This window comes from Panicum virgatum, chromosome 4K (genome assembly GCF_016808335.1).
Source record: "Panicum virgatum strain AP13 chromosome 4K, P.virgatum_v5, whole genome shotgun sequence".
NCBI classification, from domain to species: domain Eukaryota; kingdom Viridiplantae; phylum Streptophyta; class Magnoliopsida; order Poales; family Poaceae; genus Panicum; species Panicum virgatum.
In genome coordinates, this window is record NC_053139.1 from 19,718,399 (window position 1) to 19,790,294 (window position 71,896).

Sequence of the window (71,896 nt, forward strand, 5' to 3'; positions counted from 1 at the left end):
CTTTGCCACCTACCTTTACAGCTAGGGGCTGCGGGTGGACCCGCGGCGATGGCGGGCGGCAGGGCGAGCCCCCCTTCTACCTCGACAGCAAAGCCAACTACGGGTGGAGCAATAGGACGCGGCGCGGGGGCCCCTTCTACCTCCTGCGCCTCCTGTGCGAGCTCGGCTGCGGCACCATGGCGGGAGAGGGCAGGGCAGGGGTGAGATGGCAGGGGGAAGGGGGGAGAGGATGGGGGTTGCAACTCACATTGAATCCGCAGCGGAGCAAGCGACCCCGATCCACTGCCGCCGCTCCTCGATGGAGCCACTGCCGCTGGTCCTCTGCCGCCGCTCCTCGCCGGCCGGTCCTCTGCTGCCGCTCCTCGCCGGCGACCAGGACTTGCACGGCTGCTCTCGCCCCCCCCCCCCCCCCCCCCCCGTCGCAGGAGGCAGCCGTTGGGGGTGTGCAGGTGGAGGCGGCGTTTGGGGGATGGGAGGTGAAAGCGGCGTGGGACGGTCAAAATAGGCCGAAAAAGGGAGCCTGGGCTCTCGTCGGCCTGCTGGGCTGCGAGGGTCGCGCGTTGGGTTGCTGGCGCGACCCGTCGCCGGATAGACTTTGCGATTAGACATCACTTAGGTGATAGGTCCATCAACCATCATCTGAATGAGATGTTTTAATTCCCTGTTGTTGTGTATTTAGTTTTGGGCTGTAAATTAGGCCCATTATCACATATGTTGCCAACAAAGTAGAACAGATTTGTGCATACATACCACTACTACAATAATTATTTTTTGAGGCAATCAAAAACTATTTTCCGAGGCGGTCAAGACCAACCGCCTTGGTCATAGGGTCGCAGTTAATAGATGATTTACCGAGGCGGTTTTTGCTGCCCGCCTTGGTTAATTGAAAAAAAGAAAAAAGAAAAGAAAAAGCCTGCCGGTCTGCCGAGCCCATTGGCCGCCGCCGCCGCTCGCACGTTGTCGCGTCCCGCCGTACTGCCGCTCCAGCGCCACCCCGCCGTGCTGCCGCTCCAGGTTGCCCTACCGCTCCGAGCCACGGCGCCGAATCCACCGTCCGTGGGGAAGAAGAGGACGAGATCTGCTGGCGCCGCCGGATCCGCCGTCCTCGCCTCGCCTCGCCTCGCCCGCGCCGCTGCCCCAGATCTGAAGGGTGAGGAAGGCCCGACGTGGCGGTTCGGGGGGTCAGTGAGGAAGGCCTGATGCGGCGGTGAGGAGGCCTTGCAGCGTGGCAAAGCGGAAGTCGCTGGAGACGTTCATGACCTCGTGGTTGCCGAGGATGGGGAGCAGCGCGCCGCCACGGGCCTCGGCGGAGAGGGCGAGGCGGCGGAGGAGGTAGAGGAGGTGGAGCTCGTCGGTGCCGCGGTTGAGGATGTCGCCGAGCTGGACGGTGAGGATGGGCCCCGCGGTCCAGGAGGTCGAGGCGAAGGGGGATTCGGGGCCGCTGGACGCGAGCACGAAGCCGGCGAGGCGGAGCGCAGAGTGGAGTCCCCGTAGAGGTCCCCGATGGCGACGAGGCGGGACGGGGAGGTCCTCGTGCTGTGGAGAGGAGAGGGAGAGGGTGGCGGCGGCGGGAGAAGGAAGGAGGGGACAGTGTGTGTGAGAGAGTACTCGAGAAAGAGAGGGAGAGAGATTGAGAAGGAACCCTAAAAGGGGCTATATATACTCAGAGAGATTAAGTTGGGCTGAATGGGCTGTAGATTGGGTCTGATTTTTGGAGGCGGACGCTTTATACATATCCGCCTCCGTAAATGATTAACCAAGGCAGTTTTTTAACCGCCTCAGTAAATAAGAAAACCGGCTCGGTTAATATAATAAGAAATGACTGCCTCGATTAATGTGCCCGCCTCTGAGGTTAATCAGTTTTTGTAGTAGTGTACAGAAATAGACAAGAGCGTTGATGTTACCCCATACATGCAAATTTAAAACTAAAAAAGATTATAACTATTAAACTGAGCATCAAGATAAAATTTAGATAGCACCAAAATCTTTCTTATGACAAGATCTTTAAAATAAGACATATTTTCATAGTATTTTTAAAGATATATTTTTAATATTAAATAATTAATTTTGGCTTCTGAGAACAAATAATTATTTTCATAAACAAAAAAGTACACATATCGAACAAATAATAATGTGCAACGAACAAAATGTTAAATATCTCGAACATTTGTGTTAGAAGCGATGGCGAATAAACGATGAAGAACAACTAGATCAATCCCACGAGGATTTAACATGGAAAAACCCCTCCAATGTGGAAGGAAAAAAAAAACCACGGGCGCCAGCCAGCAAATCTTCATTATAGCGAATGTGTGTTTACAACACCTAACAGCAGCTTACAAGAGGAATGAAATTAATTAAGGAGCAAACCCTAAAGGGTATAGGAATCGGACCGCTTCGCTCCAGCCCATGCCTCTGGCGACGGGTCTCCGCTTCGCTCCATCGAAAGTCGGCATTTTCTTGTGCAATAAATTTGGATCACAATATAACAATTTGGTTATATATACTAAATAATAGAAAAAATATCACGAACAAATAAGTCATCATAGACGAACAATTTAATCTACCTTGCGAACAAATAAATTATATATCTATAACAATTAAATTATGAACATAGAATAAACTATTTTTTGAGGGAAACATAGAATAAACTATTACTATCTAAAAAAATAATGGGTAGATTGAACAACAAGAGTAATGAATGAAAAATATAAGGGCTCGTTTGGCACCACTTCGGCTTCACTGACTTCATCGACCAATCCAGTGGTGGCCAATGCACCACTGGGCCCGCTAAGACCGGACATCCCACTACAATAATCCATGGACCCACGGGCTGCAGCTTGCCTGCCTCGCTTGCGTGTCTCCATCTGTGTCTCCGGCTCACTGCACTCGTGGAAGCTATCAAAGAGTTTCCCGCTATAGGCTGTGCCCTCTATTTTTTTCCCGTTAACAGCTCATGCCGAGAAAACGCAGCTGTCGTTCCGTTCGTGGCAGCAGTTAACATAAATTAATTATGAAAAAAACTGCTATTAGGCCGTTCGCTTACTTGCACAAAGAACAAAGCATCGCGCCCCTTCATTCAGATCGAGATCCCCTAGAAAGAATCGAGTCACCCAAATTGTAATTAAAAAGCAAGAATAAAAGTCTTGACCATCCAAAATCAAGACCGAACCAATATTAGGCCCAGCCCCTGGCAGGAAGCCAACGGACGACTTCCACGTGTTGGGGGACACGGATGGGGATAGGAAAAGAGAACAGGCAAGTTGCAGCCCCGTGTCGTGGATCCTCGACATCACTCACCACAGCCCAGCATCTTGGCTCCATGCCCCGCCTGGTGTGCCGGCCCATCATCAACAACATCCAGCCTGTCCTCCACAGGCCTACGTCGCAGGCCACGCAAGCTACTACGACCTGCCGTACGGCGTCCACAGCGCATGCCCCCAGCGTCTTCCCCCCTGCTGCTACTGCCAGCCCACAACAGTGGACTTGGGACCCGGCCTCCCTGGCCAGCACCTCGTGCCTCCACCAACAAAAAAAAAAAATTGGATATTTTAGTGTCACGAATAAATTCGCAAACGTACGAATACCGTTGTGACTTTTACCCCAGTGTTCCAAGGATTATCGAATCCACAGGAAATGTGTGTGCACTCACTTCTATTCTAGTCGGTCCAAAAACACACCAAAATAAGTAGAAAGGTAGAGAAGATTCCTAAGATAGCACTATAGCTGAGTTAAAGGTCGATCTCTCGAGCACAATACTCGCTTCGGGCACCGGCTTACATCTGTTTTGCGAGGCGATTCCGGCCAACAGCTCTACGCTATATCCGAACGTGGAGGATTACAGAGGACCAATAGGGTTGTCACCACCTACGGTCTACCTCTAAAAAACCGTAGGATATAAGACAAACGAAGGATAACTCTTAGCCTAGACACCACAACTACGCGATTGATTTTGTGAGGCAAGGCGAGCTTCCCTTTGAGAAGCATCCCTTTTTGAAGCCAGAAGACTGGGAGAATTTTGTGGAGACAACCAAATCTTCATTGTTTGAGCATGTGAGTTAGGAGATGAAAAAGAAGAGATCAAAGCACAATAAGCCGCACAAGATGGGAAGAAAAGGTTATTATGGTAAAAGGAAAGAGTGGCTGGAGGAGGATGAAAAGCTAGCTGCAGAAGGAAAAGAGAACCCTTGGGAGCAATATTCTGGCCGTTCGAGGCCATATCTGCGGGCAAGGTCAAGGAAGACCACTAGTGGAAGTAGGGACATAACATTCAGTTCCTCTCTAGTGGCGAATGTAGCAGATAAAGTGGAAAGAATTGCTACTCAAGCTAGCGATGGTTCTTTCACTGGGGTTAGAGAGAATGGTGTTCTTATTGAGGCACTTGAGAATCCAGAGCATCGAGGTCGGGTGCGAGGTGTGTCTAGTTCACTTGGTTGGGGTAAAGGGTTTGGCGAAGAGTGTGCTAGAATGTACAGGAAGAAGAAAAAGAGGAGGTCTAATGCGGGACAAGGAAGAGATAGTTGGTGAAACAATCATTAGAGTTATGGAGTTGCTGAAAGCCTGAAAGTTGCAGGCGTGTGCCCATACTGGATGGTCTGTGTATCACCCAAATAAGACGCCAGAGTAGCTGTGAGGAAGATGCGGCCATTACCAAGGAGCAAAATGAGGGTCCATCACCTGAGCCGGACAGAATAGATCTACTGACAGAACCAACTAAGTGTAGTCTTGTGGATGGCAGCGAGTTTGACATGGAGCTCGCATTAGCCACTGTCTATCCAAATCAACAGACCTGCCATATAGTATCCGCACAGAATGGGTATGCAGTGGTGCAAGTTACTTACGTGTGGGCCAATGCGAGGCACATCAAACTGCCTAGCCCAGTAGGGGATGAGATCACAACCCTAGGTGTTCCTCTCTTGCAACCCAAATAGTGGCCAAAGCTGAGAATTGTTATACCACCTAGGTCTAGAGATCCCACCTCTACAGCCGCATCAGCTGGTTTAGTTTCAGATGGAGTTACTTTAGCTCAGCCAGCAACCTGAAAACAAATTGGTGCCACATCAGCCAGAGCAGCAGGTTAACCAAACTCTGCCCCAGCAGCAACAACTCAGCCAAACTTTGCCCCAGCAGCAACAACTCAGCCAAACTCTGCCCCAGCAGCAACAACTCAGCCAAACTCTGCCCCAGCAGCACAGCCAACCTCCGCAGCAGCAGCTCAGCCAACCTCTGCAGCAGCAGCAGCAACTACAATAGCAGCCGCAGGTCAACAAACATACACCTAAGCAGCAGTAGCAGGTCAGCCAACATCTGCCTAAAAATTCAGACGTTGGCGCTGTTTGGAGTACGGCTAATCCAACATACAAGCCTGGTGAGCCTATGTTGTCAGAAGAGGCTTTAAAGGTTGCTGGGCCAAGTTGTGAAGCCTTACATGCTTACGTCATGGAACAAAGTGCGAATGGTGCTAATGCCATTCCTGCAAAGGTGGCTGCATCCTACTTTGATAGTAACGGTGAATTAAAATTGACAGTTGGATTCAATGACTTGTATGACCTTTTCAACATGAAAAGTCTAGAAATGAGCTTGTTGAGGTGTTGGACATTGTAAGTTCCTTTAAACTAAAATAGATATTCTTTAATTTTTACCAAAAATACTCAAGCTAACAATTTGTTTATTTGTAGAAAAATGATGAAACAGACAGAGGAGATGCATTGCAATGTTGGTATTTTGGACCCACAGATATTCTCGGCCACAATTGTTCAATTCAAGACCAAAGATGTAACAGAAGCAATTAAAAAGGCTATGAAGCACGACTTCATGGTGGGTGCCTACAACATTGGTAGCCACCAGATACTAGTGATTATTGCTATAAAGTGGAATGTTGTTTGGTATTTAGATTCTTCTAAAGATTTTCCATTGCGAAAGTTCGAGGATGTAGTAACTGTTGTGAACTGGTAAGTATATTGTAGGTTTTGTTCACAAAAATTATATCTCTTAATTTTTCTAATAGATATTGCCGACTATGCAGGGCCTATTCAGGGCACATGGAGACAAAGATGAAAACAAAGTCAAAACCCAAATCTAAACTCGTGCACAAGACAGATATCCCAATAAGAGCGAGTTTTTTTGTCCCTTCATATGTATTTGGTACTGCCTTAACTTGTGTCATTTTGGTACCTTCTTCATGTAGTGCGCTCAGTAGCCGTTGGGGAGCACGTCGTGTGGATTCTATGTGGCATTGAACATGTACGACCTACTCGGTGACATAAGCGTCATGAAAAAGGCTTCTGTAAATATATACTGATCAGCCTTGTCTCTGCTCATATTTTCCATTTGATTTTAGAAACTGATTTTTATTTGTATTCTCATAATAATTGTATTATGCAAGATTACAAAGCTAACACACAGGCAGATCAAGGAGCTCTAAGGATGGTCCAGAGGATGTTGTGTGAGTTCATTCTTAAGGAGATCACCAACTCAAAGGGCAACTTTTATGATGGTCCAGCAGATGCCGCGTGAGTTCATTGTAAATGTTTTAAATCTGTGTACTTGAAACTTACAGTCATAAACTATGAGATACCTCCACCTCCCCCAAGCGTCACCGTCACCGTGCATCTTGAAGATGATCAAAGAAAATTGAAGAAAGTTCGCAATCAGAAGAGAACCATGAGGTGCCGCCTCGCAATAGAACGTCGTCATCAGGTGAGATGCTCGCATAGTTATCATCAATAGAAGGAAAGAACGTGAGGAAGCAAAAGCATACAGCCCAACCTCCAACTATCGACTACCCGACAACTGTGAGTACAACTCGCGCAAGCGTCGCCACATCATTCCTACGCCTCCACCACCGTCAAAGCAGCCAAAGAACGATGCTACATCAGCTCAAGACCGTATCTACCGCAAGTTACACGCACAATGCTTTTTACACCCCAAGTCCAAGCACTCAACTTTCCAGTGTATCAACCTGCGCAAAGCCCTGGGAGCACCTCCTCCTCCCGCTGATGAAGGTGCAGGCACACAGTGAGGATGGAAGCCATACTCCAAGCTATCATAAGTTTTTATAAACAACTAGTAGTTTTTACAATACATGATTTCTTGTACCGTATATAAGGGTCGTTTTTCGCTACCCCCATAATATTTGGATGGGTTATGAAACACCTATATCGAGTCAAGTATCTACAAGTATTTTATCGAATACAAGGGCCGTTTTTCGCTACCCCCATAATATCTGGATGGGTTATGAAACACCTGTATTGAGTCAAGTGTCACTACATATTACATAAGCTACCTTAATTCAAGATTCGATCGAGTATTTTTCCTACTTTTTCTACAATCTCTACAGGTTACTCGGTTGGGTCAAACCGACTCATGTTCAAACCCCAATTTTCCTCTATTTTTGAGAAAAATTAGGATGGTTCAAACCAAGTTGGTTCAACCTCCGATTTTCATATGATTGACAAGATAATCAGAATCTTCAAATAAACCGAGTCAGGTTCAAACCACGACTTCCATGTTCTTATGCAAACAATTCAAAGGATCATTTCAACTGAGTGGTAGCATTAAAGCAATGGGTTGTATCTTCAACCTATCGACTGGATTTGGTTTTCGCTAAACTTTTCAAAGTTTAGTCATCTAGCCAGGCAGTCTCATATTACTCGACTGGATTTGGTTTTCGCTAAACTTTTCTAAGTTTAGTGCATCTGGCCAGGCAGTCTCATATTACTTGACTGGATTTGGTTTTCGCTAAACTTTTCGAAGTTTAGTGCATCTGGCCAGGCAGTCTCATATTACTCGACTAGATTTGATTTTCGCTAAAACTTTTCGAAGTTTAGTGCATCTGGTCAGGCAGTCTCATATTACTCGACTGGATTGGATTTGGTTTTTCGCTAAACTTTTCGAAGTTTAGTGCATCTGGCCAGGCAGTCTCATATTACTCGACTGGATTTGGTTTTCGCTAAACCTTTCGAGGTTTAGTGCATCTAGCTAGGCAGTCTCACTACTAGGGAATGCACATTAGGCAACGCCCCAAAATCGTCGCAATAAGCCCGTTTTCGTTGCAGTATCAAGGAAATGGAACAAAAAATGGGGCCGTTTGGAAAAAATTCTGGGCGTTTCATATATGTGAGTGGCAATAGCCTATCGCATCGGATTGTATTCGGTTGGGATAATGCAGGCTTGTTGCAATGACATTCAGCGTTGCAATGTGTTGTTGAAGCAACAACCATGGTCGTTGCGCTAACTAGAGCGAGGGTTGCTATAGTTGTTTTTGCAACCACGTAGGTTTAGGTTAGATGCAATTAAACACTAGTGCAATGGAAGATTTCTGTTGCAACAGTATATATTGCCACAATATCTAGTTGTGGCAATAACTCATATGATGTTGCGATATCATTGTAAGATATAACGACGACTTATCACCCGTTGCTATATCCTTAGAAGATATCATAACGCCAGTAAGTCGTTGCTATATCCTTAGACGATATCACAACACAAGAAAGAGTCGTCGCTATATCCTTAGAGGATATCACAACACCTGTACGCATGACCACTATATACTTGAAGGATATCACATCGCCAGTTCAAGTCGTCACTGTATCCTTAAAGGATATCCCAACGCTAGTATGAGTCATCGCTATATCCTTAGAGGATATCACAACACACATGCGTGTCGTCGTTATACCCTTAGAGGATATCACAAACGCCTGTATCTATCGTCGTCATATGCTTATAGGGTAGCGCAAAGAAAATTTTGATCATGACCAATTGCTCATTCTTTAATGCAACAAAAAAATTTATAAAAAGAAATTAGTGCAATATTATGAAATCAATCCATCATTCACTCTCACCATTCATGATAAAAATGATGCAACACAATATTCAACATATGAAAATAAGTACTCTTGTCCATTCATCCATCACTCCCAATAATAAAATATCAAGAAAACCTATATTACTCGTAGGCATCTATAATCTTGATAACTCCAACCATTCATGATTTTCATCTTTGCTTCAGCTCAAGATCGAATGCCTTCTTGTATGCCCAAAACCATCTAGTAGTTTCTGCGTGTCAAAAGTATTGATTGAAAAAGTTGAGGAAGCAAATGTAGTTCTAAACAGGCAATATGGCACTATCTTATATATGATCATGTATCTTATCGTCATAATCGCGGCTCTATAAGTTTGGCTATAATAATCTAGTTTGAATTACAACTTACCATCCATGCAACCTTTAGATCAAATAAGCATGTGATAAGATCGAACCTTAGATCCTACCGTCGACAAGGAGCTCTTCATAGTTGAATGCCTCTGCATTGCTACAGGAGTCGATTTTTTAGTATACATGAACAAATCATGATGCAAATCAAACAACCATCTGGATACCAACAGTCTGAGCTAAAAATTCAATTATAAAAAGATGCAAATCTGCCAACAAATATTCACCATTTGTCACCAAGGTCAACTAAATATTCAAACAAATTTACAATATATTCTATTTTATATCTCTTCCTACGATGCGGCTAATATTTTACATCCCCAGAAAGTAATTTTTTATAAGAATCCAAGTCCGAGGTCAAACATATCGATGATGAAGTTCTGACGCATGGTGCGAGACTGCGAGCATCCTGCAGACAATTCGAATACATAAGTATATATCTCATATGTGATCGATTGAGATAATAATTATGGAAGATCACAAACTATTTGTTTGCACAAAGTAGTATACTCATACTCTCCTTATAAATTTACGGTGCTTAATGTACTTTTCCACGCAGACATATACTGCAGAACCAGTGAAATACCTGCGACAATATTCCTTTCAATCGTAATATTGTATGGAGTAAATAAAAGCTATTTAATAATTTATAATAAGTTACCCTTGCTCGTCATCTTGAATATATCATTTTCAGGCACGAACTTCCACTGGTATATATCTTCATTCCACCCGGGATATGAACATTCATTGCATCCATATATTTTTTGCAGAAATGCTGAAGAGTCTTTCCATATTTTCGAAATGCATTTCCTTCAAACCACTTTGGAACAGGTGATGGATCGATCACGTGTAGTTCTTTTTCCACGTGATCCAACACATATAGCATGAAGTTTTTCCTAGTGAACCATGGCTATAAAAAAGATATTGTAGTAAGATAAGAAATAACAATATTTAAAATTGAGAATTTGACAGACTTACGTATTTGCAACATAAGTGATTGTAGTTTTGAATTGACCATGCTTCAATTGCCTCACTCAGCTGGTCACTATGATAGTTTGGTCGAAATTTTGAATCTCGTGTTAAACCACACATCGTCTGCAATATAGGAAAATTAATTGGCATGATCAGTAGTCCACATGGATATTTTTTAAAAAAATATGGTTAGTTATATTATGTTTTGAGAATATACATGACTACCCACTTACACAAAATTGTAGATCCATAACTGGTTTGAGATGGCATTATTATAATATGTCAATCGTCGGTACTCACGATATGCCCGACAATGAACACCTAGATTGAACCATTCCTTGGATATGCCTTTATCTGTCCTTAATATATGTTGTCGATAGACAGGTTCACATCCAGCTCTGAAATAGAGCCTCAAAAACCATATTTCAAAGGTGTTCGTTGTCGAGCATATTGCGAGTACCAATGGTTGACATATTATAATAATGCGAACTCAAAGCATTTATGGATCTACAATTATGTGTAAATGAGTAGTCATGTATGTTCTCATAACATAATATAACTAACTTATCTTTTGAAAAAATATCCATGTGGACTACTGATCATGTCAATTAATTTTCCTATATTGCAAACTATGTGTGGTTTAACACGAGATCCAAAATTTCGACCAAACTATCGTACTGACCAGCTGAGTGAGGCAATTGGGGCATGGTCAATTCTAAACTACAATCACTTACATTGCAAATACGTAAGTCTGCCAAATCCTCAATTTTAAATATTGTTATTTCATATCTTACTACAATATCTTTTTTTGTGTTCCTCTTGTCATGGTTCACCGGGAAAAACTTCATGCTTTATGTGTTGGATCACATGCAAAAATAACTACACGTGATTGATCTATCACCTATTCCGAAGTGGTGTGAAGGAAATGCATTTAGAAAATATGGAAAGACTCTTACACATTTCTACAAAAAATATATGGCTGCAATGAACATTCATATCCCTGGGAGGAACTAAGATATATACCAGTGGAAGTTCACGCATGAAAAAGATATTGTTCAAGATGACAAGGAAGGGTAACTTACTATAAATTACTAAATATTTTTTATTTACTCTATACAATATTATGATTGAAAGGAATGCTGTCGCAAGTATTCCACAGGCTACCTGGTTCTACAATATGTCTGCGTGGAAAAGTACACTAAGCACCATAATTTATAAGATGAGTATACTACTTTATGCAAAAAAATATTTTGTGATCTTTAATAATTATCTCAATCGATCACATATGAGATGTATACTTATGTATTCGAATTTTCTACAAGATGCTCGCACCATGCGTCAGAATTTCATCATCAATATGTTGACGCCGGACTTGAAATCTTATAAAAAATTACTTCCTACTAATGTAAAATATTATCTTAGCCGCATCGTAGGAAGAGATATAAAATAGAATATAGTGTACATTTGTTTGAATATTTAGTTGGCCTTGGTGACAATGGTGAATATTTGTTGGAAGATTTGCATCTTTTTATAATTGAATTTTTAGCTCAGACTATTGGTATCCAGTTGGTTGTTCGATTTGCATCATGATTTGTTCCCGTATACTAAAAAATCGACTTCCGTAGGAACGCACGGGCATGCAACTATGTAGAGCTCCTTGTCGACGATAGGATCTAAGGTTCCATTTGAGACTTGCAAAGGAAAGGAGACACGAGGAGGATTAAACTAGAAGCATAGGCAACAACACTACTACAAGCACTAAATTTTTGTTAGCAATCTAAATGTGCCCATCCTCAGCCTATTCTTTGCAGCTTGCACTCTACCCACAAGGCCAGAAATACAATCTAGGGCGACAGTTAATAAGCACACACTATAAGAAAAAGGGGCATTACACCAGCTACCATGAAGCATTAACGACCACATTTCTAGTAATAACTACCACAATTTTCACTGGTTATCTAAATTAATTCATCTTAATTCGGAGGACTTCCAATTTTGAAGAAAAGGTCCAAAGGCTGCAGTGTTGTACCTTGCCATGGCGCTGCTTCCTGCTGTAGTATGAACGTGCCCCTGCTGCATTTTGTGATCACATTTCAGATAAACCTGCAGCATTTGAAATGCCGCCAACTCTTAATATATATATTTCTACGATTCCTACACCCCCCAAATAATCAAATATTATATTGGATTCCACAGCAACTTCCCCTCAGAGAAGCATTCGAATCAGATCAAAAGGGGTCAAATCGAGAGGGGATTTAGACAACTAAGTAGAAGGGCAGGGACCTTCAGGTTGGTGATGTTCTGGTTCTTGCAGATCTCCTTGTCCATGCTGCAGCGGAGCTGGGGATGCACCTTTCACGCACATCCTTGTTGCATCCTTCGGCTGTGCCGAAGGTGGGTGTTCTACCGCCGTGTGCCTGACGGAGAAGCATCACCTCCATCCCCTGACCCGGAAGTGGTGGCCACCGGGGATGAGGTAGGAGATTCGGCAGCAGGCTCGTGGAGGCACGGCATCGGCAGCGGCCTGGGGAAGGGGAAATGTTGAAGGCGACTTTGGGTAGGCTGGGTCGGCCGCGGCGGTGATCTGCTGGACGCAGATGAGAGCTATGGGGCGGGGCGTCTGTGGTAGGCGGCAGGGAGGGAGGCGACCTCGAGCAAATCCAGGAGACGAGATGCCGGCGGCCGGAGGCTAGCGGCTTTGGGGAGGGGCACGGATGCGGACGAGAGGAGATGGCTGGGGGTAGGAGGTTTTTTACATTTTTATCATTATAATGAAATAGGTGTATGCCCGTACATTATTATAGGTGAAACAAAATTTTGTAATAAGTATCAATATATATGAAAGCATATATTTAGCTTTCCTGTTACTTACTATGTGGCCATTCCAAACAGAACTTAGATAAATCAAATCTGTAGATGATGAGGCATATCACCGCCGGTTCCAACAGCACTATGGCCGCCAACTTTAGAACCGGTGGTTTTGAACTGGCGCTGATAGCCCATTTGCAATGGCTAGTTCTCTAATAGTAAATTATCACCAAGATCCACGGAGTATACAAGCAAATGTATAGTGAATTCTATTTAATATTCCTACCTATGATGCGGTTAAGATAATTTTTTATGTCTACAGGAAGTAGTTTTCGGTAAGAATTCAGTTCCAACACCAACATATCGATGAAGTTCTGCCGCATAGTACAGCCATCCTACGAACAATTAAGATACAAAAGTAATCACTCCATGTGTGACCGATAGTAACAATTTTTAAGGATCGCAAAATATTTTTGACACAAAGCAGTACACTCACAAATTTTCGGGCTTTGGATACTTTTTCGCGCAGAGTACCTGTGCGACGCTATGGGCAATAAAGAAACGTAGAATATAATTGTATCATACAAGTACCATGACAATTGACATCAAGAAACATTATTGCTGGGTTTAATAATGAGTGATCAGATAGAACATTACAAAATGTTTTTCCAATCATAACAGAGAAAAAATATATGTAATTCAACATATGCATTGAGAGATAAACGAAGGACCCAACTTTCAATATAAAAAAAATGTATGCTTGGGTGCTACACATATAAACATGGAATACACATCAGCTCATCAAACAGTGAAGTGGTACAAGCAATTCTTTCCCAAATAAAATCCATCTTGTTTGCGCAGGGACTGACCATATAATTCCAGTTAAAAGAGACAATTAGTTTACCATCTTCATCATATTTCCAGGAATTGCAAGGTTACATCCAATTATTCATTTGTTATGTGAAGGGTCCTGAAGGCACTTTCTAGGAAAAAAATGAGATGATTAATAGCAGGAGGCATAAAAAGTGTGTTGAGTTGGAAGTTGACAAGCACGAATAAGGCTGAATACACTCAAGACACTCCACAAACGTCACATGCCCTTTGAGGATTTGATATCATGAATTTCAAGGGCATCAAGATTCTACCTTCTGAAAAACAACCACAAAATATTGCACCAAAAAATTAGCAAAGATTGTGACTGCAAATTTTTAGATGAAAATGTGTTATGCAAAGCATATAAGGGGCATTACTAACAGGAAACCACTTTGTTGGTTCTGTCTCAAAGAGAGCACGTTCAGAACCAAAACTAACATTCTCAAGTGTTTGAGCCTTGTCCTTAAAAGCCTCTCAAGAGGAAAAAAATAATCTAAAATCATAGACATGCCACATATCCTAAAACAATTAATGCACAAGCACTCAAGCAGCACCATTGGCTTTTAGGCACATATAAGCAAACTAACAGGCAAGCATCTTATACTAACAAATCTACTTGTTTTCACATGCCAAAAATTTTATTATTACATTTCTAGTTCAGCTAATCTTTTTATTCCTAATTATACTTCAAAATCCACAATCTCTTAATGTATCATGGTAAACAGATAAAACTCAGATTAACAATGAAAAAATATTAGAAAACCATAGGGGGCCATGAATCCAGCAATTACCTCCAAGTCTCCTAGTTGAAGTACCATAGATTCTCCTGGAAATGAGCATCACAAAATCAGCAGCAATGAAAAATGAAATGCCTCACATAATGCTTCAAAATGGAGGGGGCTATTTAACCAGTAGTCGACTTGGTGGATATAGAGGAGAGAGGTAGTATTAGCAACCATACAAATAGCCAAACACCAAAGGTATCAACTCCACTAAGTTGCAGTAGCAGCAGACATTTACTCGATGAACACATATGTCTTTTAAGGTATGCCAGCTGCAAAATTAGCAGGCAAACTTTAGCAACTCTATGGTGGATACAGAAACACTGGTAAGGGATTCGTCCATCTATTCCCAAAATGCATGGACAGAGAAAATTAATACAGAAATTAGTTGAATGCTCCCCATGACCCCATCATAATTTTGCAAGTATATATAGACAAACCTCCTCTTCCCCAAAAGAATATCTTCGTCTTGGTCTAGGATGTGGAGAAAATCTAGAAGTTGGGGTCACCTTAGTAGAAATCATTATAAGTTTAGTTAAATGCTGAATCCTTGCTAGCAAAGCAACTTTAGCTTCCTCCTCTTGTTCCGGCCGAGACTGCAGCTTGATGTTACAATCTTCTAGCTTTTCATATGTTGGAAAAACAAGTGTTATGAGGATTCAAGGGCACGCTGATAAAGCACACATGTGGAATTATATGATTCTTAGGCCCTGTTTGGGGGAGCTTTCTACGGCTTCTAGAACTCCAACCAGCTGGAAAAGCTAGAAGCTCCCCCAAACAAACCCGCTTTTCCCAATAGCTAGCAGATCCAAAAGCTCAGTTTTGCCTGGAAACGAAAAGCTCCGCGAGGGGAGCTTCCCGAGCTTGTACCCTTCAGTGTTACAGACCTCCCCACGAAACTTCAATGAAATTACCCGCTTTTGCCACTAGTATATAACAAAAATTTTCCCCTCTCCCCGTCTCTGCTGCGCCCCTCCACCCCCTCCCCCTCCCGAGCGACCGAGAGGGTTGCGCCGCTCCCTCCCAAGCGACGGACCAGGGCGCCAAGCTTAGGTCGCTGCTCAGGGCGGCCGGCGCAAGGCTGCTCCCCCGACCCGGACTCCAGATCGAGGAAGAGAAGGCCCCGCCGCGGCTCCTGGTCCCCGTCGCAGCGCCCCAGGCCTGCTGGACCTGCTCGCGCCCCCCCCCCTGCGGAGCGACGGAGCTTCCTATTCCGGCAGCTCGCAGCTCCGCCCGGCGGCCATTCACCCGCGACCTTCTCTCCGGCCGGCGGCCCAGCTGTGTCAATCTTGGAGGTCGCATCCAAGGTAAGCACACATTTCTTCCCACCCCACACTAGTTTTAGGGATTTATGCCTAGGGTTTGGATTTGATTAGTTCATTTAAACTACATTGGTCTTCCATGCCTAAGGTAGCAGGTGTTCTTTTAGCCACCAACTACATTTAACCTTGCGGATGTATCCCTAAATCGATTCCCCTGAATTATCGATTAAGACCTCAGTTACCAAATTAAATAGGATACAGAAGAAAAAAAGGAGGTGGACAGAACAGATCGATGGGTTGGTAAAAAAAGTGGATAGATGCAGGCCCTGATTCAATGGATTGCTAATTCGATTCCAGGAGCTATGTGGTTATTTTTTTCTGCTAATGAAATTAGAACATTTCTCGATGAAAATGGAATTAGAACATAATCTGGTGTGCTGCACATAGCCAAACAGTCAAGCATTACCAAAGCATTATCGTAAGTTATGCATGAATTGAATCTTACCAGAGAAACAATGAAAATGAAAATGGCCATGTGAATAACAGTATTAGACCATTTTTAAAAAGAAATATGGGTCCGAGTACTTGTATGTTGCTTATTGTTGGAGTAATTTTGTTAGTATAGATGGAGAAAGGGAAGGTGAAGACACCAAAAGCAGTATGGGATGCATATGCAACCAAAATATTTTGTCAGATATGTAAGGAAGAAACTCTAGCTGGGAATAGGCCAGGGACTACCTTGAGTTCGATTGGGTACAAGAACCTTGAGGAAAAATTTTTTGCTATCACCAAACGACACTACCCACATGGAAAATTGAAGAACAAATGGGATACTTTGAAGCCACAGTACAACTTGTGGTTGGATTTGAAGAGGGCTGCAACCGGTCTTGGTTTCGATGTTACAAAGGGGATAATTACAGCAAGTGATGAATGGTGGGAGGACAAGATAGCGGTAAGTAAAACTGAAAGTTGTTTATTTTTTTATCTTTGAAAACAAAGTTCTGATAACTAACACATATGACTTCTTTTTCAGCAAAACAAGAAATATGCAGCCTTTCGTGAAGCACCTATGGACAACTTAGATGAGCTGGAAGTTATGTTTCAAAACATCAATGTCACAGGTTTATCTTCGGTCATTCCGGGAGTTCAAAAAACTACAGCTCCCATTGATGTTGGTGATGATAGTAATGAAAATGAAGAGAACATACACATTTCACATGATGCAAAAAAAGAAGGAAAATGCAAAGCTAGAGATGTTGACCATACTTTTAGCCCAAAGAAGAAGGGTAGGAATCCTATGGTTAAGCAAGTGTCACGACTTATCGATGTGTTGGCTACTAGTAAGAGCAAACATGAACAAAAGGTTGAAGATGACATCATAGAGCTCATGGATCAAGCTGTCAATGCAGGGGCTAGTGAAGGGAGCTCATGGATCAAGCTGTCAATCCTTCATTTGTTTCGTTCCATCAAAACAAATGAAGGAAAGGTGGCTTGGCTGAAGAGGATGTATGAAGAGAGGAAAAATAAATAAAGTAGTCTCACTAATGTGCTATATCCTTTTTATTTCACCTGCGTTTATGTAATGCTACCCTATTTATTTCAGTTGCATTTATGTAATGGTACCCTATTTATTTTAGCTGTTATTTATGCGATGTTACCCTTGTTATTCCAGCTGTTATTTGTTGTTGTAAGTGCTATCTGAATAATTGTCAATCTGTTTTTTAGTGCTTAAGTGCACAAGAGTTATGAGCTCTGTTGAAGCCTTGGAAATGGCGAGTTCTATTACATATGCCAAGTTTCCCGGTTGAGAAGCAAAAGAAGATCATCATTGCATGCATGGCACTTCATAACTTTATTCGTGACAGTGCTTTGAGTGATGAGCTATTTCAAATGTGCGATGAGGATGAAGAATACATGCCAGAGGTTGATTCATCAGAAGAAGAAGAAGAAGAAGTGCATAACAGTGGTCCATCATCAGATGATGTTGATATGTGTGCATTTCGTGATTTCATTGCGAACTCCTTGATGGCAGATAGAGGGTAGACAAGTAGTGATGGTGCACAACTCATTTTGTTTGTAAAAAGTAGCCCTTTGATATTTTGTATGGCTTGAAAAATGTTAGTCATGCTTCGGATGTGCTTTTGTGTAAGCTCAATGAAATAATTGAAATAGTATGATTTAATAGGCCATCTTAAATATTAAGCTATCCAAAAATAATACAAAATATTTATTAACCAAGCTGTTCAGATGAATCATTACAGTTCACAAGTAATCAGGTATTCGTTATACTAGAGGGTATTTTAGACTTTCCACTCCTCAGCTCAGCAGCCAGCCATCCAAAAGCTAGGTTGCCAAACAAGCCAGCTTATCAGACCAGCAGATTCTCAGACCAGCAGCTTTTCGGACCAGCAGGTGAGCTTCTCAGACCAGCAGCTTTTGGAAAAGCTCCAGCTACCCCAAACAGGGCCTTAATCTATACTATATATACAACACTTGGCATGAGGCTATCTGAACAAAAATTCACTAAAAACACTAAGTTAATCACATAAGATATATAGTAAAAAAACCCTCCAAAAAGAAATAATTATGCCCAGCATAGTGCCAGAAGCAGATGTTAAACTGAAATAAAACAACATAGCACCTTTTGGTTCCAAAGGATTATATTATCTTCCTTGTATATTTTGAGAGTGTGCCGGTACTAATACCCATTTTCAGCTGCAGTAGCTCTTCCTTTAATCTCCATACCTCAGTTTGATACTTCTTTTTTAAAGATTTCTCATCTATAATATGCAAAACCGAAAAATTGATTATAAGGAGCATATATATCGGAAACAACTGACGTCAAGGATAAAATACAACAAGCCTACTTTTATTTTGAGTTTTGAGACGCTTCGTCCTCAATAGTCTTCACACGGCAAGCAAATTTTAGTGTATTATATGGGTGTCTTTAGAATTACTTGATGGACGCTCGAGATTTGCCCGAGGTAGGATGATAGGGGGCGACGGGATGAAACGATACGACGACAGATGGAACGAAGCGAAACGGAGGTAAGACAAACAAAAAAAAGTCTTACTCCCTTTTTATTAGTATAGATATCATTTTTCGTATATCACACAGTGTGTATCAGTTCTGAAATGCAAGTCAGAAAAAGAGCGCAAAGTGCCATGTTTAGAGCATATGTATATCTCTGCTCACTTCACCCCTGAGAAAGGCTTTCTATCCGTTCTGCGATTTATTCGTTGGTAAACCATGCACCAAACTACTCAAACAATTTGACCGACATGAAAACACGCCAGATAATTGGAGAAAAACTTGTATCAAGACCATGCCATCTAACTACTTGCACGCAGAGACAAAGGCTGCTAGCACAAAATTGTCTCAGAATATGATGAATTTGAATGGAACACAAAAAGGACAAAGCAGAGGTGGAGTCTCCAGTGCATACCACCGTGAGGATTGAAGGAGGGACCGTGATGATGAATTCCCAGTAACAAGGGGCCACCTTCAGAAAGTTGTGGCTACAAAGATAACAAGTATGAGAAGAATAACATAAATGTTTTTCTGCATCATGCAATCCTTTCTCTATGATTTCACCAAGTAGAGATGTTTAACCCTAAATCCTAATGTTTAACGCTGGTAACAATTCAGTTAGTTTGTCTTCCATTTGTCCTACAAGATACCAAAACTGGATCTACTTAAAACAGAAAAGGGATTGTGCAATGCTAATTTCTTATTGATGATGATAACCAGCAAGCAAGAAGTAAACATTAATAATTAACATAATAAATAAAACAACCTATTTTGGTTATTTCTTATCCTCATAGATACAGTGGCAGTGGCCCATGGGATACACCCACCCCAGCGATGGCGCATGCATCCTTGCGGCAGCAGCAAGGGCGCACTGCGGCCATGCACCTGCAAACAGATTAAGGGACCTGTGTAGAAGATAGATTTTGCAAAGAAACATTACCACCTAGGTGTTTTCAGCAAATTTTGCAAGACACAGAGAAAAGAAGAGCGCAATTCCATATTTTGCTAGGGGCTAATCTGCAAAAAGCTTTGCAACACAGCCATGGTGGACGCCGACTATTGTTGGCCGTATTCCCGGCGATTCGGTGCACGATAGGGCTCGGGATTTGGGGGCAAAGAACGAGGACGACGAGGGGAATCAATTTTATACCTTACTTGTGGTGGACGGCGACGGGAATCGACATATTCTTGGCCAGAAAAGAGGCGGCGACACACTGGTTTCTTGGCGAGCAAACCTGGCGGCAGCCCTGAATTCGCAGGAGGACGTCGCAGGGGCGCTAAAGGTGGCAGGACGTCCGGCGCCAGCGGAAGGTCGCGGGGAGAAGAAGGGAGCGCAGGCAGCAGGGGGTAGGAGGATGTAGGCGCAGACCTAGGCGCACGGCCCCCTACTACCTCACGAGTAGGTGGCCGCCGCGGGTAGCCACCGCGCCCGCTGTTCCGCTCGCCAGTGAGAAGGCACGATGTGTCGACGGTGCAGCAGCGGAGAGCTGGTGATCCGCGCTCGTCGGAAGGTCAGAGTTGGATGCGGCGAGGATGACGGCGAGCGGCGTGCACTGGGCGAGGGTGAGGACGTGATTGGCGAGCGGAGGCGAGGGCAAGGGCGAGGGCTACGGCGGCGCGAGGGGAAGGGCGGGCGCGGGGTTGGCGATTTGCGATGGAGTGGTTGAGGGCTGATGATCGGATGGGGAAGCTGGTCGAGCGGGCGATCAGTGACCGTCTGAGGAGGGACGAAGAAGCGGGGGTTGATGGTAGAGGAAAAAACATCACCCTTACTTCTTTTTAGTAGTACAGATAGCATTCGTAAAATTATCACTCTTATAATGACACCTACAATTATATTAACGGAGAGAAGTTTGAGTTACATTTTTGCCATACTTGCTGATGTGGCACGCCACGCCAGCTCCACACGTTGGCGCCCTGTCAGCAGACTCAAGTGAAATGTCCTCCCTGCCCCTGATGTGCTCCTCTCTCCCCCCTCCCCGACAGGTGGGTCCCGCAGGTCATCTCACTTTCATGTGGGCCCCACATGTAAGTTCCACCTCCTACCTCCTGTACGACAGGGCGCCAGCGTGTGGGGTTGGCGTGGCATGCCGCATCAGCAAATGTGATAAAAATGTAACTCAAACTTCTCTCCGCTAGTATAGTTGTAGGTGTCATTGTAAGAGTGATAATCTGATGAGCACCATCTGTTATAATGGTAAAAATATAAAAACCCCGAGGTAGGGAAGGCGATGGGAGGAGGCAGTTGCGGCAGCATTGCAGGAGGAAAGAAATGTGGAGGTGAAGCCGTGAAGGGGAATCAGAGAAGGGAGGGGCCGCCGGTTTAAGGAAAGAGATACGGGGCTAGGGTTTCGGTCGACCTCCCTATATCAGGAATCTATCTGAATCGCTGGATCCAAAGGCCGCTGGAAGTTGATTGAGCCTTAAAAAAAGTCCAAAATATGTTTCTCAGGTCGTTTAACATTTTTTATTTTATTTAATTTTATTTTATTGCACCATTATGAAGTAACCTTTAAAAATAATTGTCTTATATACACAAATATATTTTTCATATGTAATAGACTCCATATAAAGTGTCTTGTGGTAGTTTCAATTTTTTTAGAACTGATTTATTATTTTCTATATATTAAATAATTTTCTACATAGTTATCGAAACTCATTTCAAATTGAACTACATGCGCATCTAATAAGATACAGAAAAAATTACACAAAATTATATTTAGGCCCTTAAGTTCTTATTTAGTCCAATCCACGTGATAGGTGAAAAATTCAACTGTCTTAGGCTATCCACACTCATCCTTCTCTATTCCCCTTCTTTATAAGAATATTCCTAACCTGGTCATCGAGATTCTTTCTTCTATACTACATTTCTCAGCACCCATCCATCCTCTAAATCTCTTCCATATACCAACTACCAGCGATGGGCCCACATGTCATAATTTCTTTTTTTCTTTAACCCCGGCAGCCTCCCTCTCTCCCCCATTCTCTCTCTCTCTCTCTCTCTCTCTCTCTCTCTCTCCCGGCCTCGCTGCCTCCGCCGCCGCACCCCCTCCCCACGGCCTCCCTCCCTCCCCCAAGCTCGCAGCACCCCTCCTACCTCCCTCCGCTCGCGCCGGCCATGGCGAGCTGGGGCGGGCGGCCGCAGCGGCGTGGCGAGCTGGGGCGGGCGAGCGCGGCGGCCGCGGCCCCTGCTCCCTCCGCTCTCGGCGGGGTAGAGCGCCGGCGGAGTGGGGGAGGAGGCGCAAGGCGGAGCTCCCCTTGCCGGCACGGATCTGCGGCGAGGCAGGCCACGGCGGCGCGCGGCGAGGCCGGCCGCGGCGGCAGCGCCATCCTTCTCCCTCCCTTCTCGCCGCCACCCTCCCCTGTTTTGGGCGGCAGGGTGCTCGACCGCGGTAGGCGAGCGGCTGCGGCTCCCGGCGGCCGCGCATCCTCGCCGCCGCGGCGGCCCTCCCCTGCCCTCTCGCCGCGGCGTCCCTCCCCTGCTTCTCCTCCCCTGCGGCCGATGCGGAGCGGCCTCCCTCCCCTGCTTCTCCTCCCCTGCGGCGGCGGAGCGTGGTAGGGCAGGGGGGCTGGGCGGCCGTGGCGGGGCAGGGGCACCCACGGGGCGCATGCGCGAGGGGCGAGGTCCGGCGGCGGCGCACAGGAGGGACTCCTCCTCCCTCCTCTCTGCTCGCCACCATTGCTCGTCGGCTCTCGGTCGCGAGCTCGCCAACGCTCGGCCACGCATGGCTCTCCTCGGCGGGGCCATGCGCGGATCCATGGCGGTGGCGGCGCGGCTCGCCTCGGCTTCTTCTTCCTCGCGCTCGCCGCCCTCTGCTCCACCTCCCCCCTCCGCTCGCCGCCGCCTGGAGCTCGGGCCTCCGCGGTCGGCGCCCCACGCCCCTGCAGCTCGCGGCCTCCGTGGCCGGCGCTCGGCGCCCTTCAGCTCGTGACCGCGCCGGCTCCCTCCCGGCGGCGGCGGCATCCGAACGGGCGCACGACGCCGCAACCGTCCTCGGCGAGGTGGGGCCGGCGCGGGGTAGAGGACGTTCGCTGCCTTCGGTTGATAGGGGAAACGAGTGCCTCGGCCTCCGTTCGGGACGTGACAGGGGACGCCGCTGCAGCTGTTTTTCCGTTGAGGACGTCCTCAAGAAACGGATGCGGGACACCAGTGCGAGCAGTCTTATAGGGACAATTCAAACTTCTTTCTCCAAATTACCACATAATAATTACAATAATATCTAAATCTGCTCAAAAATATCTATAAATTGACAAGACAATATAGAATTAGTCTATAAGCTTATCATAAAAATATAGATAATTTTAGTAAAGTGAAACCATGTATTATTCACAAAAGGATATATCTCTTGCATAGTTTAGTATAACTCAACGCAAACATTGATATTTTGAGCTCGTATGAACCTCTTGACACAACCTTATATTTACTTTAGTAACAGAAAATATAGAGTTACATTAGCAATTGTAATGCTGACAAATTATTTTCTATTATCCACCTAGATGTAAAAAATAAGGTATATAAAAAGATCCAAGAAATAGCAATATAAATACAAAAAAGTCCATGAACTCAAAGAGCATGATTTTACAAAAAAAAAAGAGGAAAACTATCATCAAATTCGGAGATTTTATGAGGAAGAAATATCATTACAAGTTTTGATTCCGAATCATAAAGAAAAAATGCATCATCCATGTGTTTTTCGTCTTCTCCTCTGTGTTGCCATGTGGCGGAACGGGATTGGTCCAAGCAATCAGCCTACCAATCGCTGCCACGTGGAAAGGAAGCTAGGCAAAAAAACCACACTGGTATGCGGATATATAATTAAATACCAAGTGGAAACACCAGCTAAGTTGTAGTGCAATAGTGAGCCATGCAAGTATAAACGCTAAGACCTAGGTTCGATTCCTTGTGAGTTATTTTGGAAGGTGTCGGGCAGTTGTGTCGTGAGCTGCGGCGGATGAGGAGTCCGGTGGCATTAAAACTTGGATCCTTTTGTGTAGGATCAACTCCACTCATTACCCGGTTATTAAAGAATTTCTTTAAGTAAATCATTTTCAAAAATAAACCCTTCCATGTGTAAAATCTAGCTTTATTGCAAATTAAACCTTAGCATTGTCCTTGATTTATCCTGTGTATATTTGTGTTATCCCACTCCATGGATGAGGTTGTACTTGTTGAGTACTTTTGTACTCACCCGATATATTTTGTGGTTGCTTCAGAGGAAGATCCGGACTTTATTGTCCAAGACGTCGAGTAGAGGTTGCGTCAACACCCAACACTGCCTGTGGTGTTGGCCCTCTGCAGGATGCATCTGCTAGCGCGATACTCTGAGACCGAGCTGGACCCCGCCTGGGTCGTAGTTTAGTGTATTACCGTAGTCTTTTTACTGCTTATTATCGTCTGTATCGAGTGTCCGCCTCCACGTAGGTTGTACGGTGACCGAACTATCTGTTCAATAAATGTGTTTTCAACCTTCTATGACTGATATTTGTATCACATCTAGTCTCTACTTATGTGGGGACCCTTCACTATCTAAGTACATGGTAGGAGCAAGTAGCTCGAGAGCTGTGGGTGAGATGTCCAGACTTGGCTAGCTATCTCAGGTTGTGTTCCTTCCCACGGAACCGTTATGGTAGGCGGCAGGTGGTGACAGCCTTGTCCGTCCCTCGTAGTCCACCACATTCGGGTGTTTTTCATAACAGTAGTTGCAGGTTGTTGTTGGACTCCCCTCTCATCCTTTCTGAAGTCCTTCCTCTTCCAGCGCCAAAGCAGATCAAGTTAGTAGTTGACTAGTTAACTAGGTAGAATAGTAGGTTCTCTGGAGTTATATCCTCTTCCTTCTTACCTCTTTTCTCTTGGTGTGTCCGGTTGAGTAGTTCTAAGTCTGGTCGAAGCTTTTACCATCCCCTGGATTCGATATCCTAAGTATACTCCCTGATGAAAGCTACAATCGGTCTCTGTGCGTTTGCGGAGTAATTCGTTTAGGCTAAGAAGTGCTAACATTATAATTTTTCACATTTTTTTAGATTTTTAGAGTATTACTATGGTTCTATCAGTGAAGATGCCGTTTATGATTAAGAAAAGATAACAGTATTGGATGAAGAACATGGACGGGCAGTGTTTTTGTTTATTCTATGTTGTAAAATGATAGTCAATCATTTTTTTTCTCTCTTGTACAACTAAACTTGTGATGCTAAAGAATTATTCCACATCTTCTTTTTATCAAATCTCGTGGTTTTTTCTTTTATTTCTCAGTCTTACTAGTTCTACATACGTGAAACCAATATTACCCTAAACGTTAAACGGTAAACAGTCGGTCAACCTTTATTTAGCATTTAGGCCATTTAAATGGTGTTTAAATGGAGTTAAACGATCTAAACATTTTGTCAAATATGCTAAAAAGTCTACACATTTGCATATGTAAAAAGTAAGTATTCTACCAAATAATATTTTTAAGAAATCTAAATCTCACAACACTTCATATACTTACGATGCTATTTTTTTTTTGCTATTGATTGTGATAGTTGTAATCATCCCGTTGATCAAATTATGAATTAAATGGTCATTTAGCTCATTAATCACATTTAACTCGATTCTGTTTAGATGATTTAGATTGTTTTTAATGGTTCGAACAGGTTTAAACGATCCAACTATTTAACCGTTTAGGGCCTAAATGAAACGGACAACCTCTGTTTACCGTTTTAAAGCTATTTAAACAAACTAAACAACCGTTAGGCGAATTGATTAATTAGCCATACTAGGGGGTACTTTCCACCGGGACAACTCAAATGCATATTCCCTGCTACAAACTACTGGTGCATGTACACTGCTTATCACAGCACACGTTCGTCGCAATGCTGCTGCGGCGCACATCACCGTGGCGGCGTGGCATATAATCCTGCTCGGGGACGGGTTGCAGCTTTGTTAGTACAGGACCACAAACATTCAAAAATTAGATTCCCTTGCGGATCACTAGAAGTTTCAATCACCGGTTCACCACAAACAGGACCACATTGTGTTATGCAGGTTGGCTCTTTTTCTTTTGTCCTCCGAACAGGATCGGTTTTCGTAACCTGGGCTAAAAATAGTTCCTTGGCTTAGCAGCCAACTGCCAACGTCTATGCGTTTCGATTGGCTTCGACGCCGTCGAACTACTTCCATGTTTATCACAAATTTTATCCAGCTCTGTCGTCCCTTCAAGATACAGCCACTCAAATTATGCTACCGCTCTCGATTTCCTCATTTGCAAATGAAACAAGCTGACCACTGGCACTTCCAACTTCTTTTTCTGCTGCTACAATATAACAGTCTCATCTCAAAGCAAAAGGGAGGAACCAAATTACACAAGATAGGCACCAACCAAAGGCTTATTGGGGGAATCTTATTAGAGCTGATCTTCATCTTCTTCATCGTCTTCGATCCGATCATCGCCATCTTCACATTGTTTGGGATGTAGAGAGGAAATGAACGTCTGCAGTCCATGCCCAGAGGGTCACAGATGCGACACCTACAACCATGCGGCGTTCTTGATAGGTGTGACGACGGCCTTCACTTGCAGGTAGTTCTTCAGGCTGTCGATGCCCTTCTCCCTCCCGATGCCGCTCTGCTTGTACCCGCCGAAGGGGATCCCGGCGTCAAAGACGTCGAAGCAGTTCACCCAGACGGTACCGACCCTGAGAGCGCGTGTCAGGGTGTTGGCCGTGTCCAAGCTCTTGGTGAACACACCAGCAGCCAATCCATATTGGCTCGCATTTGCCCTCTTGATAACCTCATTCAGATCTCTGTTGAAGCAGGGCAAAAAAAAAGTTATAACCCAATTTATTGCTGCTTCAGATTTCTCTTCAATTCTTAATTGCTTGCCTACTACTCACTACTCATGGCTTCAGATCCTAGACACATAAAAAAGAGCATAATACTCACTTGAATTTCAAGATCGACTGAACAGGCCCGAATATCTCCTCTTGAGCAATCTTCATGCCGTCCTGTAACAGCCATACCATGAACATTAAGCATACATTTTTTTTTGTATTATTTGAAAGATTAAGCATATCTTGCAATTGCAAGAGACATAATTTTTTTTTTGTAGTACTTTGATGCAGTCAAAGCTTACCTGTACATCTGAGAAAATCGTTGGCTGGATGTAGAAACCTTTGTCACCCAACCTATCACCACCTGTCATAAGGGTAGCTCCACTGTCGACACCAGACCTAATGTAGCGCAAGATCTTGTTGAATTGCTCATCGTCAATCTACAAACAAACAAAAATTTGCAAGTTACTTCAGTCTAGACATGGAGGAACTCTAGAGTAATAAAAGTTAACATTGTCATCAATCTGAAAAGAATAAATTTACAGGAATCCATTGTATGTTTTTTTGCTGATTGAAAGAATTGTTAAATTTGCATGAATTGTATTGAAGAATAATTGGCAATGTAATAGCTCACTAGGTGAACTGATAAGTTTGTATGAGCTTGTATGAGCTGGCGACATAACTACTACATTAAGGAAAATCAAACCTCCAGAAGCTCCACAAATTAATGGCTGGCAATGTGATTATAGAAGTTGGAAACTAGATAAATCACTAAACATGCTGAATCAGAACAATATGTACCTGAGGGCCCTGTTCTACACCTTTCTTGAATGGATCACCAACAACACGCTTCAATGCACGAGCTTTGGCCTTCTCCACAAACTCATCATAAATACGCTCATGTACAAACGTGCGAGATCCAGCACAGCAACATTGTCCCTTAAAAATTCATAAAGACAAGGAAAATTGTTTGCTAAAGTAATCAAAACTGACAACACAACTATCTGCTAATTTTGACATAATGCTAACAAATACCTGGTTAAAGAACAGGGCAAAGTGTGCAAGCTCAACAGCATGGTCAACATCGGCATCGTCCATGATAACAAAAGGAGACTTGCCTCCTAACTCCAGTGTCACTGGCTTAAGGTTGCTCCTTGCGGCCAACTCAAGTACAATTTTTCCAGTGTCGGTAGATCCAGTGAATGCAAGCTTTGTTGAAGGAAAGAAATATATGATTACTCATAGCGTATTGTTGTTCTGGCCATCCTCTATAAGAAAAATACAAGAATTGCTTACCTTATCAACATCCATGTGACTAGCAAGAGCAGCACCAGCAGTAGGACCAAAACCAGAGACAACATTCACGACACCCTCAGGGAGTCCAGCCTATTTAAAATGCAAGGTATGATCAGCTCTGGTTGAAATGAAAATTGTACAGGCTATAAAAAATATTATTCCTTATATATTTTTACTAGACAACTGGCCAATTGCATGCTCAAAACGTGGCTAGATCTGTAAATGCAGTTATACTTGCAATACATGTCTGATAACTATGACAAAACATATCTAATATTTTTCTGGTCTTTTACATCTTGTAAACACTCTTTTTTATGCATATCTAATATAATCAGTATGGGCCTGCTCTTGTCTCTTTGAAAAAAAAAATATCAAAATATAGTACTAGTAGTTTTCATCAACTCAAATAGATGTTGAATTAATCTGATCAATCCACATGTCCAAACTGTCACAATCAGTGCTCACCAAAGTACGCGTGCTGATCCTTTCTATTTCTCTATATGAATAAGATATGATTTTCCTTAACAGGTCGCCTTGAGATTTTTAGCCCTCAAAATAAAATGAGGTGCAGTTGTTCTTTACATTGTGCATATACGGAAAAAAGTTATTTTAAACATGTGCAGTCAGCATCGCAACCATCCTATGTACGAACTGAAAACAAGAATCCTATATATGCAATGGAACAAGGTCACATCAACATAAAACTAAACAATTGACCCAATTAACACAATTTGTAATTTTTTTTCTAATTTGTTCCACTTTTGGGAGTAGTGGTGGTGCATAGTAACTCAAGGGAGAAAATTTAGTAAAACGACATCAAGGTATGAGAGATCACTCCATATATCTACATATATAAAAAAAACAAACAACAACAACAACAACAACATAGCCTTTTTTCCCAAGCAAGTTGGGGTAGGCTAGAGATGAAACCCGAAAGAAATAAGTTCAAGGTTCAGGCACATTGATAGCTAGTCTCCAAGCGCTCCTATCCAAAGCTATCTCTTTAGATATATTCCAATTCTTAAGGTCTCTCTTAACCGATTCATCCCACGTCTGTTTAGGTCTACCTTTACCCCTCTTTACATTATCGACCCGCTCAAGAACCCCATTACGCACCGGCGCCTCAGGAGGCCTTCGTTGGACATGTCCAAACCATCTCAGCCGATGCTGGGTAAGTTTCTCCTCAATTGGTGCCACTCCGACCCTATCCCGAATAACTTCGTTCCGGACTCTATCCCTCCTTGTGTGCCCGCAAAACCACCGCAACATCCGCATCTCTGCTACACTCAGTTGCTGGACATGTCGCCTTTTAGTAGGCCAACATTCCGCACCGTATAGTATCGCCGGACGAATTGCTGTCCTATAGAATTTGCCTTTTAGCTTTTGTGGCACCCTCTTGTCACAAAGGATGCCAGAAGTTTGTCGTCATTTCAACCAGCCAGCTGAAATTCTATGTCTAACATCTTCATCAATGTCGCCATCCTTTTGTAGCACCGATCCTAAATACCGAAAAGTATCCTTCTGTACCACCACTTGTCCATCTAGACTAACGTCTCCCCCCTCATGCCTAATCGCGCTGAAATCGCACATCATGTACTCGGTCTTGGTCCTACTAAGTCTGAATCCTTTCGACTCTAACGTGCGTCTCCACAGCTCTAACTTCCTATTAACCCCTGCCCTACTCTCGTCAACTAGCACCACATCATCAGCAAAGAGCATACACCAAGGGATCTCACCTTGTATATCCCTTGTGACCTCATCCATCACTAAAGCAAATAAATAAGGGCTCAATGCTGACCCCTGGTGTAGGCCTATGTTAATAGGAAAGTCAGTGGTGTTGCCATCACATTGATGCATGTTTTATTCATCCGACAACCTTTTTTATGTTCCATTGATGCATGTTTGAGTTTTATTGGGAATAAAAGCTGCTATAGGATTTGTCAAACATGTTTTTTTTTATATATATATATTACATATATAAAAAAAACATGTTTGACAAATCCTATAGCAGCTTTTATTCCCAATAAAACTCAAACATGCATCAATGGAACATAAAAAAGGTTGTCAGATGAAACAGAGCCTATTCTTCTCAGTGTAAATTTAATAGGGGCAATCGCAGTAATTGATTATTAATTGACTTCCCTTACTAATAAAACAAAAACAAAACACGAAATTAATTGCACCAACCTCATGCAACAACTTGGAGATGTACAAGGCCGAAAGAGGAGTTTGTTCGGCAGTCTTGAGCACAAGAGTGTTCCCACATGCCAAAGCAGGGCCAACTTTCCAGGAAAACATCAGCAGTGGGAAGTTCCATGGGATGATCTGACCTGCAACACCAATTGGCTCGTGCAAGACCTGTACATGGTGTGGTCCGTCAGCCGGCACAACGAGCCCATGGATCTTATCAGCCCAACCTGCAGATAAAAAAAAGGGAACAGAATCAGACATGTAAGTATGTTGTATTGTACTTGAAAATCACTTAATATAAAAAATAAGGCAGTCACCAGCATAGTAACGCATAAGACGGGCCACCATCGGTACTTCAATTTGGGCAGCTTGTTCATATGGTTTCCCATTGTCCCATGTCTCCAAAGCAGCAATCTCGTCATTGTGCTTCTCGATCAAATCAGCAAACCGTAGCAGGATAAGGGACCTCTCCTGCAAAGATAAATTCCGACCAGCTGTGAGCATGGCTGTAGGCTACAATGACACAACGGAAACTAAAATGTCAAGATGAGTATTTACATATGCAGTCATCTTCGGCCACGGCCCCTCATCAAAAGCCTTGCGTGCTGCAGCGACGGCACGGTTAACATCCTCCGCGTCACCTTCAGCCACATGAGCAATTACCTCCCCTGTACGAGGGTCCAGTGTTGGGAAGGTCTTGCCTGATCAGATGAAAATGCACCGCATAATTGGTGAGTTTGACTTACCATAGAAGACACAAAAAAAAACTACAATAAAATGTTCCATGTAGCAGGTTTACAGTAGGCAATATTTTTTCTGCATACTCCAATCCTTTCTAAAATGCAAGCTGTTAAAATGTAAGATGTTTAGTTTCATCGTTTTATTGTAGTCAAACTTCTCTAACTTTGACCAAATTCATAGAAAAATATATTGACACCTACAATACCAAATAAATGCAATATCAACACATATTTATGGTGGATTTAATGAAACTAAGTTGATGTTGTAGATGTTGGTGCATTTTTATTTCTATAAATTTGGTCAAAGTTAAAGAAGTTAACTTTGGACAAAACTAAAACCTCTTGTATTTTGAGTGAAGGGGGTATATTTTTAATACAATAATATTAGAGTGAACAAGTACAACTGTTTGAATTCTGGTAAGTGTAGTGCCTTGTGGTGAAGCATAGCTGCTAAAGGAGAATGACTTAGAATGTTGCATGTTTCTACTCTAAAAAAAATATGCATTTTTACTTGTTGGATGCATATCTCGAAACATTTCAGAAGATATGGCACTTTTGTTACTCTTCTTCTGCACCTCACACTATAAGCAGATATTAAGCAACAGACCAAGACCAGATTTTTCAAGGTTACAGACATATATGGATCATGGAGGCCCAACAAAGTGGTTATGGTATAAGTCTTGTTACTTGTTTTTTGTTAAAAAAACAAGGTTGCATGGTTACTAATTGAACTGATGCTATCTAGGGGATGCTAACCAGCTGAAGTAGCGTAGTTCACTCAAATAGGAATGAAATGAAAGTTACATACCGGATGCGGAATCAACAAAGTTGCCATTGATGAGGAGCTTTGTGTAGTTCACTTGGACTGGGGGCGAGATGGGCTCCTCTGCTGCTGCTGCAGTGCTGAACCTTTGAAGGACCCCTGGCAACAATCCGCGCGTCCCATCTGCAGGCAGAATTTGTGCACTGTGAGCAGACATGACAGTACTTTGCTCATAAATGTGTCAAGACTAAAGAGTAGCAGATTTCTATGAGACATACATTAATGAGGCCTGGATGTACAGCAGACAAAAGGATAAACGGGACCCTCAGAACATATTTTTGGCCATCAAAGCATGAATAAACATGACATATCGATAGTAAAGCCCATCATACTACGTGTCATCCTTCTTGTTTTCACAAGAAAAATTATTAGTGCAATCCTATAGAATTATTTCAGACACGGAGAATTTGTTGTTCGGATGAGTGGATTAAGTATAACAAATTCATCCATGTTAAGCAACAACTGGGCTGAAAGGACTGCACTATTTCGTGAATTCAGTTTTGGTAGCAGAACAAATGGAGCTTGGCTATTCAGGAAGACAGGAATACATCAATTTGTCAGGTATCTTACGTTCAGTAACATAAGATTTGGTATAGGTTCCTTTTGTAGCTACTTTCTTTCTTCCTCTTAATGAAAAACGTGTCCAGGCACGGTTGCGAAAAAAGATTTGGTATAGGTGAAATGTAAAATATTGCAAACGGCACAGATTGAAGATGCCTTCTTTTATTTTACATTATAATTCGTCTGCCTAGTAAATTTTATTAAATTGGACATGAATATTTGAACATGCGTTGAGTACCAAGGTGACTAGGTGAAGCACGCCATTTTGGTGGCCCTGTAGCAATTGCAAGTAGTTCGCTAGGGAACAAAACTGCAGAAAACCAAAAGTCCTGATTTCCTCCGCCACGAGAGAAGGACACATCATTTTGTCAATTATCTTCCATTCGATCAGAATTGGCACAAGGTGAAATGTCAATTTTGCAAAAAAAATGACAGATTGAAATATGCCATCCTTTTTCACACTACTTTGAAATAAATTTACGACACAGTCCGGTTACCTAGAGAATTTGGCTAAACAGATCGTGAATCTAATTTGCAATATGTATTTTCCGAAAGTGACTTGGTGAGCCCCGCCACGAACAATCCAATATCAAGCAGTTGAGTGGTAGCAAACGAAATTGCAGAAGTCCAAACGCTCAGATTTTCCACTGTACGGATAAGGACCGGAGGAAACACATCCCAAAAAAATCTTATCCCCAGAGCACACGAAACACAAAAAGTCCAAGCTCCTACTCCCTCCATGACTCACTGATGACGCAAGGCCAAGAAGCCACAACATCATGAGTCGTAAGGGCGAGGGCAAAGCCGGGAATGGCCATAAAGTATGCCAATGTTAGTTTCTCGAGCCACTGCCGTGTGGGCCTGGTATCGGGCCCACGTGGCAGTAACTCAGAGCGGGCACAAGAAGAGAGTGGGTGAAAGCAAACATTTGATATGGAGGGAGTTGCAACTTGCAAGGACCATTTCTCCGAATGATGTGGGCTCGTACAGTACGCACACGTAGAGAGAGAGAGAGAGTGGTGATGACCGTCTATAGAAGAACTAATTCCAGAGAAATACGAGGTCAAAATCATGTTTTGTTTCGTATTAAAAGGGGGGGGGATCTATAAGATTCAACTTTTACATCAGCAGGTCAGGTATGAAGCAATAATTAAACACAAATTGAAACAAATGAAGAAACTGAAGCAAACCTAGGATTGGCACCAATCTAACTAAAAGGGATTCAGAGCTGGTGCCTTTACACAAGGGCAGCCCAAGCGGAAACCCCTGGAATTCAGATAGCCATGCCTGCTCGGCTGCTCAGATCCAAAGCCAACAAGAAACGGTGAACACGACGCAGCAGCCGGGGCCCTCAAAGATATTTTTTTGAAAAAAAAAACCCTCAAAGATATCGACGAAACCAAAACGAAAAGAAAAAAACAGAGCTGATCAACAACCAAGCCATGATCAAGAACCCGTATGATTCGGAGACCTTGTAACGAGCGGAGAAGGCCAGGTAGCGATTAAAGAGGTTGATGGTTCGAAATTCGAATTAGCAGGAGCAGGGATTATGTATTTATGTTACGCATGCGGAGCAACCAATTCAGACGAATCGAAACGATACCTGGCCTGCGGAGCGCGGAGGGGACAGCGGGCGCGGCGCCTGCCGAGGCGGCCCTGCTGGCGAGGAGGCAGCGGGAGACGAGCGAGGAGGCGGCCCTCCTTGCCATGGGGGTGGGGGGGGGGGGGGTGCGGAATTTATTGCGGCCGCCGAAGCGAACCCTCTGCCGCCGCTGGTCCGCCGCCGCGAGATACAGTAATGGAAGCGGATATCCGCCTGTACTTGCTGCAGGCGTCCCCAGCAGCAGCGGTGGTGGTGCTGGCTGGTGGGAGTAATGGCTGCCGGCTGCCTCCTGCCTCCCTCCCCTCTGCCCCTCTCTCTCTCTACTGGATTTTCGCTGGCTTCGTGGAGAGGAAAGCGAAGTGAGGTGGATTTTAATGGCTACCACGGCGGCTGATTGCTGAGGGGATGGGACGGGGTGGGGCCCACGAGAAGTACAGCGGAGCGTGACATAGGGCCCGCCCATACTCGAGGACTGCAACAGGAGGGCAGGATGGGCTCGGGAGATTTTTCTGCGAGTGCTTTTCCAGTTTGGTCACTGCACGTGCAGTTCAAAAATTCTAAGTGAAGGAAAAATTTAAGAGTGTCCCTCTTTTTTCCCTCATTGGAATCGCTAGATTGGCGTTGGAGAAACTGTAGCTAGTAGGACAATGAGATGGGAGTTTGTTCACACCGAAGGCTAGGCTAAGCCGCTGATGATGTTTGACCTACGCCAGCTCAAGTTGCTGTTGCCGGTTGTATACTTCTCATCTGTTTCGTGGGTTTGTGTGAATTTTATTGTTGTACTAGTATGGTGCTCTTAAGGTAGCTACCTCTAAATTTTTCACTTAGATCTAGATAAAATTACCAACTTTGTTTTCTTTCATTCGGTGTATAGACCATGCCATGGCTGTTGGGTGCCCAAGGTATTGATCATATGGGTTCAATTGAGATTTGGGTTTTATTTGTTCGGGTTTCAACTAGGATTCCGATAGGCGGATCAAGGAGTCATTGTTTGCATGTTCTTTCGGATAATATAAATTGTATCCAGATCTACATGACACTATTTATTTTATACAATTTCACTCCATGTACAGGGCTGCACTGTAACCTCGTGACATATTGATTGTTCAACTTCCAATTGGGTTTCAAATTGATTTGTATAAATTCCGGCTAGCATTCCAATCAATATTTTTGAATTCTGGTTAGAATTCCGATTGAGGGACAAAAAATAGTATTTGATTTATAAATAAAATTATTATTATGCGTCGGAACAGCTATATTATTTTTGTACGAATTTGATATATTCCATCATAAATTTTATAAAGCATCCTTACAAGGGGGGAAAAGACTTAAAAACAATGATACAGACGTGGTAGATTCCTGTACGTCTTTCCGACTGCGCCCCCAACGACTAAAACACTGTCACGGAAGATCACGCGGTTGGGCGTCCCTTTCGCTGCGGTCTCGGAAGGGCCTGATTAGCTTGATATATATATATATATATATATATATATATATATATATATATATATATATATATATATATATATATATATATATATATATATATATATATATATATATATTTGCGGGTGAGCGGCGATAATTGATTACGCGCCTCGCCTCGGTACGTGCCGATCATCGAGTTGGTACCGATCCATGTGAACATTGGGTAGGTAGCGCACGCACTTTTCGCCCTGCCCTGCCACGCGGCCGGGGAGGAGTACGTGACAGCAGGGGGCGCCGTGCTACAGTGGGTCAGTGTTGCACGACCTCGACGTGCGTCGTACGGACGGGACCATGGAGCGATACGCCTATATATGGACGATGCCTGCCCTGCGGAGGGGCGCGTACTGGCCACTTCGCCGCGCGTCTCGTGTCACTCCATCTACCGGATAATGCGGATTTGGCCCTGGCGAAGACAAGGTGGTTTTGGAGGGGAGGGTTTCGACCTGCTTTGGCTTTATCCGTTTTGCGCCGTCCGAAACATTAGTGTGAAGCCGATGCGTACAGGAGCTGGAGCAGGCGGAGCCACAATTCTTGTGGTCTTGTGACTGGGAGGAGGGAAAATCAGCTTCAAGGTGCTACAGTGTGAAGTTGGTTTGTATGCACACCATTTGGTACAGCTCCATCCGAAGTCGCCAACAGAGTTATTGTTGGAGTCGTACCAAAAGTTTCAAAACTAGAAGCTAGTGAAGCTTATATATACTTCTTTTTCTTCATCTGTGAAACCACTTTTAAAAAATCCTGCTAAACAGCGCCTTAATATGGGGTGGATATGTCGATGCCATGGGATGATTGTGGCACCCATATGCAAGTGGGAGAGTGATTGAGTCTCTTTATTTATATTAAACATTTTCCTGTAGACAATAACTCCACCGTCTCGGTGGAATCCCCGGCCGGACAGCTAGACTACCATAAAGAAAAACACGCTTGCAGGTAACAAAAGGTATTTAGAACTTTTTTTTATCGAAGGTTTTATTTAGATTCAAAATTCAAAATTTTAAAAGAATGTTACGGCACCTGCATATGCTAATGGAGAATTAATCAGGCTTATTAGATTCGTCTCGTAGTTTACAATCGAGTTTCCTAATTAATTTTGTGATTAGTCTATATTTAATACTTTAAATGTGAAAAGATTCCCATTCAAAAACTTTGTACAGTACATCTAAACGAGGCCAAAATATCCAGGATTTCCTCTTTTTCTATGATTCCATCCAAAATTGTGTCCCGACTGTAAATTCTTGTTCAGCCTGGTCAATGCACGTGCAGATGGACCTTTAACTGGGAGAAAATTTACATGGCCCTTTTATCATGAAGTAATAACTCGGTTGTTTCAGCGTACTGCCACCTTTTACTCGGTTGCATTGACTAATGGGAACAGTGGTGTTAGAAGCTCTAGAAGGCGGATTAAGTTTTAGATGCATGATCTTTCAGCAACACAGAATTTTCGAAGCATCGTTCCAACGTAAGCCTGGTGCCAAACATTGTCAGTCAAACCAACCTTGGTGAATCAGAGACAACAATTTACTACTTCCATCTCAAAATATAAGAACTTTATACTTAGTTAATAAAGTCATTTTAACCAATAATATCTTTAAAAATAATTAATCTTAAATAGAAATTGTTACATATTGTGATAATTTCATTATGAATAAACTGAGATCACATTTGTTTGTCAATTTTTATAGTTTCTCTACTATTTATGGTCAAAGTTTAAAAGATTTGAATAGGAGAAAACTTATATTCTGGGGATGGAGATAGATACACACACTAGTAGAGACTTCTTGCTCGTGTATAGGTTCTTTACCATCCCACCTACACAGCTCATGTAATTCTACATGAGATGCTTTCCTTTTAAAGTAACATGCAAAGGAACTTTTAATCCCGGTTGGTAATCCCAACTGGGACTAGTCCGGATAGAGATACCAATCGAGACTAAAGGATGATCGTTTAGTCCCGATTGGTGTTACTGACCGGGACTATAAGGTTTGAACTTTTAGTCCCAGTTGGAATAGAGAGTAAAGAGAGCCCTTCCGCCCCCTAGCTGTTGGACCTGGAACTAAGGAATCTAACCTCAACCGGGACCAATATCGAAGATTAAAGACCAATAGTGAAAATGCACAGCCAAAAAACTCACGTATTTGAATTAGTACCGTAGTTTGCCAAACTAGGTCACAACTCTCACACAAAAAACCGTGGCATCTGTTTGGTTTGCTTCCGAACTTGTGGCACGAACGTAGTGCATATATGTTGGCGCCTACCAACGCTTGCGATGACGCCCGTGTAAACTAAGAGGGTGGCAAATATTTCATAAACTATAAATATATTCGTAAGCGTATGGAATATCGCTATAGGTATCCGGAAGTATATCGGGTGCCATTTAAATTTCCGCACAGAAGACGACGGTTGAAATTGCTAAGGCTAGTTAATGAACTGATTTAGATTGAATATTCAATTGCATAAATAGATGTAAGATAAATAGCAAGATGGAGGTAGTGTGACACACACAATTTTACACTCAACTCTAAATATTCTATAGGCAGGGGAGAGGAAGAAGTTGCTGCTTAAGTCAAAGGTACTAGGCTAGCTATATCTATGATATCTTATGGTTAGATCAACAGAATATTAAACTGGTACAAGGGAGACCGCTACTAGCTTGACGGGAGGAGCATGACCAAATCATACGGCTCTTTATGAACTTCCTACCCCCAATCCAAACATGGATGATTACTGGGCACGGACAGGGCTGTCAACACCTGCCAGCTACCTCTACAAACTGTGAAAAAAGGCGACATCCAACACTTGACTAATCTAGACATTATGTCTACACTAGTAAGCGATACTGTAGTATAGCCCTCACCCTCCAGATCAGGAGCTAGCTAGCAAGGATAGGGACAGCACGGGCCGTACCAAAGTGTGGTCAGAGGTCGGGGTACACCCGGTGGCTTGAGAGCAAGTTTTATAGATTTCGGCGGCTGCGGGCTTGGAACGGCGTGGGGTGGTGGTGGGCTCCGCTGCTGCTCGCTGCTCAGCCTATCGGAGAACGCGCAGTGCGTTTTCGCCTGTGTCAGTCGGCGTTTCAGTCTCCACCAGGGTTCACCATTTCGTTTTCCGGTAGAATCCCGGTGATCGGCGGAAACGGAATTCCGTTCCGGAATTTCGGTGAATTTCGGCGAATTTCGGCGAATTTCGGTGGATTTCGGACGAAATTTGTTGAATTTTGAATTTTGAAACGAAATATATCGAAAAATACCGAAATTTCGGATCCCGGTAACTAGCGGAAACGGAAAAAAAACCGAAATTTCGGCGAAATTTCGCCGAAAAGTTAAACCCTGGTCTCCACCCGCTGGATTCTCTCTCCTGCGCCACATCAGCTCTCCCTCCGCTCGTCACCGGCCACAATACATGCTCTGAAACGCTCCTGCTGCTACTGGTAACGTGATCCCGTCGAATTCTGGCTTGTTATCTGTCATCTGCGCTGGGTTGTTGAGGACTTGCTTCGTGGCCGCCGGCTGCGCGCGGTTGCGTGCGTACGTCCACACGGCGCAGCAGCGGCGAGCGTTGTCGTTTCGGTACGGTGGCGCGCCGGCCGCCTGCATGTCTCCACTCTGTAGCCGGGTGGGTTTGTAGCCGGGTGGGTTCGTCCGTGGGCGAACGCGAGGGACAGGTCTGTTGTCACGAAGAAATTAGTATCAGTCATCAATTTTTATAATAATTAATTAGTTTAGTTATTAGGCGGTTATTTTTCTCGAAAAGACCAACTCACGAAAGGGTCATCTCGAAGAGGTCATTCACGGAGGAACATGTCAGAATAGACACACTTTTCCTCTTGTATATATATAAAAAATGGTCTAAACCATCCATCAATACAATCCAATCCATCGTTCCATTCCTCTCTACGGCTAATACGTTATCACGCACGTTACTTTCCCTGGGCACGAGTAGTCTATTCGCTGAGAACAGAACGGCGGTTGTGCTCACCCGGCCACGGAACGGCGGTGGGAATCCGGCGAGCGGCAGCAGCATCCGCCTGACGCACACGGCACGGCGGCACCCAGGGGCGGCGCCGAAGAGGCGCTGGGCACGGCCAGTAGCGGCGCCCTCCGGTGCGCAGGCTAGCGGCGCACACCGGCGCCATGGCCAGGCAGCGGTCGTTCCCGTTGCGACCCATCGACGTTGCGGTCGCGCCCCACCCTCGACCCCTCCTTGCACGCCGGTGGCCACTGGCGTCCGGCATGGCACCCGTCCTCGCAGGCCCCCAATCCTTGGCGGTTCCCGCATGGCATCCCGGCCAACGGTGGCCGGCACCGGCGGCCCGCATCGCGGACGGAGGCCGGCGGCCAACAAGGCCGGCGCGCATGGGGGGTGGGCGCCGAGGAGTAGGAGGGGATGAGGGAGAGCAGGGGCAGCGCTCGCGCGCGGTACAGGCGGACGCCCGCGGGCGACGGCGCACGCCAAGCGGCGGCGGCGCTGGGCGTGGCGCCCTCCGGCGGCCTCCGGCGGCACCCGGCGCACCAAGGGGCAGGAGGCCCCGACGACGGTGGCGGCGGTGCTTGCGCAGGGGCAAGAGGTAGCGGTGCCAAGGCCACTAGGCCAGCGGGCGGCGGCAGCGCTTGTGCAGGGGCGAGAGGGGCTGTGTGCGGCGCAAAGGCCAGGAGGCGGCGCGGCACATGCCAACCGGCGGCGGCGTGCCCCTTTGGGCAAGGAGCGGCGGCTCCTGGGAAGCCCCCCTTAACCGCATCCCCCGCCTGTCAATTCAGTACTATACTAACGCGCCAGGAATTGGCGCGCGCTCATGCGTCGCGGCCCACGTGGGCCCGGGGGTACTGTTCATCATTTAAAAAATAATAAAATGTACTGTCCATGTGGGGCCGGGGGTACTGTTCATAATAAAAAATAATAAAAAAGTACTATTCATGTAAGCCCCACCGGGTACTGTTCATAATAAAAAAATAATTCGAAATTAAAAATAAAAAAATTAAAAAGTGGCCCCATGTGTTTAAATGTTTAGTTTTTTATGAAAAAAAATTATATACTACATTTACCTCTATTATATATTGGATTTTATTTTCACTTTATGAACTCGCAAAATATAATTGAATCATACATTCATTTCTAACCCTATCATTTTTTCTACCAAAATTAATAATTAGTGTAAGCTAATCCATCAATTATATCTACTAACATACACAAAATAAATTCTTCTATGTACTATTTATACAGGGCTCATGTGGGCCCTGTGTGTTATTTAGGTGTTACCCACATAATATTCAATTGGAATCCACCCACAAAATATATTTAATTATTTATTTACATGAAAACAATAACTATATTTCATACACTACGTCTACACGTGCTAGCCCCTACTACTTATTGGATTTTAATTCCACTTCATAAACTCGCAAAATATAATTATATGACAATCTATCAACTATACCTATCACACTTCATTCAATACATCAACACGTTGCCAAAATATATCAACACGATATTGTTTTAACTGTAATATACGATAATATATTTTTATTATTATTTTACATCAAATTTTTTGCTACAGGCGCGCAAAGCGCGCCAACCTGCCTAGTTTTTTTAATTGGGCCAAGATAGGCCACGCCAAGCTGCAGATCAAATTATTTAATGAGGCCACCAGCCGAACCAGGCTTGCTATTCCATTTCTTTTTTTTTCTCTCACATGCAATCCTGCAATAAGGCTCGCTAAGTTCTATTGATTAACATATTTAGAATATTTTGTTCTAAGTATTTTTATTTGAGGCCTCAAATTATTCTGTTTAGCCCTCCATATAACACTGCAATATATTGCATTTGTAATTGATAAATAAATGTTTGTTTTAGACTTTGAGTTTAAATGCCTTATGATGCAAATTATTTACCTAGAGTAAATAGATTTTTTTAAGACCTACGAGTCTTTATAAATTACATCATAACATAATATATTGTAGTTGCTTCACTATGTTAATATTTAGACATTTGTTTTTCTTTTTTGTGTCTATGATTTCCTGCTTTAGTCATGGAGCTGATCAGTATGGTGAGTTTTTACTTCTTTACATGGTTTGTTTTTAAGACCAGAAAATTATTCGTGTCTAAATATACATAGTTTGTCAGTTTTATTATTTGACAATTAATTAATTTTAATTGCAACAAAATTGGATCCTCTTAATTACTTGATAGTTAATTAAGATTGGATAAATTTAGGCTCATGTGAGCCTAATCCGAAAAAAGGCAAAATGGCAATCGAACCATTTTTGCTAGAAGGGCTAACACAGGAAATAGTTTTTTCTTTGATCCTATGTGATTTTGCATAAATTATGCCACTACCCAACTATAACACTTTGTGTTTTGTTATTGTTTGAATATTGTCATTGTAATATATTTTATGGTTTGATTATATTATATTACAATGCCATTTTAGTTCTATTATATTTTTGGAGTATGTGGTGCACTCAACCCCCTATTATTGCACCAACACATAGGTTACATTTATAATTATATAATAGAATTGAGTATGTTGGTGCCCTCAAACCACATTTTTGCACCACATACAAGTTAAATTTGCTAGTGACTTAGTTGCAATTTAACTAAGATATGAATATCATTAAAGATTATTAATCTTTGATGGATTAAAAATTTGCAATATGCATATTTTGATTATTTTGATTAATTAACACAAGGTAATGGAGACTATGGCATTGGTTGCGTTTAATTTTTATGAATTATCCTACCTTGAGACCGTGCCATAGCAGTGATCTAATCACTTATTACTGAGAGGTCTACATCTTGTTTCTCTGAAACTCTTTGAAACTTGATGATTACCTACGACGTGTTTTTAATCAAAATAAATGTTTTGGATTGCTCTTTGTCATCATATTGTTTTATTATTACACAAGGTAGTAGAGTCCTAAGCAAAGACTGCTTTTAATTCCTTGTGAATTATTCTGCCCAGAGATCGTGCTTAGGCAGCAATTTGCATTGCCTACTATAAGATCTACTCTTTGTCTTTGACATAGAGATTATCTGTCTTGTGTATATCCAAATTTATGATGATTTGTTGTATGGTCTACACATTTATGTGGTTACCTACAATGATCCAAAACTATAGTAAGATATATAATTGTAAAATATTGCATTTGAGATCACAACATCACCATAGTGATTATGAGTTTACCTTAGGTGCAAATTCATTTAAATCAATGGTTTGTCACATGTTGTGGATATTGACTTCAGAGGAGTCTGTTGAACTCGCTCTCGATGGCATCAATATCCCACATGGACAGTAGATATTAATTAGTTTTATCCCATAGACTAATTAAAGAGTTTAATGACTCTTGATTGGGGTTGTTTATTATAGATCATAGAAAATGTGCCTTACTGTTGTTAAGGAACAATATCGATAAAGATTATCGATAAGGATATCTTATGAAAGGAAAAATTAATTTATATCAAACATCAATAAGGGATAAAACAAGAACTACGACATAAGATTTGAAGAGTTTTTTCAATCTTGCATTTGAAGCTCTCTAAGAAGTTGGTTGTTTTTGCTGGATCTTATACACATAACAAACAACCATATTTCTATCATAATAGAACCTAAATTCATGGACAACAAGCTCATCAAATATAATTTGAATGACTTACTTCGAGATTTGGAATAATCTCATGGTCCATTGAAATTGTTTAGTCCAATGAAATATGTAGTAACACTTGTTGTCAATGCATAACTATTTTGAGTATCATATTGATGAATTTGATACTTGACAATACTCATGGATTTTTCTATATATTAGACAAGATTTTTGTTGAATTCTTGTCATATATAGATTGTATGGGAATCACTCCAATTTGGAATCATATGTGCCTAGTGGATAATTTGTACCACTAATTCTATAATTACGGAAGCAAAATATTCCTGATTCTTATGATAAGAAGAGAGAATAATTTTGGCAATCGCTAATGCGATGCAATGATTGTTTGGTCGACTCTTCTCCACTATCATTCTTCCTAAGGATATGACTAAACAATTGAGGACATTTAATTATGTCCTAATTCAACTCATATTTTACTAAAATATTGAGATATCCAAATGTGTTTTCATATGTAAACACAAGAAGACAACATAGGATATTGCATATAAAAAATGAGATAGGACTCATCTTTGTTGTATTATGCATACAACCATTCACGTACAACATGTTGCGTATAAGAATTTTTCACATTGTTGATCCAGTCAAGATTTGGAATGATCAACTTGGCCATCCAAAGAGATGTGTGAAAAATTATTGGCAATTCTTTTGGTCCTGATTTTTCCAAAATGTGGATACTGTAAGTACCACAGGGATATAGATTTTAGACCCTCTTATCTTAAAATCAGGTTGACTCTATTAGATTCTTGATCATATTCAAAAGAATATGTATGGGTCCAATACAAAGATTGTATGGACAGTTTAGGCATTTCATGGTTGTATAGATACATCTATGAGATGATCTAGAGTGTGTAAAATTTACACACTCAGCCATGCATTTGGTAGATAATGACTCTTATTATGAGCATTATCCTGAACACTACTAAACCTTTGTACCTTCAATGACGATTGTTTGTTATAACATAAGTTTAGTTATATATCCAAAAGGATAAATTGGAATGTAGATGTATGACATTAAGTCATAGCAGGACCATAATGCTATTACCAACTTCGTGTTGCAGTCAGATATATTTACACACTCCAGACTTATAATTAACTGGATATCCCCTATATGCATTTAGTACGTGGAGATCCATGAAGAATTACTATTTGCGTAAGATTGGTTACATTGTATACGTACCACTCTCACCACCGCAGCATACATTGATGAGTTCACACAGGAAATTGGGGATCAATATGTGATTTCAAATCTCCGTCGATTGTTCAGTATCTAGATCTCTTAGAGATGATCTATTTACAACCTGTATGCTGGCTTTTAGTATAAATGAGCTTTTCCAGGCATTAGGGGGAGATTAGTAGTATCATATATAATGCCCGGAAAACATTTGAATGCATAAACCATTTCAAGCTCAAGATCACATGCTAAAATTAACTGAACTTTGAGTTCAAAGAATTATTGATTTGCATAGTATTACAAATAAACTGCCACATGCATTTAATCATTAATCTAATGCAAGTATGTGCCAGAAAAAATAGTGGTACTAAATAAAACCACTCAACTCCCATTTGCAAATAAGAGGGGGAGAAGTATGACCATAAAGCAGGATTATTCATGCTAGCAATAGAAGACTTTTCTTCTAAAGTAGTAAATGCAACTCAACCTTTGGTTGAAAGAAACCTAGAGGACATTTTATGTCCTATGGATATTTATAATCCACAACCCAGCTTAGAGGTGCACCAAAATGCTGATGCTGGGATATCGGAAAGCCCTAACTCTCGTTTAAGGAAGTCACGATGAGTCATTCAGAGTTCATTTTTAAGTTTCCATAACCGGAGAATTATTTCATATAAAGACTACATGTATCGATACAAATTTCTCTGAATAAATTTTATATATTATCCCAAGTTACCCAGTTAATAAGACCATGGCAGAGTGCTTTGTCACTCTTACTGGAACTTGTTAAGTAAAGTTATACATACAGAGATAGTCTTGCTCACCAGAAGAGAGGTGTTTTTGGTAGTAAAGCCAACACCTAGATGTACCTTTACTATGAGTACAAAAGTGTTTTCAACCTAGAATAGATTGAGAACAATGAGGTGGTGAGATTAAAGCAAGACTAGTAGCACAAGGGATTTACACAAAGCCCGGAGCATTGATTTTCAATGCAGGTTATTCTCCATTTTCGATACTATCTGTTGACTGACAGTACAAAAACATTTATCTTTACAGTTGATAATTGATAGATGTAGTGATCACATATGATCACTTGATATGATATATTGTGAAACTTCCGGGAAGGAGTTTACATATCCAATACTTATATATAAAATCGCAACATATACCGTGTATTGCTTAAGTCATTATATGGCTTAAAGCGGTTAAGTTGATTTTGGTACAATCAACTTTGTATGTATTTCTTATTTTGAAGGATACAAGATTGATTACACGTGGTGTTCATTTCAGAATCCTTAATTGGATTTTTTAGTATTATATGATGGTCAATAATCTTGACATTATTGGTAATGAACACTTGTCAAGAACACGTTGTAATCTAGAGACAGAGTTTAGAGATGGAAGATAACGGTCTAAACCAAAATTTTATTTTGTGTTTAGAATCTAAATATCTTCTCCCAGGTTTTTATAGTAAAGCTATCTATATCCATATCATATTGAATCATTTAATATGAAAGTGAATCCTATGGTGGTTCTACCTCATGATAGAGAAACATATGAGGAGAGATTGTTTTATGCCATAGTGATTGAATTAAGATAATAGGACATGTGGTCCATTATCTCTGTGCTATTTATGCGCTAATATATATATTGCAAAAGTTCCCGGCCGGATATTGTCTTTGCAATAATTTGCTATTTAATAGCTGCACTATTCTACCTAAGATTGGTAGATTGAAGTTAAGAATATCTTTGATATCTTAAAATAGCACATACGGATTTGGTATAATGCGTGATCCGTTTATGTGGATATCATGATTCTGGTTATTTATAAGATCCCCAATATTCCAGATCATTAAAATAAGCTTTACATGAATATGGAAAGACTAATATATAATAGTCTTTAAGTACGTAGACATTTAATGGTCAATTCCATTAATCATTCTGATATTGTATTGTATAAGGCTACACATGAATGTGTATAGCTTGACAGAATGATATGTCACATACTGAAGTTATGTGGTATTGATTCTATTGAATCAAAGGTCATTATCTATAAAGGTAATGTAGCTTGTGTTGTTTAGATGGAGACAAGTTATACTTAATGCAATATTTTGCATTAAAATGGTTCTGTTCCATAGGTCATATGGACATATGAATATTTGCAAACTAAGTATTGTGATAATTTTGTTAAGATTTTTACAAAGTATACCATATTGCACATTTCATATGTGTTGAGTACATTGGTACAAAAAGTTTGCAAGTTTCAGGGGGAGAGTCTCTCGTCTCTCTGATTAATAACTTGTTGAATATATCATATTGCACTCTTTTCTTTGTATGATTTTTTCTATTTGGGTTTCTCATATAAAGTTTTTAATGAGATAATATCAACACAAGATTATGTCCTATCATCAATTTTTCCCATAGAGATTTTTGGTGGATGATATTGGAACATACGATACATTGTACTCTTTTCTTTATGTGAGTTTTTCTTATTGAGATTTCTCATATAAAGTTTTTAATGAGGCAGTGTCAACATAAAGTTATATGCTATATCATCTAGTTTTCCCCACCAGGGTTTTTAAAAGATGATATTTGAAGCATATTGAGCATAGGGTCAATGTGTTATTAGACTAAGACTTTGGGTTATCTCAAGGGTCTATTGACATTGGTTATTGTATATTATGGTATTTCTCCTTATTTTTCCACTGGGTTTGAAGGAGTTTTGCCTAGTATACCCGAATTATTTTGGTTTTTCCCACAGGGTTTTCCAAAGATTCTCCTCACATTTTTCCTGAAAAAGTTTTTTGGGGAGTTATATATATCACATCTCCTGATTTTTCCCATAGGGATTTCAACGAGTTATTTGATAGATTACAAGACCACAAGAATATCAAATTGATTACAAAGAAGAAGAAAATTGATCAAGGGGGAGTGTTATGAAGAAATTAGTATTACTGATTAATTTCTATAATAGTTAATTAGTTTAGTCATTAGGCGCTTACTTTTCTCGAAAGGGCCAACTCACGAAGGGACCATCCTAAAGGAGCTATTCACGAATGGGCATATTCCTTCGAGAATAGACACTCTTTCCCTCTTATACATATATAAGAAGTGATCTAAACCATCAATTAATACAATCAATCATTCCATTCCTCGTTACGTCTCAGGTCCACGCAGGTGGAGCCGCGTCGTGGATGCGGGGCGGGCGGCTAGCTCCATCCGAAGCCGCCAACAAAGCTATTGTTGAAGTCGTACCAAAAGTTTCAAAGCTAGAAGCTAGTGAAGCTATATATACTTCTTTTTCTTCATCTGTGAAACCACTTTTAAAAAATCCTGCTAAACAGCGCCTTAATATGGGGTGGATATGTCGATGCATGGAATGATTGTGGCACCCATATGCAAGTGGGAGAGTGATTGAGTCTCTTTATTTATATTAAACATTTTCCTGTAGACAATAACTCCACCGTCTCGATGGAATCCCCGGCCGGACAGCTAGACTACCCTAAAGAATAACACGCTTGCAGGTAACAAAAGGTATTTAGAACTTTTTTTATCGAAGGTCTTATTTAGATTCAAAATTCAAAATTTTAAAAGAATGTTACGGCACCTACATAACAATCGGGTTTCCTAATTAATTTTGTGATTAGTCTATGTTTAATATTTTAAATGTGAAAAGATTCCCATTCAAAAACTTTGTACGGTACATCTAAACGAAGCCAAAATATCCAGGATTTCCTCTTTTTCTATGATTCCATCCAAAATTGTGTCCCGACTGTAAATTCTTGTTCAGCCTGGTCAATGCACGTGCAGATGGACCTTTAACTGGGAGAAAATTTACATGGCCCTTTTATCATGAAGTAATAACTCTGTTGTTTCAGCGTACTGCCACCTTTTACTCGGTTGCATTGACTAATGGGAACAGTGGTGTTAGAAGCTCTAGAAGGCGGATTAAGTTTTAGATGCATGATCTTTCAGCAACACAGAATTTTCGAAGCATCGTTCCAACGTAAGCCTGGTGCCAAACATTGTCAGTCAAACCAACCTTGGTGAATCAGAGACAACAATTTACTACTTCCACCTCGAAATATAAGAACTTTATACTTAGTTAATAAAGTCATTTTAACCAATAATATCTTTAAAAATAATTAATCTTAAATAGAAATTGTTACATATTGTGATAATTTCATTATGAATAAACTGAGATCACATTTGTTTGTCAATTTTTATAGTTTCTCTACCATTTATGGTCAAAGTTTAAAAGATTTGAATCGGAGAAAACTTATATTCTGGGATGGAGATAGATACACAAACACTAGTAGAGATACCGGTTGGTAATCCCAACTGGGACTAGTCCGGATAGAGATACCAATCGAGACTAAAGGATGATCATTTAGTCCAGATTAGTGTTACTGACTGGGACTATAAAATTTGGACTTTTAGTCCCAGTTGGAATAGGGAGTAAAGAGAGCCCTTCCGCCCCTAGTTGTTGGATCTGGAACTAAGGAATCTAACCTTAACCGGGACCAATATCGAAGATTAAAGACCAATAGTAAAATGCACAGCCAAAAGACTCACGTATTTGAATTAGTACCGTAGTTTGCCAAACTGGGTCACAATTCTCACACCAAAAACCGTGGCATCTGTTTGGTTTGCTTCCGAACTTGTGGCACGGACGTAGTGCATATATGTTGGCGCCTATCAAGGTTTGCGATGACGCCCGCATAAACTAAGAGGGTGGTAGATATTTCATAAATTACAAATATATTCGCAAGCATACGGAATATCACTGTAGGTATCCGGAAGTATACCGGGATGACATTTATATTTCCACACGGAAGACGACGGTTGAAATTGCTAAGGCTAGTTAATGAACTGATTTAGATTGAATATTCAATTGCATAAATAGATGTAAGATAAATAGCAGGATGGAGGTAGTGTGACACACACAAGTTTACACTCAACTCTAAATATTCTATAGGCAAGGGAGTGGAAGAAGTTGCAGCTCGAGTCAAAAGTACTAGGCTAGCTATATCTATGATATCTTATGGTTAGATCAATAGAATATTAAACTGGTACAACAGGGAGACCGCTACTAGCTTGACGGGAGGAGCACGACCAAATCATACGGCTCTTTATAAACTTCCTACCCCCAATCCGAATGTGGATGATTACTGGGCACGGACAGGGCTGTCAACACCTGCCAGCTACCTCTACAAATCGTGAAAAAAAGGCGACATTCAGCAATACTTGACTAATCTAGATACTATATCTACACTAGTAAGCGATACTCTAATATCCCATGCAGAGCCCTCACCCTCCAGATCAGGAGTAGCTAGCTAGGATAAGGACAGCCCGGGCCGGTGGCCGTACCAAAGTGTGGTCAGAGGTCGGAGTACACCCGGCGGCTTGAAACGCTCCTGCTACTGTAACGTGATCCTGTCGAATTCTGGCTTGTTATCTGTCATCTGCGCTGGGTTGTTGAGGACTTGCTTCGTGGCCGCCGGCTGCGCGCGGTTGCGTGCGTACGTCCACACGGCGCGGCAGCGGCGAGCGTTGTCGTTTCGGTACGGTGGCGCGCCGGCCGCCTGCGTGTCTCCACTCTGTAGCCGGGTGGGTTCGTCCGTGCGCGAGCGCGAGGGACCAGGTCCACGCAGGTGGAGCCGCGTCGTGGAGGCGGGGCGGGCGGCTAGCTAGGCTAGTAATCAGCAGTTCGACCGCGCGGAAGGCGTGTGTAACCACGTCAGTTTGACCGCGCGCACCACACCAGCAGCCGATCTGTGACGCGTAGCAGTGAGCGGCGCAAGGCGAACGAGAATGGAGCCAGGAGCCAGGAGCCAGCCTGCGCCTTGTCCAGTTTTTTTTATAGGGCAATCTGCACTCTGGGCCGTACTCTACTTTCCGTTGGGTTGTTCTCGACCCAGCAACACGCAAGCCATTTATGTCAAAGGTCCATAACTTCCAAGTATGTTAGTACTAACTGGGTTAGACCAGGCACCAGAGTGAGTAGGCGAAAGAGAGCGAGAGAGATATCTGCAGCCAGTTTGTTGGGCCGGTAATGGGCCATCATCAGGGACACATCACCAGCAGCTGCTCAACATTCCATCGCTGAAGCTACGCAAGTACGCAACAGAGGGAAAACAGAGCCAAGTCTGCAAATGAACCGGTTCCTCTGAAACTTTTTTTTTAATATATATAATGGGTTCCTCTGTAGTTGTTGTAGTCATCTCGCATAGGCACGTAGGACCTGTGGCACCATTCAATCGGCATACATGAATGAATAAGGATGTGTTTAGTTAGACTGTGGCTGTTAAAAAAAAACTATTGTGAGCCGTGAGCCGTGAAAAAAACTACCGTGGGCTATAAGCTGTAAAAAAAGCTGTCGTTGGTTAAATTGACTGTGGCTGTGTGTATTTGGTAAGAAATGTTTGTAGTGCCCATAAAGTGTTTATAAGAAAAATGATCGTAACACTATACTATTCAGAAATCCATTGTTAATTGCCATTTTAGAAAGAAAAAAATCAATGTTTTAAAACATGCGCCATTAATAAATAAAATGTTTATCGCCCAATGATGTTTGCATCACCATTAACAAATAAAAGGTTTCTTTGCCATCTGCTAGTGGGCGCTATTGTCATTGAGAGGGATACGTAAACAAAACCAAAAAGGTGAGATCAGATTTCGTGAGGCAGTGATGCTCCAATTTCGCGAGCAGCGGAGGACCTCTTCCTTGCTCCTTCTTTCTTGGCGAAAGTAGAGCAGACAGAGCGGCTCCCGTTCGCCGGCCACACTCCACCTCCGGTCGATTCCTCTCATCCACGGCACCACAACCTTTCTATCTCCATCCAAGATCGAGCCCTAGGCGCAACCGAGCACAATCTCAACGGGGATCGCGGATCTTGCGATCTCCATTGCTGCCGTTCATTCGAGCTCCGCCCATCGTCGAACTCCTGCCAGTGGGGAGCTCGCGCCCCCGCTGGGGGAGCAGGCACGGCTGGCTGTGAGGAGCTCACTCTTCCGCAGGGGGAGCAGGCATGGTTGGCCGCGGGGACATCGCGCGGCTAGCTCCGAGGACCTCCTGGAGCCGAGCAGGTGGAGCGGAGCAGGGGCGGATACAGGAGGGGGGCTAGGGGGGCTCAAGCCCCCCTAAGCTCCCCTAATTACACGTAAAACACTGTAGCAAGACCTCCAAATCACTATTAAATCTTCACACAAATCAACATCTCTATTGTTTCAGCCCCCCCTTGCCTCCAATCCTGCATCCGCCACTGGAGCGGAGGGAAGGTAGGGCGCCGGGAAGAAGGAGCGGCGCGGGGCTAGGAGCTGCCTGGGAAGTGGAGTCAAGCCAGGCAGGTTGTTGAGGACTTTCTTTGTGGCCGCCGGCTATGGTTGCGTGCGTACATCCACATGGCGCGGCGGCGACGAGCAAAGACGCGCGTTATGAATCGAGAAACTCATGTTCCCCGGCTCCCATCTCCACATTCATTGGATGTAATCTTAGGGATTGTGAGTATACGAGCAAGCCAGTGTCAGTTCGAGAGAAGGCACAGTTAGCGATGAGAAGGCACAGCTTCCGACGCAACTCTGTAAGGGCATCAGACTGTTCGCACTGGCGTCCCCTACAAGATCCAAGAGGACGCCGGTACAGGAAAATGCGAGGCAGGGACCGCCGCGCGCGGAGAGGGAGGATGCTAGCACGGCCGGAGCAGAGAGAGGGAGGGAGGAGGTCACTGCACGCAAGGCGGAGGTCGACGCGGCCCGCCATGGCCCGCCTCTGGGCCCACTCGCAACCGACGCGCGCCTGCCCCGCCGTCCCGCCGCCGCTCTACCTCGCCGTGACCTCCGGCCAGGCGCTCCGCCCAGCCCCACGCCACGCCTGCTCGCTGGCCGCCGCTACTCCTCCTCCTTCCCCTGTGCTGCTCCGCAGAGCCACCGCCGCCGCCGCCGGACGAGAGCTCCGCGGGCTCCGCCATGGCCGCCGGCCAGGGAGGGGGGAGAAGGGGGGCGGACAACAGGGGGGCTAGATCCGGCCGTCGCGCCGCTCGAGCAGGCAGAGCTCGGCCGCGGCGCTGCGCCCGTCGTCCCGCACGCGCGCCATGGGCAGCTCGTCCCCTGCCGCCGCCGGATCGCGCCACGGCGGCCTTACGCCGGGCAAGGTGGAGGAGGGCGCCACCACGGCGGTCATGGCGCAGTGGCCACCCTCGAGGACGCCTGACCACCGCGCGCGCAGGGCCGGCGGAGGATCTGCCCGGGGAGAGGAGGGAGGGAGCTCGAGGCCGGCGCCGCCTCACCGCCGCGACGCAGGGGGTCGGCGGAGCTCGAGGCGCAGGCGCCGGTGGATCCGGCCGCTGCAGATCTCGAGCAGGCTCACCGGCGGCGAGGAGGCGGCGAGCCCGACGGAGGGAGGAGGCGTGGGGGCGGCGCGGCTTGGAGAGAGAGGGGGGCAGGGGCGGAGTGAACGATGGGAGGGGGAAAGAAAAGGAGGAGAGAAGAAAAGAGAGAATGACGGATGGGCCCCACTTTTGGTAGTTGGTATAGGAAAGAGATTTAGAGAATGAATGAGTGCAGAGAAATGTAATATAGAGAAAAAAATCTCGATGACCAGGCTAGGAATATTCTTATAAGGAAGGGGAATAGAGGAGGATGAGTGTGGATAGCCTCAGCCGTGGTCTTTTGGCATGATTCGACTCATGTAGTCCACGCAAGCCATACGTTTCTCTCTCCGTTTATGAAGTTTATTTCATGGATTAAATAATCGGCAATAGGACCTACTACGGAATAAAAAATGATTGTTTTTTTCATTTGCTCGGTCTCTCCTCACAACAACAGTAGCGGATGAGACCACATGTTTCTTTATTCCACCAGGACTCAGACTCTCAATTAGGATTCGAATCTTCTCTCTTCTTCATGAGTCGGCTTCTCCAGTAGTGAGGATTCGCTTTGGGGCATGCCACGCCGACTCATGGTTCCGCCATTGGAGAGCTGCTAATAGTATTGTGTAGGGATAAAAAGGGGACGGGAAAATCTCATCCCGACCGGCACCGTATACCATAATTTACCAATCTTATACCATATTTTTGGTTACCGTAAAAATCCAGTAAAAAACAGGATAAATTGATGGGAAACGGGACACCAACCGGCACCATATACCATAATTTACCAATTGTATACCGTACTGAATTCACTGTTCCCATATTTATACAGAAAATTTACCATTTTTTCCGTTTAATTCCCACATTTAAAATTTAATTTAATCCTCTACGCTAGTAGCTTACACAGCTAGCGACACAGTAAGCACCCTCCACTTGTCTGAGGTCCTTTTATATAGCGCATAAGCTCCACGCTCTCGTTTGGATAGGCAAGGTGGCACTAAACTTCAAGGGAGTGCTTGCCACTATGGGCCGTTATGGGCCATTAGCAACCGTTCTCACTGGGCCGCTATGGGCCATTAGCAAGATAAAACAAGCTGAGCTGCTGTAACAAGATGCAACGTTTCCCAAAAGCTGTCCTTATCCCTTCGCTTTCCCCTTGCGACAGTTCCAACAGGGCGAATGGAAGGCGATTCCCGTTCCAGCGGCCAAATCGGCGGGCTCTTCTCGTCTCCGGCGGCTTCATCGGCGCTGGAGGATGGGGGAGCCTTCGATTTGGCCGTCCGGTATATATACTCTATACTACTAGGCTTAGTTTGAGTAGGTTAGGGTTAGGTCTACCCAGACGGCTGTGGTCGTGTGGGTTTCTCTACCTGCGTCGAGCTGCTTCCAGAGGACGATGAGGTGAGGGTGTTGGGGAGGGCTTCAGTTTCGGCGTGGCCTTCTGCGACATCTCCGGCGGCTTCCCTGTCTTTGTCTACGGCGACGACGTGAGGTCTATTTTCTACCAACTTGTGAAATTGGGTTGGTTTCCTCTTCCCACCTCTTCTGGTGGTTTACTTCCCCTTCGGGCTATCAACTGCTGAGGCGTCAGATATCCGGTTCTCCGGCGATGTGATGGACTTTGGCCATCTTGTTAGGCCTGCTCGTTCAGCGAGTAAAGTGTGCGTCGGTTTTACCGGTGTACCGCTCTGGGTGCCGCTCAAAATCTGTGTTTTTTCGTCGGGAGAATGGTCGGCTTCAACGAGACTGTTCCGGCCGTCGGCGACGAGGACATCCGGGAAAAGCTTGCAAGGATGTGGTTGTATTTTTTGTATTTCTCAAGGGTGCCTTTGTAAGCGTTGGAATGTAAACCATCAGAATTATGTGTGAAATAAAATCCCGGTTTCTCAAAAAAAACTGAGCTGCTGCCTACTGCACTACGCACGCATCATGTATGCAGTTTTCTTTTCTTAATTCTTTCTTCCTTCAACTTGGGCAGCTGACGTTCGCTTGTTTTATTTCTTTTGTTTTCCAGTTTCTTCTTTACGTTGGAGATATCTATGTGTATAGTTGTTCCCGTTTTGAATTACCGATTCCCAACTGTTATCGACATACTACCGACCGAAATATATCATTTTCAGTCCCGTATTTTCGGTTTCACATTCCCAACCGGCATTCCGGTTCCCACAAAAAAATACAGTAACAAAAAATGGTTATAGGATTTTCCCGACCGCTTTCATCCCCAGTATTATGAATAGAAAATTTCCTTCCATCGTCTGTTGTGCCAAACAGCTCAAAGCCTCGATTAGACCCCCTAGAGCCCCCACTCTCACTCAGTTTTATTGGCGGTAGGTGCTTATGGAGAATACTCGCAAAAAATGCTTATGCAGAAAAAGTATCATGTATAAAGAATTTGAATGTGCATGAAGATTTGTTGAGTGCATGTTTCAATTCCAGATTTTCTATATAAATATACATGTGGTTTCTATTATTATATCTTGTTTCTTTATTGAAGCATATATATATATATACAAAGGAACGAGCTCACCTTATAGGAGAGCCACCTACCCTGGACAAACTAGGAACGTCCCCCCCCCCCCCCCCCCCCCCCGCGACCTCCGCGGGGAAGGTCGATCTCGCAAATAGGACTAGAAGCCCGCCCACCGATGTACCGGGGGTGAGCATGCTGCAAGTACGACAACGCCATAGTCTGACATGGGGATGTGGTGGATAGGACCGAGGCCACGTCAGACGGCGCCATGGAATGGGTGGACAAGACTTGGCCTTGGGGGCCCGACACGTGTAAAACATCCAACCCCCTGAACGGGATGCCGATCCGGGGGGAGGGACACCCTTATTTCACATTGTAGCTTAGCCCACCAGAGTATATTAGGCAGAGCTGGGCCTTCTCTCTCAAGATCCGAACACTTTTCCACACACGACCACTTGCAATCGCCCCGTTGTAAGCTCTGCACCGAACTCAAGGAACACGAAGCACGCTACCCCCATACTAGACGTAGGATATTCTCTCGACCGAGTCCACATCCTTGTCTTTGAGTGTTAGCCATCAAGCTTTGAAGAAGAGCGGCACAAATTAAATCAATAAAGTCAGCGGCGCAAATTAAATCAATAAAGTCAAGTGTGTAGTCTTGTTTCGAAAATCTCATCGTAAGAAAAAAATGCAAAATTTAATTTCAGTGTTTGGCTGCAAACTATATATTTTTTTCGGTTTTGAGCCTTGGTTTGCATGAAGTTCAAGGTATGAATAACAAGATTTTATTCCTTCTGCGAATAAGAAGTTGGACCAAAAGTTTAGGCTGGCGGAGTAGGTAAAACGAAGGGAGAAAACTTTCTGCAATAGAATGGTACCTGCGCGCGTGACTCTTAGCATTTGTATGGCAAATGCCGCATGGAAGACTGGAACGTCAAGGAAGAAAGCCCGAGCGAGTCCAACGAACAGTAGCAGCACTCATCCATCTGCTGGATGGATGTTGTTAACATTCATCGATCACCACCAGGGTACAAAGTTGACTTGAGGATGGGGATGCCATAGATGTGCATGTGTTTACAGGCGTACGGCCGGTACGGGAACCAGTAGGGTCGTATCGCGGCGAGCACGGGCCGACATGCTATACCCCTTTTTGGTTACGCCCTCTGATTCCTTCAAATATATATGTCATATAGCTTTCTTCCAAAGGCATGTTTGATCTACACAAAGGAACATTGGTCCAACACATTACTTCCGGATGCTGTTGGGTATGGGACCAACAAAGGCTTTAGTCACGGGTTCAACCATTAGTGGGGCAAGGAGCTATAGTCCCGGCTTGAGCCATCAACCGGGGCTAAATTAAAGATTCATTCACGAGTTAGTTTAAACAGAAGAAATCTTTTTCAAAGTCACATGTGTGCTGTGTAGGTGGGTGGTAAAAAAATTATGCGTGAGGCAAGAAGTCTCGGGTTCGAGTCTTAATTAGGTGAGGAGTAAAAATTTTTGCTTTTCCACATCCCTTCAATCCTTGTTATTGGATCCAGGACTAAAGACCTGGGATCTGGGAGACTGGGACGGAATGTATTTTCTGTACTAGTGTACATAAATTATGAAATCTGGCTTTTATGAAGTAATCCAGTAATCTCAGAACGTAGAATCCCACAACCAAGCTACCAAGCTCCATTATAGGCCTGTTGAAAACCAACTCACCCCAGTATTATTGAGCAGAGCAGAGAAACGAGGCCTTTGGCTTGGAGATTGCATTGACTCCACCTGTTGTGCAGCTAAGCCGTACATACGGCCACGTTTCTTTTTCTTTCTCACCAGCCACCTGGGAACATTTGGTTTGATCCGGTTTTCCTTCTTTGCACTACCAGCGGTTTACATCATCGCATCTTGCTACTGCTCGCGTCGCGCGCACGTCGTTAGCCATATGGAAATGAGCGGAGATAAAACTTGACGGACGGGCTGCTCCTATGCTCGATTCAGATCAGGTTCAGATCTGAGGTTACTAGTCATTAATTGTCCGGGGATGAGAGATGGATCCAACTGTTGGGCCTCCGCCGCCGATCGGCATCATGAACAGCACAGCCGGCAGCGCGTCGCGTCAGCCAAGTACACGTACGTACTCGACCGTGCAAATATCAGACGAAGAAGCAGCACGCAGGGGCCGGGCTAGCTGCTTCAGAATTGAGACCGCGCGAAAAGGTAATAACTAAGAGAAAGACGATGGGATTTTGCATCGTGGTCGCACGCAGACACGAATTTTGTTCTCTGTTTCTATGCATGGTTTGAGTTGGGACCAAACATGTATGTACCTTCTTTATGGCCGAAGAAAACCGTGACCTCCCGGGCCATCTATCTACTGTTCGATCACCCATTCTTATCTTATCGTCCATGGCTTTGTTTGGATCCATGGGTTAGAGTTAGTTTGGATTAGATTGGACTCATCTAATCCAAAAATATCCAAACAGAGTGGGTTAGATGCATCTAACCCACCTCAAAAAACTATCTCTTCAAAAAGTGCTTATTTGAGTTAGAGTGGTGGACCCCACATTTTTTTCTCTATGGATGCAATCTGTGGCACTCTGCTCACCCCCTCCCTCCCGACTCCTCTCGCGACGGATCCTCTCGAGACAGGAGCCCCCCCCCCCCCCCCCCCCCCCCCCCCCCGACCCCCCTCGCGACGGATTCTCTCGTGACAGGAGCCCCCCCCCCACGCCCCTCCGCCTCCCTCCCCACCCCCATTGCCGGTGTCGCCGGCCGGTGGCCCCTCGCCGGCGGCCACCGTGGCCGTCCATCGGAGCGCCCCCTAATCCCCCTGACCCTCCCAATCCCGTGCGCTGCCAGGCCCCCAACCCCCGACGCCCCTCCGCTGCCCCCATTGCCGGCGTCACCAGCGTCCTCGACGGGCGTCCCCACACCGGATCCCGCCCGCCAAGATCCCGCCGCCCGCGCCGCACGGCTCGCTACCGAGATCCTGCCGACCTCTCCGCCTGCGCCGACCGTGCCTCCCGCGCCTCTCGGATCCCGGCCAAGATCCCACTGCCCGCGCCTCCAGGCCCTCGCCGCCCGTGCCGCACGGCCCTACGGCAGGCTCATCATCGAGGAGGACCGCGTCTCGCCGCTGCTGCGCCTCATCAAGGAGGGCCGCGCAGACACGCAGGAGAGCGCCGCGCTCGCCATCGGCCTCCTCGGCTGCGACCCCGAGTGCGTCGACCTCATGATCCTCGTCGGCGTCTGCACCTCCTTCGTCAAGATCCTCAAGGACGCGCCCATGAAGGTGCAGGCATGGTGGTGTGGGCTGTCTCCGAGCTCGCCGCCAACCACCCCAAGTGCCAGGACGCCTTCCTGTAGCACAACGTCATCCGCCTCCTCGTCGCCCACCTCGCCTTCGAGACGGTGCAGGAGCACTCCAAGTACGTCGTCGCCTCCAAGATGTCTGTGACATCCCGAAAAATGCACCAAAATAAAACACACGCTAATAATATTTTTTTCAAAACTCTTTTTCATCGTTGAGCTCAGTTATCCCTAAACCCTAATCCCCTCTCAGTTTTTCCGCTGACCTATCATCCGATTCCAAACGCCGACCGAACCCTCCTCTCTTTTTCCTCACCGCCCGTCGCGATCGTGGCCGCGAATCTCTCTTCTCTTTTTCTCTCTCTCCTTCCTCCATCTCCTCCCTGCCGCGTGCACCCAAGCGCCGCTTGGCCGCTAGCGCCGCGCGTGCCCCACCTCCCCTGGCTCGCGCACGCGGGACCGACGCCGCGCGTGGCCGACCGCGGCGGCGGTCGCCGCCGGCGCGCACTCGCCCCCTCTTTTTCTTCCCCTTTTTCCTTTTTCCTATTTCCCCTTCTTTTTCTTTTTCTCTCCATTTCTTTTCCCCTTTTTCCTTTTTCCTTCTCCCATTTTCTCTTTTCTTTTCTCTCTTCCTCCCTCTCCCTTCCTTCTCCTTCTCCCCCCTCTGCTCCGCTCCCGCGCGCGCCCTGCCCGGCCCGCGCGCTCGGCTCCCGGCCTGCCCTGCTCAGCACACCCGGCCCGGCCCGACTCCCCTTCGCATCCCGCGAGCAAGCCGCCGCTGCCCTGCTCCGCACGCCCCACTCCCGAGCCCCCTCCTAGGCCGAGCACCGCGCCACGCCCACCCCGGCCGTGCGCACGCGTGCGCATGCACTCGCTCGCCGCGCCGCGGCGCACCGAACCACGGCACCGACCCGCCCCCACGAACACACACCGCCTCTCCCGCGCGCACGCGCACCACGCTGCACGTCGCGCCGCTCGCCGCTGCCGCCCGGCCTCGGCGCCGCCTCCACGTGCGTCGCACCGCCACCATCCACCGCGCCGCACGTCGCTGCGCCGCTCCGCTGCAGCGCTAGCGCACGCGCACGCCGCGGGCTCGCGGCTGCCCCGTCCTGCCGCATAGCGCGGCACTGCTTGCCCTGCCTCACCGCTCGCGTCGTCCCGCTCAACGCCGGCCCACTTCACGTGCTCAACAACGCCTCGACGCCCACGCCACCGCCGCACGCCCCTCCGCGACACGCGAAGCCCGGCCGAGCGCCATTAATGGCCGCCCACGGACCTCGCTAGCTGGCCACCTACCCCTGCCCGCTCCACCGCCTTAGCCCGCCTTTAAAAGGGCCCCCAGCGCCGCTCCTCCACCCCACAGCCATCTCCGCCACCTCCAGCCCTCCTCCCTATCGCCAGCGCCGCCGCCACGCGCCACCAGAGCCGCCACCGCCTCGCTCCGCCCCGGCTCGAGGTGAGGCCAGGGATCAAACCGCCCCCTCCTCCTCTCTCTTTTTCACCTGTTCCGAGCCGCCGCCGTGGTCCTGGGCGCCCAAATCGGGCCGCCGCCGACGAGCCCTCTCCCTCCCCTGTTCCTTGGTGCGTGGGGAGGGAGAAGACAGGGCCTTTTAGCCCAAAACCCCCTCCCCTCAAGTCTAATTACTAAAGAAACCTCCCACCCTTTTGCCCTTTTTCAAAAGAAACCCGTCTAAGTTTCTATTCCTAAATAGACCCTTTTCCCATATGAACATAATTCTAATTGAGTCCTTGGCCCTTTTTAGAATGACCCAAATAGTTTCTAAAATACAAACCAAGCCCTGCCTTCTTAAATATAATTACAAATAGGCCCCTGGACTCTGATTTAACCGCTAAACCTTTATATAACCTATCATTTCATGCACCAAACGACCTCGGATCTACCTAAAACTTTACCACGCCTCTCATGACATAATTTTGTCCATGCCATTAGGAAACCGCCCGAAAATATTACCCCGATCTCCATATCTTAATTATTTCCGATTCGAGCTCAACGATAAAACTTTTATTTCTTTTTCTTGATTGAGTGTTTGTTTGTATGCGTCGTAGATCACGGTGTAGACGAAGGAGAGCCCGTTGATGAGCAGTACTGCGAGCCCGTGAATGAGGACCAGTTCTGCGACCCCGAGCCCGAAGGACAGTGCTTCGACTAGGACCTCCCCGAAGGCTTCGAAGACGGCAAGTTCAATCCCATCCTTTGATGCACGCTTTTGTCCTAGTTTTTATAAACACACCCTATTGGTCTGTTTTACAAAATTGCATATGTTTTTCTTGCATGAAAACATGGTTGGATAGCCACCCCTTGATTTGTGATAACCATTCCTTGACCACCTAGATTAATGTCTGATTTTGCTTGGACGTTAATTGATACTAGAACGCTTAGGACCTGCTACTCTATACAACTTGTTTTATAAAGAAAAGGTGTGTGTGTGGGAAGGGATAAAAGTGGAAATTTTCGAAAGATGAGTCTAGATGGGATGGATGGCATTTCTGTGTGATTTGCCGTTTGGTGTGCTTGTGCCTGTGTGGCAGAGCAAGGAAGGGAGATATCCATCTTGTCACTACTAAGGACCGAGTTGGTGTGTCATCTCACCTAACTCCACTATCGTGCAAACCACTCGACCGTTGTATGGGCAACGGCTTAGCATAAACCCCACTAGTTAGTCTGATAGCCATCAGGAGAGCTGAGAGCAACGGGTGATCAAGGAGAAGGGATTAGCTTTGTGTGACTTATGCCCCGGTTACAACCTTTGTGATAGGTCAATGACCCCTTGGTGCATCCCGTGATGGTTAGTCAGGTCTAGCTAAGGTGGGTAATCGCTTTGTTGGGATCTGCACCGACACTAAGGTGATCGAGTTGTGGTACCCCACTTGTGGGTAAAGTTGCACACCTCTGCAGAGTTAAGAATCTATTCGAATAGCCGTGCCCACGGTGCTGGGCGAGTTACGGTGTGGTCACATAACTAGTGTTTATTGTGGGATGGGTTGGCGTGAGTTGTTTTGGAAATGTGTCCGGCAGTTGTGCCGTGTGCTACGGCGGATGAGGAGTCCGGTAGCAGTTTAAAACTTGGATCCTGTGTGGATCAACCCCTCGTGTTACTTGGTACAAGAAAACTGGTTTTGGGAAAAATACTTTCTTTCAAATGAACCCCTGCATAAAATATTGCTTTCAACAAATCAAACCCGAGCCCTATCCTTGACTTACCATGTGCATGATATTCTGTTATACCCTTTCCGTGGGTGTGGTTGGACTTGCTGAGTACGTTTATACTCTCCCCATTCTTTATTTTTACAGAAGAAGATCCAGACTTTGTACCTGACGACGTTGAGTAGGGGTACCGTCCTGCACCCAGCCTTGCCTGTGGATTAGGGTCACCCGCTGGAGATACTGCATGGCGCAAGACTCTGATGATTTCCTTTTTATATTTAATATCGTTGCGTGTGTGTGGATTGTAATCCTCGCGATAGTGGCGCTTCTCTGCTCACTACCGCGTAGAGTTGTACGGTAATGAACCATCTGATATAATAAATGTGTCATCAGCCTTCTGGGACTGATGTTTGTAACACATTTAAGTCTTGTCTTATGAGGGGACGCTTCAATGTCCATCCACGCCGTGGTCATGGACAAGAAGACCAACAATGGCAGCACCACAAGCAGCTCGCAGGAGCCGCCCGACGCCGCCGGGGTGCAAGCCACCACCGCCAGCACGGCCAAGCCCATTGTGGGCGCAGGAGGCCACACAAGAGCTGGTCGCACGAGATCCAACTAGAAAGAACATTTAAAAGAGCAAATGATTAGAAAAGTGCCTTTAAGCCAACTCTACCCTTTGCATCCAAACACCACTTTAGTTAGAGTTAGTTCAGGGTTAGTTTAGAGTTAGAAATTAACTCTAACTTTTAACCAAGTTAGAGTATCCAAACATGGCCCATATCTGGTCATTTGGTCAAGATTTTGGGGCAGGCGCTTTGTGTGCCACCTGTCAGAGCCTCCATAGCCCACACAAGGGTATCAATCCCGGTCCCCAAACCGAGGTCTAGATGGATAGATGAGAAATATTTAAGCCAATCTCAATGGGAGTTTCATGAAAAATTTTATGGCATTAAATACTATCATTTTTGCTGACATGGCAAGGAGAGAGAAGGGTGGAGTTTCATGAGATGTGAGGAGAGTTTCATCACCATAAAACTCATCTGGTACAGTTACCTAGTTTTCAGTCTAAGTAACTGTGTCCATAAAACTCTTGTCGAGACTGGCCTAATCCTCTAAGAAAAAGTGGTACGGGAGTTACCCTGCCGTTAGCTGCTGCCATGTGCGGTAACATTTTTTTTACGGTCCTCTGCTGCCTGACGTGTCTGTTCACGTTTTGCTGTGGTCATGGCCCGTTTTGCAGGCTGCGGCCTCGATGTTGGACTATCCCCGCGATCGAACCAATCCGGTCATCATGTACCATGTACCATTTTTGCTGTTGTTCGCCTCCGTACGAAGCCTACAGCAAATAAGAGCACGTCCAATAATCGGCGAAACGCCGAACGCGTCAGCTGCCTCACCGAGCTGGAGGAGAGAGAGCGCCGAGTTTGTCGGCGAGCGCATCTGCTGTTCACATACTGTTTATCTCACTGTTCATCTCACTGTTCATCTCACTGTTCATTCACTGTTCACCCGCGCATAAATAGTGCAGGAGCCCATCCGCTTGTCGATTTTATTGGCCATGCTCTAAGAGAGCCAGACAGGTGGTAGAAGACCTTCATCGTGGCATTGATTTGTCTCTGAGGCAAGATTCAGTGTATAGGCAGGACAGGTTACTGAAAATTTAGTAACATAAGTAGATGAATATCATGGAGACAAACTCCTATCTCATCTCATAAAATTCTCTCATCTCTCTCTTCATAGTGACCCTACCATGTCAGCAAATTTGTAGATGTGTGATATAAAAAATAATAGCTCTGAACCTCTTTGTGAAACTCCCACTGAAGATTGGTCTAAACATTATATGTCATCCTTTCAAGTGGGGGACCAATCATTCCTACTAGGATGTTTGCACCATTTTTCGATCTGTCTCCTCATCAGGTGACTTAGATATTGCATTCCTGTAAGTCGCCTGTTTTCTTATGAGAACAAATATTTTAACAACACGAATAAATAATTATTTTTTACGAACAAAATAGTTAAATATGACGAACAAATAATAATGCAACGAACAAAATATTACACATCGTGAACACTGCGAACAAATAAATTAACATCACGGAACAATTTAATCTACAAAATAAACAAATGATTTGGCATTGCGAATAAGTTAGTTGCACACAGAAAAATGCATTTACATCGCAAAAATAGAAAAAAAGAAAAAAGAAAAAATAGAAAAAAGGAAAAATAAAAAAATCAACAGACACAACATAGGCAGCCCAACACCGGTGACTTACACAAATACAAAATCTATGTCACCTTAGAGTAAATCTAAAAATATAATGCCTCAACTTCGAAATAGTATATTTCAATTATGTATGTAACTACAAATAGGATGTCTCCTGTTTATTTTTTTCTTGCTATGAAGCAATATATGATACCACCCAAGGTCTAAGTACCCTCTATAAAGAAATCTTCCAACATAGAAAATCGGTATAAGTTAATATTGTCATATTGATGATAGATCTATATATATCGTTGCACCATGGTCGAGTACAGTTAGTCATCACACAACATCCTCTTGGCAAGTAGGTAGAGAGATAAAGTTAGTCATCATACAACATCCTCTTGGTACTTGGGTTTATATGTTGATGAGACTCACTCTCAACTAGCAAGGTGGCACTAGGAGTGCAAATTAGTGCCCCTTAGATGCACCTATAACCCTCTTTAGTTCAAAAAAGTAGTACAAAATTTTGAATTAAAGATGGTTGGAGGTCAACCTGATAGTGGTTCGGGCTCAAACCAGTTTTTGTGGTTTGGTTTTTGCGTTTGGGCCAACATAGTTTGGTGGTAACTGGGCTGTAACGGCTAGTGGGCCGGTTCGGTTTGGACTGATAATTTAGATGAATCCATCTGGTCTGACTCGTGGATCCCCATCATCTCGTCCTTGTCACCCTTATCCTCTCGTCAACAGCGGCGGTGGCGCAGAGGCAGCTGGCGTTCGCTCGTGGGGGCTCGACGGTCGGCGCTGGTACCATGGAGCTCGCCATCGGAGGAGTACACCTCCATCGAGCTCACCGGCACCGACTGGCCGGGCCTGCTCTATGAGGTGTGCGTGGTGCTCGTCGCCATGAGCTGCGCGGTCCAGAGTGCCGAGATGTGGACGCAAAACACGCGTGTCGCCGCCTTTGTGCACGTCAAGAATGCCGAGTCCGGCGGCGCCATCGAGGACGCTGGCCGCATCGCCGACATCAGCACGCGCCTCGGCAACCTGCTGCGCGGGCAGAGCGACGTGCACGCCGGCGGCGGTGCGGGCAGCCCGACACAGCACAAGGAGTGGCGACTGCACCAGATGATGTTCAACGACTTGGAGTGGGCACGCCAACGCCGCGGCCGGTTCAACGACTGGGGGGAGGGCACGCCGCCGCCGCAGCCGGCGCCGGCGCCACCGGCCCGGCGCGGATGGAGGTGTCCGTGACAGCATGCGCGGAGCATGGGTACACGACGGTGGTGGTCCGGTGCCGCGACCGGCCGAAGCTATTGTTGGACACTGTGTGCACCATCACAGACATGGAGTACATGGTGCACCATGGCACTGTCAGCGCGGAGCCCGGCGGCGGCGCGTACCAGGAGTACTACATCCGGGCAGCACGGCGCAGCACAAGGTGGGCTGGTCTGATTTGGTTAAAATGGTTTGATTTAATTTGGTTTTAGAAGATAGTGGTCTGGATTGGGTTGGAATGCTATAATATATATTATTAAAATGGTGTGGTTCGGTTATGGTCTGGTTTGCCCGATCATTTGCAGAATGAGTTAGAGGTGCACCTAAAGGTCACCTCTTTGCATCCCTAGATGACACAACTCCTCACACATATGTCATACTCCTCACACTTGGACAACTAGTATACTCAAATTTATCTTTGTTGGTCTGGGATGTCACAGTCATGTGAGGAGGACCCGGCCCGTTTTCCTTGGCTGTGGACCGATCGAAACCAGCCTCCCACCGATGAAATCAATCAATATTGTCGCCCACATCGGCGACCTAGCCCGTCGTCATGGCCTTCACATCAGTTTTCGCTGGTAACAGTTAACATGCTACGGACCCACGAAACAGACTGCTCATCACTTGAGGAATGTGTGTCCCGGGTCCTTCTTGCCACTTGTGGTCTCGCCGGACAGGTAAGAAGGAGGCAGCAATTAACCCTGCAGCCCCGATGCAAAACAAATTTACAAAGTTCAAGATTATATTGGCAAAAAAATGTTTCATGTGTAGAATTTCGGCAAACAAAAGGAGTACACCACAATGGGTCTTCACTGCGCTTCTCAAAGTATAATAAGAACCTACTCCACCGTTTCAAATTATAGATAGTTAGATTTTTTTGACCCCAAATTTAAACATTTATCTTATTCAAAAATTTGCGTAAAATCTAACTTCTTTTGTTGTGGCTTGCTTTATCAATACAAGTTCTCCATAAACGACTTAAATTTGGCTATATTTGCACAAATTTTTTAAATAAGATGAGTGGTTATGAAGATAAAAAAGTCAAATGATCTATAATTTGGAACGGAGTAGTTAGTACGCCTAATAATTGCACCGACCCACGAATTGCATTTGAAGTTAGCTACTCCCTCCATGCCAAAAATTTTCACGAACTAAACAAGTCCTTACAGACCTGAGGATTTCCTGCACTTACCACAGGCTGGCTCGGGTTCTTCGTTTCTCACCACAAAAAAAAAAGAAAAAAAATCTTCACTTCGATGAGAAGATACGCACATTTGTAGGTGCGACCAGGCGACAGAGACGTTGACCTGCGGCCGGTCAGCTATCACGTCGACATGACGGGAGCCGAGAATTCTTCTCCCCTCACCCGGGGCAGAGACAGCAACGTTTACATTCCTCGCCAGAAAAAAAAAACAACCGGCAAAAATTTTCAAGAGTAAGATAAGTTGAACTCGATAGTAATTTCAAAAAAGTTTAAAAATATTGCAAAAAAATTGCATCCTAAAAAGAAAAGGAATGTATATTGTTGCATCAGGCTGACATTTGCAACCTGTCATATTTGTGTGGGTCGGTAAGAACTGTTGCGTCTAGTGCTAGTTAATTAATTAACATTAATGTTAATGAAGTTAGGCCGGGGCAAGGGAGGGAAAGCCCAATGAAAATTTTTGCCGCCTCCATGGAATATGGCGTCCGTTCTCGTGTTAGGTCATGGACGGATCTCGACGCGGATAGCAACTGAAAAATATTGTAGTAACGCTGCGAGCTACTTCTTACTACTGATGTGGATAGGTGCTGCTGCAGATAATCGTGAATTATAAGCTTCAACCGTGCGTGATAAGTCTTGGCAGCAGGATTACTTGTTGCTGCGTCGGCCTGTCCAATCTCCAGCTCTATCATCCTCTTTTTTCGCAACCGAGCACATTTTTCGTTAAGAGAAAAAGAAGCAAAATATAATATACAAGTTGGTTTCGGAGAATGAAAACCAACCTAATACACAGAATTAGACTATTACACGGTAGTCGATGTGCGATCTGGTAATCTATCCAAGGATCTATAACACCGTCACGGGTGTCACCACTCCGGTTGCCAGAGTGCCCATCCCTGCCGGCAACAAAGCATCCAAGGCCTCACAGTGCGAAACAATGAAGGAGAAATAAGAGCAAGTTTCCTTGAATTGCTAGAAAGATGAGGCATCCGGCGGCTGAGTGTCTGAAGTGAGGCCCAGCTTTCTCATCATCACATTTTGTGCCTGAACCGTTGATTTTGTAGCACGATGACGCAACTTCTTTGCTAACCTCTCGCTGTGGCGGATGGTGAAGTTTTGTAGTTGCTGTCGTGAGCGCCATCGTGGCGGCGAAGCGACTAGCACGGGTGGAGGAGTCTTCGTACAAACACATCATGTACAAACATCAGAGTGTCACGATGGCGCCGGGAACACGTAAGGCTCTATCATCCTCTTATTTTAGTCTGAAAAATAGTAGCGTCACTACCTAAAGATGAGGTGTATGCCATGCCAAACTTTTTTTTCTAGGAACACCGCGGTTACTAGGCTGACGCTAATAGTATGTCACTGAATTTTGGTCGATGATCCACAGCCTTCGCATCGGATCGGGCGCCGCTGCCTCTCGCAGCGGCGGCAGACAGGACAACAAATACTCTACCTAACAAAATCCCCGCTCGAGCCGACGTCAACCCAACCGGGCCGGCGCGTATCTCTGGGGCCGGGGGGCGGCCGCGGCACCGCACGCCGGCCCTCGAGGCGCGTTTTTTCCCCGCAGATCCCGTCGCTGTCGTGCCCTCCACGTACGGACGCCGGTGCACGTCGCGCGCGCCGCCCGCCCGTCCGTCCGTCCATGTCCTCTTCTCCTCCAGCTACCTGCCCTGCCCCCTTGACGGGTTCCCACCAGCTGCCCTTGGAGAGCGACGCCTGTTCTGGCGGGTGACATCGATCCCTTCCCCGGCAAATCTCTGGTTCCGTTTTTCTCCGCCGCGTTGGTGCCGCAGTTGTGAGAGTATCGCATCCGTCAAGCAAGCACTGCACTGCACTGCACCAGGAAGTTACCTGCGAGTTACCGGGAAAGGTACCGTGGTGACTTTTTCTAGTAGTTTTGGTTTGGACAGACCGATGATGACGGTCTCCGGTCTCCCCCCCTTCCTTTTTCCAGAACCTCACAGATCACATTCCGGTTGGAAAACCAACCAACAAACCAGAAGGCAAGTGTTTGGAAGAAAGGCAGCTTATCTTTTCGCGGTGGGTGATAGACTGATACGTTTTTTTTGAAAAGGGAAATTTTATTGATTTCAAGCACAATACATCAAGGTGATACATCGTCTTGAAAATTTCCCGACCTCTGCCTAAACGACACACAGCCTAAAAAGAGTTTGATAAAGATCCTTCCACACTAATGACTGTCAATCCGAAGACTAGACCGCCACCCATGTGCCCGGGCAAAAAAAACCTTGGCCACCTGTGCCAAGAAATGAGAGGCCGCTACAAGCTTGTCCTGCAAAGTATACTTCTGAAGGATAGCCCATGTACGGAGCCAGTGCGTAGTTGAGTAGATAACCTGCAAAAAGGAAGATTTTTTGTTATCGAACACCACCGCATTTCTGCATAGCCAAACAGACCAACACAAGGCTGTCGCGCCCAGAAGTACTAGTGGCTTATATTCTTTAGAAATTCCATTGAGCCAACTCCCACACATACTAGGCATATTATGAGGTTTTGGTATGCCCCAGGCCGCATAGACCGAAGCCCATACCATTCTCGTGAATCGGCAGTCAAAAAACAGATGTTGTATCGTTTCATTCTCATGACAGAAAACAGCACTGTTGGTTCCCCAGCCAATTCCGTTTTGCAAGATTATCCTTTGTAAGAATCACGCCTCGTCTAAGATACCAGAGGAATATCTTTATCTTGAGTGGGGCTTTTAATTTCCATATTCTCTTATTTAGATTAGGAGTGTTCTGATTGATTAAACCCAGATAATGTGACTTTACCGAAAAAACACCTGTCTGGTCTAGGTTCCATTTAAATTCATCCCTTTCTTGGCTGAGAACTATAGTTGATAGACGTGAGACAAGATTATTCCACATCACCAACTTATTGCCAATTAGATCTCTACGCCAGGAGAGGTTCGGGATCTGTGTACTTAGTACATCAGCCACCGTATTCTGTTTCTTCCTGACTATATTATAAAGTTGTGGGTATTGATCGCGTAAAGGACTATTTTCTAACCAAGTGTCTTCCCAGAATCTTACTTGAGACCCATCCTTTATCACGAATGTTCCGAATCTTAAAAAATCTCGTGTTACCTTCATCAGGCTTGCCCAAAAATGTGAATCTCCGCTCTTCCATTGGGCCTGTACCAACGGTTTAGACCCTAGGTATTTATTGCGTAAGATCTGCTGCCATGTACCATCTGTTGTTAACAGGCGGTACAGCCACTTACTGAGCAAAGCTATATTTTTTAATTCCAAATTTTGAATCCCTAGTCCCCCTTGATCCTTGGGTTGACACAAGATGTCCCACTTTGCTAGCCGATACTTTTTTTTATGCTCGTCACTTTGCCAAAAAAATCTAGATCGAAAATAGTCCAACTTCTTACGAACCCCTTTTGGGATTTCAAAGAAGGACATCATGTACATAGGCAAGCTGCTAAGAATAGAATTAATGAGTGTTAAACGACCTCCAGTTGAAAGGTGTTTACCTTTCCAACTACTGAGACGTTTTTCAAACCGTTCTTGGATCTTCAGCCAATCGCTATTAGACAATTTTCTATAATGAATCGGAATGCCTAAATATCGGATTGGGAAAGATCCTGGATTGCAACCAAACAGCTCCATGTACTGACTTTCGCAATTCTTCGCTTCTCCAAAGCAGAAGATTTCACTCTTATGGAAATTAATTTTGAGGCCCGATAGCTGCTCAAAAGCACAAAGAATAGTCCTCATGTTATGAGCCTGCTCCAGGTTATGGTCCATAAAGAGAATTGTATCATCAGCATATTGTAGTATTGATAGCCCGTCATCTATCAAATGGGGCACCACACCACTCAGCAAACCCTCTGCTTTTGCTCTCTTAATGAAAAGTGTGAGCATGTCGGCTACTAAATTAAAAAGGATGGGTGAGAGTGGGTCTCCTTGCCTAAGTCCTTTCTTTGTTTGAAAATATGGACCCACCTCATCGTTGACATTTATTGCAACACTTCCACCTGAGATGAAAGACTTAATCCAATCAATCCACTTGTTTGAAAAGCCTTTCAGCCGAAGCGTCTGAATCAGGAAGTTCCACCTCACTTTATCATAGGCTTTTTCAAAATCTATTTTGAAAATTACCCCACTCTGGTTCTTGCGATGTAATTCGTGAACCGTTTCATGCAAGATCACAACACCTTCTAAAATATTTCGGCCACGCATAAATGCCGTCTGTGAAGGGCTAATTATGTTATCTGCAACCGAATTGACACGGATTGTCGCCACTTTTGTGAAGATTTTAAAACTCACGTTCAGGAGGCATATCGGCCTGTATTGCTGGATTTTACTGGCTTCTTGTGTTTTTGGCAATAACGTTATGACACCAAAATTTAGACTGAAAAGGGGAAGATCACCATTATGCAGGTCATGAAACATTTGCATGAGGTCCCCTTTGATGACATCCCAAAACTGCTGATAGAATTCAGCTGGGAAACCGTCTGGTCCTGGCGCTTTGTTATGATCCATATCAAAGATTGCATCCCGAATCTCCTTTTCAGCGAAAGGAGCTACGAGGAATGCATTTTCTAGTGAACTGACTTGAGGGATATCATCCGTCCTATCGCCTAAAGTAAAATTATTCTCTTCAGGAGGACCGAATAATTCTTTGTAAAATTGGGTGATATAACCTTTTAGGTTATATTGACCCTCAATTTTTCCACCCTCGTGTTCTAGGGAGAAGATACGTTTCTTACGATGTTTGCCATTAGCAACCATCTGAAAGTATCGAGTGTTATTATCCCCCAAAAGAACGTCAGTCACTTTGGCCCGTTGATAATACTTGAGTTCCTCCTCACGCAGGAGTTTTATCAAGTCATCCCGGGCGGATTCCAGTTGATTCCTCTCAACGTTCGTGAGTGTTCTAAATTCAGCTTGGGTGTCTAGGTCCATTACTATCGATTGGAGGTTTTCCTTTTGTGCTTTATACACCCCATGGTGGTGACGAGCCCACCCCCGCAAGTGCTTTCTGAGTGCCCCCAGTTTTCTATTCCAGCGTTGCACTGAATTTTGTCCACCGGTTGATTCCAAATTTTTGTGACTCGCTCTTGAAAATCCTCATGAGATAGCCAACTGAGTTCCATTTTGAACTGCTTTGCATGTCCCGTAAAGGATGGGTCACCCGTTTCCAAAAGTAATGGGGTATGATCTGAGATGCCTCTATCTAGTGCTCGCACTGTTACCATCGGGTATTTGAACTCCCATTCAGTTGTCATTAGAGCTCTATCGAGCTTCTCATAGGTCGGATCCGGAAGAGAGTTTGCAAAGGTGTATTGTCTCCCTGTCAAATCTATCTCCCGAAGATCAAAGCTATCAATGACAGCATTGAACAGGAACGACCAGCGAGGGTTAAAATTATTTTTATTCTTTTCCTTACTATGCCTCATGATGTTAAAATCTCCCCCGATTAAGGTGGGCAACGGATTCTGTTGACACGTACGTACGAGTTCCGACAGAAAAGCTGATTTGAATTCATCCTGTGCCGGACCATATACTGCCATCAAAATCCATTTGAAGTCATCGTTTCTGTTTCGGAGATGGAACTTAATAAAAAATTCCCCTTCCACAATAATAGATAGATCAAGGACTGTTGAGT

At 44.6% G+C, this 71,896-nt stretch overlaps 4 protein-coding genes across 9 annotated transcripts in view; all 4 read right to left on the minus strand.

Annotated features, from left to right (window-relative positions):
- Window positions 1-1,182: 1,182 nt before the first annotated feature.
- LOC120702005 (shewanella-like protein phosphatase 2) lies at window positions 1,183-2,864 on the minus strand. The gene is made up of 2 exons (XM_039985787.1): window positions 2,745-2,864; window positions 1,183-1,536 (listed from the first exon to the last, which is right to left on the minus strand). The coding sequence occupies exons 1-2, from the start codon at window positions 2,862-2,864 to the stop codon at window positions 1,183-1,185; spliced, it is 474 nt and encodes a 157-aa protein (XP_039841721.1).
- A 5,925-nt stretch (window positions 2,865-8,789) lies between these two features.
- Window positions 8,790-12,894, minus strand: LOC120703419. 6 transcript variants are annotated; one of them, XR_005686950.1, is made up of 5 exons: window positions 12,464-12,894; window positions 12,210-12,283; window positions 10,187-10,303; window positions 9,870-10,118; window positions 9,369-9,794 (listed from the first exon to the last, which is right to left on the minus strand). XR_005686950.1 is itself a non-coding variant. In XM_039987502.1 (5 exons), exons 1-4 carry the CDS (start codon window positions 12,543-12,545, stop codon window positions 9,879-9,881), a joined length of 483 nt encoding a protein of 160 aa, XP_039843436.1. In that variant the 5' UTR covers window positions 12,546-12,894; the 3' UTR covers window positions 9,369-9,794; window positions 9,870-9,878. The 6 variants fall into 6 exon arrangements, 1 of the variants encoding a protein (XP_039843436.1); XR_005686952.1 differs by having other exon boundaries at window positions 12,210-12,334; XM_039987502.1 differs by having other exon boundaries at window positions 12,210-12,253.
- A 13,173-nt stretch (window positions 12,895-26,067) lies between these two features.
- Window positions 26,068-34,275, minus strand: LOC120703420 (aldehyde dehydrogenase family 2 member B7, mitochondrial-like). Its single transcript, XM_039987504.1, has 11 exons — window positions 33,953-34,275; window positions 31,774-31,911; window positions 30,784-30,926; window positions 30,543-30,696; window positions 30,223-30,452; window positions 28,036-28,125; window positions 27,775-27,948; window positions 27,541-27,678; window positions 27,042-27,179; window positions 26,852-26,913; window positions 26,068-26,712 (listed from the first exon to the last, which is right to left on the minus strand). Exons 1-11 carry the CDS (start codon window positions 34,056-34,058, stop codon window positions 26,439-26,441), a joined length of 1,647 nt encoding a protein of 548 aa, XP_039843438.1. The 5' UTR covers window positions 34,059-34,275; the 3' UTR covers window positions 26,068-26,438.
- Window positions 34,276-68,322: 34,047 nt separating this feature from the next.
- Window positions 68,323-71,896, minus strand: part of LOC120703421 — a 4,688-nt gene continuing 1,114 nt past the window's right edge. The window contains exon 4 of the mRNA XM_039987505.1: window positions 68,323-68,615. Coding sequence (XP_039843439.1) covers window positions 68,473-68,615 — 143 coding nt within the window. The 3' untranslated portion in view covers window positions 68,323-68,472. The remainder of the gene's footprint in view (window positions 68,616-71,896) is intronic.

What these genes read in the sequence shown, in the direction of transcription:
- LOC120703419 (XM_039987502.1), bottom strand. Translation starts at nt 12,545, where the DNA reads ATGTGCGTGAAAGGTGCATCCCCAGCTCCGCTGCAGCATGGACAAGGA. An exon ending in AGAACATCACCAACCTGAAG is followed by an intron (nt 12,254 to 12,463) that starts GTCCCTGCCCTT and finishes CACAAAATGCAG; the next exon opens with CAGGGGCACGTTCATACTAC. An exon ending in GGAAGCAGCGCCATGGCAAG is followed by an intron (nt 10,304 to 12,209) that starts GTACAACACTGC and finishes CCTATATTGCAG; the next exon opens with ACGATGTGTGGTTTAACACG.
- LOC120702005 (XM_039985787.1), bottom strand. Translation starts at nt 2,864, where the DNA reads ATGGAGACACGCAAGCGAGGCAGGCAAGCTGCAGCCCGTGGGTCCATG. An exon ending in CCACTGGATTGGTCGATGAA is followed by an intron (nt 1,537 to 2,744) that starts GTCAGTGAAGCC and finishes TCCTCTCCACAG; the next exon opens with CACGAGGACCTCCCCGTCCC.
- LOC120703420 (XM_039987504.1), bottom strand. Translation starts at nt 34,058, where the DNA reads ATGGCAAGGAGGGCCGCCTCCTCGCTCGTCTCCCGCTGCCTCCTCGCC. An exon ending in CTTTGTTGATTCCGCATCCG is followed by an intron (nt 30,927 to 31,773) that starts GTATGTAACTTT and finishes TCATCTGATCAG; the next exon opens with GCAAGACCTTCCCAACACTG. An exon ending in TCTCCAAGTTGTTGCATGAG is followed by an intron (nt 28,126 to 30,222) that starts GTTGGTGCAATT and finishes CATTTTAAATAG; the next exon opens with GCTGGACTCCCTGAGGGTGT.